The sequence below is a fragment of the Pyrus communis genome, chromosome 4 (assembly GCF_963583255.1).
Source record: "Pyrus communis chromosome 4, drPyrComm1.1, whole genome shotgun sequence".
Taxonomy (NCBI): Eukaryota; Viridiplantae; Streptophyta; class Magnoliopsida; order Rosales; family Rosaceae; genus Pyrus; species Pyrus communis.
In genome coordinates, this window is record NC_084806.1 from 1192792 (window position 1) to 1260521 (window position 67730).

At 37.4% G+C, this 67730-nt stretch overlaps 12 protein-coding genes across 14 annotated transcripts in view; 7 read left to right on the forward strand and 5 right to left on the reverse strand.

Annotated features, from left to right (window-relative positions):
• Window positions 1–421: 421 nt before the first annotated feature.
• Window positions 422–3799, forward strand: LOC137732008 (ubiquitin-conjugating enzyme E2 variant 1A-like). 2 transcript variants are annotated; one of them, XM_068471287.1, is made up of 6 exons: window positions 423–613; window positions 2365–2504; window positions 2673–2798; window positions 2872–2998; window positions 3169–3228; window positions 3611–3799. In XM_068471287.1, the coding sequence occupies exons 1-5, from the start codon at window positions 586–588 to the stop codon at window positions 3225–3227; spliced, it is 480 nt and encodes a 159-aa protein (XP_068327388.1). In that variant the 5' UTR covers window positions 423–585; the 3' UTR covers window position 3228; window positions 3611–3799. The 2 variants fall into 2 exon arrangements, with proteins under 2 accessions (XP_068327389.1, XP_068327388.1); XM_068471288.1 differs by having other exon boundaries at window positions 422–613; window positions 3169–3799.
• A 1584-nt stretch (window positions 3800–5383) lies between these two features.
• On the forward strand, window positions 5384–8773 carry LOC137732358 (probable peroxygenase 4). Its single transcript, XM_068471668.1, has 6 exons — window positions 5384–5598; window positions 5769–5879; window positions 6004–6089; window positions 7214–7308; window positions 8243–8368; window positions 8456–8773. Exons 1-6 carry the CDS (start codon window positions 5559–5561, stop codon window positions 8607–8609), a joined length of 612 nt encoding a protein of 203 aa, XP_068327769.1. The 5' UTR covers window positions 5384–5558; the 3' UTR covers window positions 8610–8773.
• A 5005-nt stretch (window positions 8774–13778) lies between these two features.
• Window positions 13779–16206, forward strand: LOC137731928 (plasmodesmata-located protein 6-like). The gene is made up of 3 exons (XM_068471190.1): window positions 13779–14629; window positions 15621–15767; window positions 16013–16206. The coding sequence occupies exons 1-3, from the start codon at window positions 13906–13908 to the stop codon at window positions 16021–16023; spliced, it is 882 nt and encodes a 293-aa protein (XP_068327291.1). The 5' UTR covers window positions 13779–13905; the 3' UTR covers window positions 16024–16206.
• A 2571-nt stretch (window positions 16207–18777) lies between these two features.
• LOC137731144 (uncharacterized) lies at window positions 18778–19538 on the forward strand. The gene has a single exon (XM_068470249.1). The coding sequence runs from the start codon at window positions 18870–18872 to the stop codon at window positions 19260–19262; it is 393 nt and encodes a 130-aa protein (XP_068326350.1). The 5' UTR covers window positions 18778–18869; the 3' UTR covers window positions 19263–19538.
• A 2446-nt stretch (window positions 19539–21984) lies between these two features.
• Window positions 21985–25379, forward strand: LOC137731679 (plant UBX domain-containing protein 2-like). The gene is made up of 3 exons (XM_068470861.1): window positions 21985–23241; window positions 24147–24425; window positions 24931–25379. Exons 1-3 carry the CDS (start codon window positions 22306–22308, stop codon window positions 25186–25188), a joined length of 1473 nt encoding a protein of 490 aa, XP_068326962.1. The 5' UTR covers window positions 21985–22305; the 3' UTR covers window positions 25189–25379.
• Window positions 25380–27524: 2145 nt separating this feature from the next.
• On the forward strand, window positions 27525–30712 carry LOC137731023 (protein TIFY 6A-like). Of its 2 annotated transcripts, none has more exons than XM_068470064.1 (7): window positions 27525–27757; window positions 28630–28814; window positions 29017–29288; window positions 29376–29466; window positions 29606–29897; window positions 30046–30103; window positions 30495–30712. In XM_068470064.1, the coding sequence occupies exons 1-7, from the start codon at window positions 27670–27672 to the stop codon at window positions 30595–30597; spliced, it is 1089 nt and encodes a 362-aa protein (XP_068326165.1). In that variant the 5' UTR covers window positions 27525–27669; the 3' UTR covers window positions 30598–30712. The 2 variants fall into 2 exon arrangements, with proteins under 2 accessions (XP_068326165.1, XP_068326166.1); XM_068470065.1 differs by having other exon boundaries at window positions 29020–29288.
• A 1724-nt stretch (window positions 30713–32436) lies between these two features.
• LOC137731294 (mediator of RNA polymerase II transcription subunit 23-like) lies at window positions 32437–41704 on the reverse strand. Its single transcript, XM_068470390.1, has 21 exons — window positions 41446–41704; window positions 41312–41355; window positions 40984–41083; window positions 39919–40881; window positions 39455–39689; window positions 38996–39213; window positions 38568–38775; window positions 38118–38398; window positions 37518–37601; window positions 36816–36910; window positions 36472–36634; window positions 36132–36377; window positions 35713–35883; window positions 35466–35579; window positions 35245–35370; window positions 34958–35106; window positions 34569–34809; window positions 33707–34469; window positions 33431–33612; window positions 33173–33276; window positions 32437–33058 (listed from the first exon to the last, which is right to left on the reverse strand). Exons 1-21 carry the CDS (start codon window positions 41551–41553, stop codon window positions 32857–32859), a joined length of 4797 nt encoding a protein of 1598 aa, XP_068326491.1. The 5' UTR covers window positions 41554–41704; the 3' UTR covers window positions 32437–32856.
• A 1591-nt stretch (window positions 41705–43295) lies between these two features.
• On the forward strand, window positions 43296–47320 carry LOC137731504 (glucan endo-1,3-beta-glucosidase 3-like). The gene is made up of 4 exons (XM_068470622.1): window positions 43296–43504; window positions 45212–46465; window positions 46695–46722; window positions 46830–47320. Exons 1-4 carry the CDS (start codon window positions 43447–43449, stop codon window positions 46984–46986), a joined length of 1497 nt encoding a protein of 498 aa, XP_068326723.1. The 5' UTR covers window positions 43296–43446; the 3' UTR covers window positions 46987–47320.
• A 302-nt stretch (window positions 47321–47622) lies between these two features.
• On the reverse strand, window positions 47623–48915 carry LOC137731505 (dynein light chain 1, cytoplasmic-like). Its single transcript, XM_068470623.1, has 2 exons — window positions 48570–48915; window positions 47623–47933 (listed from the first exon to the last, which is right to left on the reverse strand). The coding sequence occupies exons 1-2, from the start codon at window positions 48798–48800 to the stop codon at window positions 47778–47780; spliced, it is 387 nt and encodes a 128-aa protein (XP_068326724.1). The 5' UTR covers window positions 48801–48915; the 3' UTR covers window positions 47623–47777.
• Window positions 48916–61851: 12936 nt separating this feature from the next.
• On the reverse strand, window positions 61852–63784 carry LOC137731535 (protein PLANT CADMIUM RESISTANCE 2-like). The gene is made up of 4 exons (XM_068470659.1): window positions 63389–63784; window positions 63114–63185; window positions 62799–63011; window positions 61852–62174 (listed from the first exon to the last, which is right to left on the reverse strand). The coding sequence occupies exons 1-4, from the start codon at window positions 63474–63476 to the stop codon at window positions 62092–62094; spliced, it is 456 nt and encodes a 151-aa protein (XP_068326760.1). The 5' UTR covers window positions 63477–63784; the 3' UTR covers window positions 61852–62091.
• A 125-nt stretch (window positions 63785–63909) lies between these two features.
• On the reverse strand, window positions 63910–65776 carry LOC137731534 (protein PLANT CADMIUM RESISTANCE 2-like). Its single transcript, XM_068470658.1, has 4 exons — window positions 65437–65776; window positions 65205–65276; window positions 64878–65090; window positions 63910–64111 (listed from the first exon to the last, which is right to left on the reverse strand). The coding sequence occupies exons 1-4, from the start codon at window positions 65684–65686 to the stop codon at window positions 64020–64022; spliced, it is 627 nt and encodes a 208-aa protein (XP_068326759.1). The 5' UTR covers window positions 65687–65776; the 3' UTR covers window positions 63910–64019.
• A 285-nt stretch (window positions 65777–66061) lies between these two features.
• The window catches only part of LOC137731532 (endoglucanase 8-like), a 4296-nt gene continuing 2627 nt past the window's right edge, over window positions 66062–67730 (reverse strand). Inside the window, exons 5-7 of the mRNA XM_068470656.1 lie at window positions 67412–67523; window positions 66953–67116; window positions 66062–66652 (exon numbers count right to left, since the gene is read on the reverse strand). Coding sequence (XP_068326757.1) covers window positions 66329–66652; window positions 66953–67116; window positions 67412–67523 — 600 coding nt within the window. The 3' untranslated portion in view covers window positions 66062–66328. The remainder of the gene's footprint in view (window positions 66653–66952; window positions 67117–67411; window positions 67524–67730) is intronic.

Consider the following 67730-nt stretch of genomic DNA (forward strand, 5'->3'; position numbering starts at 1 on the left):
AAATGAAACAAAAGACAGAATAAAACATAGTAGTTCACTAGTTTAGCTCTATGACACCGAAAATGTATTAGCAATCAAGTGATTCACTAAAGCTACGAGAGATTAATTTTAGTGTCGGTAGCGAAATGTTCAGTGTGAAAAACAAGAAAAAAAAATGTGTGTACATTTATGTAAGAATGCTAGTGAAAAAAAAAAAAAAAAAACATTTAGAACGGTTCTCCTCCATTTTTTGGGGGACCCATCTTTTCAAATGCCACAGATCTACGGCCTTACTTCAACTGACTCGTCCAAAATGTACGGAATAATGGAAAATTCTACTGTAGTGACTGATGAACGTCTGAGATGCGCAGGTGCAGAAAAATAACGGTAGACCCTCAGCTCAAGGAATACTCGACTCGGATCCTCCTCCTCCTCCTCCTCTCTTCTGCTTCTTCCTGCTTTTTATCCTTTCTCTCCATGCGTGACTTTGCCCTCGGCGAACCGTATTGGACTTCCTACAGTCTTCAATCCATTATCGTAACCTCTCTGCTACTCTCTCTCCTCATCTCACCGTAATCCGGACTCTGCAAATTCAACGTCCAAAAAATGTGCTCCGAAGGATCAAGCGTCGTCGGTGGGCCTCGCAAAACCCTAGATTTTTCACCCTTTTAGTTAATTTTGCATTCGTCGAAGTTTGTCACAGATTAATTGTTATTATGTTGATTTTGTTCCTGAATGATCTAATTGCTTGTTTTTGTTTGAGCTAAATTGCATTTTCTTGTTTGTTTATTTGTTTGTTTGTTAACCTAGTGAAGTGGATGAATTTGATTATATTCGCTTACAAATTTGACTGCTTTGTCCTGAATGATAGGGTGTGTTGTGAGCTTGATTGGTTTTTTTGGGTTATGAACTAGTGCGAATTGATGTTTTTATGAAATCAATGTTGGGATGCCTAAAGTGTCCATCAAGGATCGAATCATTCCAATCTAATTTGACAAGGAATGATGAAGTTTGCATCGACGGTGGAAATTTAACGTTAACGTGTACAGTTGAGCCTTTGAGGTTCATCTTTAACCCCTCACTAATTACTACGGTACCCATGCTATTTTATCAGTGAAGCTAGTGCAAGTTTTTTGGGGCTGGCTAATGTGATGTTATGTGAATGGCAATGATTTTGGATTATCTTTCCTCGTGGCCGAAAATTTTGATTTGGAAACTTTGACCCTTGATGTCATGAAAAGTTCTTAAAAAGTTTCCAAATTGTTATAAGAAATAAGATATGGATTAACAGAACCCAACTATTCTTGAGGCGAATAGTAGTGTGACAAGATATAGATTCAGAAGTCATGTTGTGCCTTAGTCACCCCTTCCTTCTTCTTTTTTTCCCTGTATTTCTGTTTCTTTGAAGCGTTTTCCTCTGTGAATGGTTGCCTAAATTGTTATGCACTTCCTTGCAAAGAAAATTAAAGAAACCTCCATTCTCTCCTATAAACGCGGTTGCCCATTATTCTGCCTTCTTAATGTGTCAGTTCCTCCACAATCCTCTTGCTGAACATAACTCCATAGCTGATTGAGATTAGATTCACCAGTGCCAAAACAAATGCCTCATAAATTTTTAGCATCCTTCTCTTACACGGGAGGCAATGTAATTTCTAATATGAGACATGATTATTCGTCTTCTGTGTTAACATTATGTAAAGCACTCTAAAAATGGTATCTGATTGGGTATCCATATATTACAATTTACTTCTCAAACTTTTCAAGCTAGTATGAGTTTTTACATCTCTTCTGGAGGTAGAAAGGAGCACTCTGAGGACCAAGATCATTTTAAAAGACCATTACTTATCGTCTAGAGAAAGTGTCCATGGTCTGCTAACACAAGGGTCGTTCCACTTTTCTATAACCATTTCTCAGACGGTTTCTCCATAGAGAGTACAAGATTGTAGTGTTTTGGCATACTATTGTAAACACTTCTCATTTCTCTCAACTTGGAAATTATAACACCTACCTTTCGCTAATGTTCTATTTCCTTCTGAAATGAATTTATAGAACCTCTGCTGTTATTAAGGAAGTGAAAGCCAGTGAAAGTATTTCTGCCAGGAGTTTCATTGGTAAATTATATAAGACTAAAAAACAGAGAAAGCCTGGGGTATTCCCCTTTTTGTATTTGTTGAACTAGCTTCTATTTTTGTGATGAATTTGATGTGATTTGTGACTGAAGCTGCCTTTGGTTTTCTTTGTTACACTAAGTAGATATGTCAATCCTTTTTGTTAGACAATTGTCTTATTCCTGTTGTTCGTGATTATTTGTTACAGTATGGCATTCATTATTATCAAATCATGCAAGAGTTGTAGTTACGTGTCTTGACTCTTTTTTGTGTGTAGTTCCCAGGAATTTCAGATTACTGGAAGAGCTTGAGAGGGGTGAAAAGGGAATTGGGGATGGCACTGTTAGCTATGGTATGGATGATGCTGATGATATTTATATGCAGTCATGGACAGGGACAATTATTGGACCTCCTAATGTAGGTTCCTTATTCTTTTTAATTTTCCTTTTTTGGGTAAATTGCTGCCCACAAATGCGCTTCTAAGTTTAAAAAAAAATAAAAAATAAAAATAAATATCATGGAATGCTGCCTTGAAATAACATCATTCTTTGAATTTAATGTCTTGCTGATCTTGCTTCTTGCTAGACTGTGCACGAAGGGCGCATTTACCAGTTGAAACTGTTCTGTGGAAAGGACTATCCAGATAATCCACCAACTGTTAGGTTCCAAACACGAATAAACGTGACCTGTGTCAATCGTGATACTGGAGTGGTAGGGGATTCTTACCCGCAAATATTTTCCTTTGTTATAGTTGAAACAAGCTGATGGGTGGACAAATTACCAGGTTGAACCCAGTCTTTTCCCCATGCTTGCCAATTGGCAAAGGGAATATACGATGGAGGACATATTGACACAATTGAAGAAGGAGATGATGTCACCACAAAACCGAAAGCTAGCTCAGCCACCTGAAGGTTTGTTAATTTCTGCTGTTTCCTGCTGAACATGCTTTACCTTTTTATGTATTTTAAGTTTTATTAGCAGAACTACACTGTTGCTTTATCGAATATAGTTGCTTCTATTGTTTTCCTTCTGTTCATATCATGTCGAAATGGAGAGTCAATATTTGAATATGTATTTTCAGGCAGTGAAGAGGGAAGGGCCGATCAAAAAGGGCTTGTGGTGAAATGTTGCATCATCTAAGGTCAGACTTGAACGATACACGATACTTAATGTAGTATACACGTAGAATGATACCTGTTAAGGAGCATCTATGTGCTAATCCTGCCTAATGTAGTAAGGATCACTCCATCTGGAACGATGAGCTGTAATGTGTGTTCTACTATCACTTATGGTTTTGGCGGACAGTCTTGTGTATGTGATGTTTTCCTACAGTTATTTACACACACGTTGTTTATACTTTGGGCATGAACCGCCTTATTTTGTAGAAGCCGAGTACAGGTCCTTGATAAGGAGAGATATCACCGTGTCACGAGGACTTGTACATACGTCCACTGCATTCTTGAATGTTTACTTGTGTTTTTAGAATGTGACAGCATTGTGTTTTGTCGTTGTTGTATTTGCAGAATTGGATGAATGGGTCCGTAGGTTTATGAGGATGTTATATTTGACTGGCTGCTTCTTAGATTTTATATCGTGAAAACGTTTGAAACCGCTCCAAATACCGAGTGGGTTATGCGGGTATATGAGATGTAATTATATGAACCAATGGACTATGAAATATCGATTCTTCAATACCTTTTGTTTTCCTTTCATGACTGAAGCGGTATAGTTTGATATCAAATTCTAATCAAGACAATGATGTTTGTTATGAATGATGATTAATATTTGGTACAAACCAAATATTAGAACAACTCATGTTCAACTCCAGAGCCAAAGGGGCTATATATGTGAAACCAATTATAAATTGTGATGTTAAAATACATATTATTCAGAGTGCATAGATATGATTGTTTTTCGTCACTGCAAAAAACGTCATTTGACTGCATGAACAGTTGTTGATCATGGTAGAGTAAGTCAATTCTTCCTTTTACTCTACCATGAAAACGGATTAAAGTAAAGCATCATTTCCCAAAAGACTTAAAAGAGGGTAGAATGTCGCATCGCCGTATCACCTAAAGAGATAAGACTGAGAGATGTGGTCGATCAAAAAAACAACTAAGAGATTATAACAAGGTAGGGCTGGTGACCGGATAGAAGTTGTGACAAGGTAGCCGCACTAGAAGGGGCGGCCGGATCACCTTCGTTTCAGGGAGAGATAATACTTGTTGGGTATTTTAGTTTGACACTGTTTCACACCCAAAAAGAAACGAGCTACGTATAAATAAAACTTAGAGATGAAAATCATCTTTTATTTCTCAAGGTTGAATTAACACGTATATGGATTTAGTCGAGTTAATTAGAGCATTGTACTGCGCCTAAGTTCAAATATAGTTTAAATAAATAGTGTATACCTTATCGTTTGCTAGAAAAAAAAAAATTATTTTCTTAACTTAGCAAAAGACAGCAGTAGTAAAAAACAATACATTAGGTAATATTGATGCAGATGGCGAAGCTTCGTTCGCTTGGACACTTGTGGTTTTGAACTCGGTGGGAGGGAAAGCTTCTGATTTCTGAGAGAGCACGGGAGGAAAGAGGTCCCAGAACAAACAAAAACGCCGTGAAAGGTGATGTGTGCGTGGATAACATGGGAAGAGCGTTCACACTTGAAGAGAGCTGAGAAACTATTGGGAAGTGAAGCAACAGCTAATCTGTTACCTGTTCCTGTAAACCAAAAGCAAACGTAAAAGCTGATGTGGTATGTAACGAATTTCTGTATTCGAACTTCAAAGATTAGAAGGTTCGGGGACCGTTGAAAAGAGGGATAAATACATCCAAATTCTTTCTTGTATTTCAGGTAAGGTGAACTAATAAAATACGCTAATTCAATCGCATTGTTTAAGGTGAGTTGATCTAAATCTCCTAATCTTTGTACTCCGAGCAAAAAAATCCGGAGAGGATTTCAACTCTCTAACAACAATCCACAATAACCGCTCCAAAAGGGTTGTTGATTATGTCTTTGTTGTATGAGCTATAACAGTAATAATAAATAAATATTCGAATAAAGAAACAAAAATATGGAAAACGATAATATTGTGGGAAATTATAGTCAACGTGGGAGGGCCAGTGCGGGGACGCGTGCCATTTGGGACGTTATTCACAGCGCTAAGCTTTCACAACACAATAAATTTTAATAATTATACAGTAATATCTATCACCATGCCATTCCAGATACTTAAATTTTAAATTATTTACGTTCGCTTTTAGGCCGTTATATAAATAAATAGTTTGCGTGGTTGTGAATCGGACGTTTCAGGAAAGAGAAAAAAAAAGAACAACTCTCTAAAGTTGCTCCGCTCGGTACAAGGTTGGATTTATTGATCGGTTTCTTTCTTAATTTTCCTTCACCGCCATTGCATTTGATCAAATTTACCTTCTTCTCTCCCCTCTCGAGTTTCAATCCTTCTGAAAAATATGGGTTCCTCTTCTCTGTCAGAAAACAGTAAGCAACAAGGTATGCAGTCTCTCTCTCTCTCTCTCTCTCTCTCTCGGTTTTCTTGAACTTTTCGGCCGTTTCGCTTAGAGTTAAACAAAGGGATTATATATGTTGTAAATTTAATTATATGTTAATTAATTGGCATAAATCTCGTGATGTGTTTGTACTCAAATTGCTGATGCATGCAGATAATAATGGTGGGAAATTCGTACCCAACAAAGAGGACGTTCTGCAGAGACATGTAGCCTTCTTTGACAGGAATCACGATGGCATTGTTTATCCTTGGGAAACTTTTCAAGGTTTTTATTAATTATTTTTTGCTTTTCTTCTTTAAAACCTGTATACATGATCATTACTATTCATAATCTCTTTGTAATTAAACAAGTGATCGCGCGCGCGCGCGCGTGTGTGTTATATCAACAGGTTTTCGTGCGATCGGGTGTGGTATCATGTTGTCCACAGTCAGTGCCTTTCTCATCAACGCGGCCCTCAGTCGAAAGACTCGCCAGGTATCTCTCTCACTCTCTCACTCAGCTCGCTACGGTTATCATTCGCCTATGCATCCGAAGTTCTAGGTTCGATTCACTCTCCGTAACAAAAATTTTAATAAGAAAAAAGTTATAACTACAAAGCATTAGACTAAGTTGCCGGCGGCATAGATTAAAATATCGTTCCCAGATCAGAATATTTGTTTTCTGAGTAAAGCACATGGAGAATTACCAAATTTCCCATCATTTATTTTTTGCTCGAACACTCACATCCACATGTTTGTAGATGGAATCGAACGTGGCGAATATCTTGTAGGGTTTATAGTGCTGGTTACAAATGTTGATTTGATCAGCACTGGAACTAAAGCACCTTTGTGTTTACCTTACCAGAGAAGCCGGGATGAATTGTTTTAATTTTATTGACGTGGTTGCTTAAAACAAGATAATTTTAAGGAGACTAAATTTATTAACAAAATTTTACAAATTAAATGACATAGAAGTTGATGATTAGATTATGATTTAAACATTAAACGTGCTCATTTTTATTGATGACACATTATTTAATTTACAAATTTTTCTTTAAATTTAATTTCTCTAACATCACCCTTAAAGCAATATACTTGTAACAATTTCCAAGGTTTAATTCTCCGGTTCTATACGTTAGAATTGATCTGAACAAAAATGAATTCTTTTATTTTTACTCGTTCGTTTACAAAATTTATTACTTCTCGGAGTACTCATAAAAATAAAAAATAAAAACCTAATGAAAAGTCTAAAAAAAATTTAGTTTTAATGAAAAATGACAAATAAAGGTGTAGTGAATAGTACCAGGAAAAGGTAAAAAATGTGGTTTTTTGTTAAAAGTGAACAACACCGGGAGTATTTCGTTAAAACTCTCTAAAATTAACGTAGGTTGCAACTTTTCTAAAAATATGTTTATTTTACACTATGTTATTGAATATTTGATTGAATGTGCGTTGTTATAAGAATATTGTGACGCATTAAGCAAACAAAGAACACGTGTATTAGGGGAAGTGAATTATGTCTAATTGTCTATGTCGACACATTTGCTAGTATTACAATTTGTATACTATATATTACGTCGAGTGGAAGTGACGTGGCTTCTGTAACTGTGTTTGGTGCAGGGAAAGTTCCCTTCTCTGCTTTTCCCAGTTGAAGTTAAAAACATCCATAAAGCCAAACATGGCAGTGACTCAGGAGTCTATGATACTGAAGGAAGGTATAATTATTTATTAATTAATTGATTAATTAATCTATATTTTGTATAATATAATCTTCTTATTATATAATATAGTCTGTCGGATCTCGTATAATAAAATAGTTTTAATTGGTATAGCTTTTTGAAGAATATTTTCAGTGTGTTGAAAATACGGTCTGGTACACTCAGTGTTGAATCCAATCATTTGTATGATATCACTTAGTGTATCAGGCTCCTAACACACTGAATAATTTCTCTAGAAGAACATGAACACCTAAATTTTTCTACATTTTTCACAATCATTTATAATTTTTTAAAATTATTCTGCTTAAGTGCATATTGTATAATGAACTCCCCAACTGTTGGTCTTGGTCGTCGTCACATTTGGAATTGATAAGTAGAGGATGATGATTTGAATGGGGATTTACAGATACATTTTAAACTAATAACATGCCTGATAACAATTTCTTGCTTTTGGACTTCAAAATGAGCTGAGCTTCTTGAAAAGCTACGTTTGAGTTTTTATTAAACAAAAAATTGATTTTCACACATTCAAATTCTCATTTTACACACTTTGCTTATTTTTGTCAATTGATGTTCGTTTATCCATACATATCGATAAAAAAAGATAAATATAGGTGTATGAAAAGGAAGATGATTTTCACGCATTTTTTATAGCTTGTTACACGTCTCTCTATATTTCTAGCAATCAAATTGTATAAGTCAAACGAAATTTAACTGCCAAAATAAATTAAACAAGAACGTGTAAAAAACTAAAAATAAAATGTTTTTAACATGTTTTGTATGAAAATAACTTAACTTATCAACTACTCTAATCACCTTCTTTTTGGAATTTGGATTATGTCTTTATCTTTTTGCATTTCTTGGATTTCTTTATGGATCTTCTCATTAGTATTTTGTATTTAATTATTTTTCTCCAATTACAATTTTTCAGGTTTGTTCCGTCGAAATTTGAAGAAATCTTTGAGAAGCATGCCCATACGCATCCAAATGCGTTGACGTCAGATGAACTGATGGGCATGCTAAAGGCTAATAGGGATCCCAAGGATTATGCAGGATGGTAAGTTTCTCATATATATATTCATGTCCTGCTGAAATATAAATTAGAAAGCAGAACGAAATTAATGAGAGAATATATAAAATGCAGGTTTGCTGCCTATACAGAATGGAAGATCTTATATGTGCTTTGCAAGGACAAAAATGGTTTGTTGCACAAGGATACAGTTAGAGCTGTTTACGATGGAAGCTTGTTTGAACGCATGGAGAAGGAAAACTCCGGCGGAGACAAAAAGAAAGAATAATTCGTTATAATTATTCAACCATGCTGGATTTATTAATAAGTTCCTAAGCTTTTTAACAAGTTAATTAATAATTACTGGCTTTGTTTCAACTGTATTTCCTACATGTGGATGAACCGTGTGAAACAAGCGAGACGAGTTATATATTGGGAGTTTTTTATTTTTCATTTTTTTCTTGATGCAGTGTTGTCTGAAAAAATTTGGCAGATTGTATAGTCTGGTGTTGTCCATTTAGCCGTGCCCGGTGGGTAAGCGGAAGTATACCGGTGTTTCTATTGAGCAGTGTATGTTGATATTGTTTAGAGATTGTGGATGTTGTTTGTTAGTTCGTCTGTTCATGTGTGTAAATATATTATATGTTGATTTGTTTATCAAATTATGTGAATTGAAATAGGAATGATATTAATTTCGTACGAACTTTCTACGAATTTACTTGAACATAAACTGAACCTAGGTTGATTACTGAAATGTCAATGTTTTGTACTAAGCGAATGATCTATTTTTGAGTTGAACATGGAAATTGTAAAATAATATAATCTGCAGATATGTCCGTGTTTCAGTACATCAACGGGGTATTTATTTGCCCTCTCAATAAACTTCCTTGGATTGGACTGCTAGCCGATGTTTGATACGATTACCTTTAATGAGACTAAGTTGGACTCGCACCGACTAAGTCTTTCGCTAGGTAGTCTTAGCGATGACCCCAATAAGTATGGGATTGCTAGTCCCGTCCCCAAACTTGCTCCGTTTGCCCACTGCATCTTCTACAGGATGTGTCGTCTGCAAGCGTTCCTCTGCAACACCTTTTAATCACCGCCCATATCTAGAACAAAGCTCCACCCATTGCCCAAACCTCAAAATCCAACCACCAAAACTTTTTCAAAAAAATAACGTGAAACAATAACAACAAAATCCAACCCCAAAATTCAAAATCCACCCATTGCCAGAAAATTTTGAGATAGCTTTGCAGGCGGAGAAGCCAACACATGTATCAGAAGGAGGAGAGAGATCTGAAATTTTTTGGGAAAAAAAGGATGAGGAAGGTGGAGATGCTTAATAGCAGCAAGAGGGTGATGAGGATGAGCTTGTTTAGAAGGATTTGTGATGAGCTTTACACCTGCGTTTTGTAGGAAGAAGAGGAAGGAAAGAAGAAATGGGGCGGAGCCAAAGGGAGAAGAAAAGAAAAAATACTTCGGGAGGTGGTCTTTCAGGAATATAAGAGGTGAATAAATAATAAATATGCATTAAATAATATAAAATATTATTATGTATACATTAAATAATATAAAATATTGCTATATATGCATTAATTAATATAATATTACAGTTCGTTAATTATCCTGTTTTTTGATCCGATACTGTACCAAATGCTTTACTAAATTAGTCCAATTTAGTCTAGTCTAAACCAATACAGCTTAGTTTATGAGTTAATCCAGTCCGACATAACTTAACGCAAGAGTGATGTTTGTGTTTCAGTTCCTTAATTTACTTGAACGCACGTTGCTTAACCAAGATCCATAAGAGAACTTTCTACACTACTTACCCATATCTTAATACAGAAAGCCTGATCCATGGCAATTCTGTTCGTACAGGTTCATGGATGACAGAAAATATGGGTTGTGATACGGAGGTCAATCTGGTATTTTGGGCCTTATAATATATGGGTTGAGGCTTTTGCCTTAATATGTTGGTGCAATGCTCCAATGAATAGTGCAGTTTTATTTTGGACACTGAATAATACCATTTAAATTCTGTTTAGTGACCACACACCTTCCCGACCATCTCCCCAATAGAGAGTGACCCATACGAATAAGTTTTAGATAAGTATGTATTTATTGTATAATGAATGGTCTCTGTTTAGTGACTACACACCTTCTTGACCATCTCCCCAATAAAGAGTGACCCGAATAAGTTTTAGATAAATATGTATTTATTGTATAATGAATGGTACTAACTCACACTATCAAACTCATATATGTAAATGAGTGCTTTTCAGCGCAAATAACAAGAAATCAATCATAATTACAATAATTTAAGATTCAATTTCATTATGTGTAACAAAAACAGTCTAGCTCTTTTATCAGTTGAACGAAAATATAAGATTTGCGTTCTAAATCAAACCGGGGAACAAACATGTGCTACCTTTTCAATAATACGTTTGCACCCATAACCATTGCACATGATCAATCGGCAGGGTTGGCCGTGGCCAGCTGAACTGAGTCCGGACAGAAAGAAATTGAAGCTAACACATTGAAGCAAGCAGTGGTGCTGGGAAATCTTATCTGGAGGGGCAAAGTCACAATTAGTTGGTCGGATGGTTGAGGCAAAAAGCCTTATTATCTCATGTATTGTGTTTGTGGCCACATCAAAATTCAAAAGCGATCGATGGAAGACAAAACCCATCACTTTATTATTTTATAACCAAGAAACTTGACCATATTATTACTGTATTATTGAAGGGGACCTTCCTTTTCTTTACTCTCTCTTTCTTGCATGTTGTGTGTTGCATGTCCATCTCATCTTTTGTTCGCTTACTTTTCCCACACGCCACTTGCGAGTTTCTTTTAACAAGGACTTGGATTAGTCGGTCAATTTGCGTAACAAAAAAGGATGGAATAATAATAGTAAGGATTGTTCTTGTCCAAAACACGTACATTGAAATTAATCCATTTCATTTGTCTTTCATACTGTGCATTGCTTTCGCATGGCGTGGGGAGCATGGTCGATTTACTTTATATCTATATTTTAAAAATAAAATGGCTCCAGGACTACAAATAGCTACAGTTTATATGCACAAGAATCACCAGTATTTTGAACGTATGGTATAATTAATGTTACATAACTTTTATGTAGTTCGACTTGCCTAATTTCTTATATTCACAAACTTTTTTTTCCTTCTTCAAAAAATTTAACCAAAGAAAATATATTTATGTATAAAAATTAGTTATCATGGAATATAAAAATATTAATTGTTACTCTAATATCAAATATTTTGAAAAACGGTAAGGATGGGAATATTAATTATGATACCTCACATTCACAATAAAGAAAGGTTTTGGTTTCGTGTCGTTGAACTCAATCATTAAGTAGATAGTTGAATTTAAATTTAGAAATGTGTAGGTTTTGTGTTTGACCACTATCATTAATTTACCATCAAAATATAAAAAGATGTACGTAAATTTCATTTCTTCCTTAAAGTTTTTTTTTTTTTAAGGAGGCCAACTGATGCCTTCGACACAGAAACTCATTCTTCGAGAGTCGGAAAAACTCGTAGAGGCATTTCAATCTCATTTGATCAGTATCGTGTACTTCACCAGAAATCAAACCCAAAATATATTGTGTGAAATACAATGCGTTGAATTCGTCTCTAACCATTAGGTCACCACGCGGTCCGAATTGAAGTATCGTATTCGTTTTTGACTTGGTCAGAGAGAGACATTGATGTCTCACTACGTAGCAAACAATTTAAAATTATCAACTTAATAGGCAGAATCATGTCATTTTTTCTTTTTGGTCGAAAGAATCATCTCATTCATTATACCTTTTTGATTATATTTTTGTGTAATAGAGATGTTCAAGAGCTTGGATATTCATATGGAAAGATCCTATCGTATAAATTAATAACGTCATACGCTGGCTAGGGTTTGTTTTCTTTTTGCACCTTAGTGACTAAACAACTGGATTCGTCGATGACGATAGCTAATCTAATTCTTGTGACGGAGTTAATCACCTCTTAATTAATTATGCGATTCCTACATTTATTTTGTTTATTCATATCATCCTTTCAATCATTAATAAATTTATTACGTTAGACGTTGAACAAGGCAGAGAAAATCACCGCGCCTGATTAACTACAAATACTTTTCTTCCCCTAATAAGATTCACTTTATCATTATTAGTTTGCTGATTTTCACTTAGTTCAGTTGGACGGGGAATCGTGGCCGCCCCTTATGTATGTCTAGACGTAAATCAAAAGCCATACCTATGCTTGGAGGTCATGGAAGTCCAAATAATTAAGCCCTAGTTAGCTTACACCTAAACTTGGAGGCCATGGAAGCAGTTGAATGATTGTGGAGTATGGACCAACTTTAACTAGCTACTTTTCAAACGGCAAATTTATTAGTTACAATAGGTAAATGTTTCTAGGAGCTTCCAATTTTTTATTCAATAGACTCATAACTTAATAAAAAAATTATGTTGCCGTGGTCAACCGTAACCTCAACTATAATTGACTTTTATACTCACTAATTTCAAGCCAACTAAGCTTTAACTTTAATGGCCATAATGCAAAATTAACACCACATGCATCACAACCGTCAATTTTTTTCTTCACATGGCCATCTATATTCTAACGCATATAAATCAAAAGAAGATAAAACAATAAACAAATGGATGAGTACATAAGATCATCTTCAATCCTTGGGTTAAAATTTAAAATTTTTAACTCATAAATTTTAGGTTTTAACCCAGAAATAATTTTTTTGCTCCAACATTTTATTGGTTTTAATTACTTTAGCAATTAGATTTAAATTTGGACCGTGAGGTTTTTTTTTTACCATTGGATTTGATCATATTAGATCTTAGTTGTTGGATTTAATGAATTTATAAATATAAAACTAAAAAAAAATACACGTATATGGTAAGTCAGCCTACTAACCCTGGGAGGACATCCTGGCTTAAATTTTCCCCATAAATGAGTTTTGCGTTGCAATTCATATTTGTCCCAGGGTTGAGCAAGTTTGAGTGGATTTAAAACCTTAAATTTGAGTTTTACTCCAAGGGTTGGAGTAGGTATAAAAAGATCAAATGTACGTAATTTTTCAATTTTTTTTCATTTAGTTATTAAGGAGAGGCAGTAGAGTTCGAAATAAATATGTGTGGGAGGATATATATGAATAAACATCACCACGTAAAGTTAACGCTGGATTGTTACATGGGAAGAGATTACTCGTTAGTGAGTCATGCTCATCAAGTTTCTAAATCCCTCACGTAAATTCCCCACAAAGCAACCTGACCTACCTCCCTCCCTCTCTCTCTCCCTCTCTCTCTCTCTCTCTCTCTCTCTCCCCACCCCCACCACCCCCACCACCCCACCCCCCCCCCCCCCCCCCCCCCCCACAACACACACACTAAAAGAGTGCTGCAGTCTACATGCCTTTCCAAATATTCATATTTCATTTGTTACCTGAAAGCACTCCATTAACAACCTCTTGAATCTTCACACTTCATAATTCAAACTTCTCTCTCTCTCTCTCTCTCTCTTCTAACTTGCTACAGCCACCACCTCACAAATCAAAACATGATGTCTTCTGTATTTGTTTTCCTCCTCACTATTTCCTTCCTCGCAACCCTATCATCCTCCGCAACCACTTCCTTCGTCTTCGGTGGCTGTTCCCAGCAAAAATACCTCCCGGGTTCGCCCTACGAGTCGAAAGTCAACTCGCTCCTCACCTCCCTGGTCAACTCAGCCATGTTCTCCACCTACAATAACTTCACCTTCCCCGGCAGCAGCTCCGCCGGCTCCCAGGACACCCTATATGGCCTCTTCCAATGCCGCGGCGACCTCAGCAACATTGACTGCTCCCAGTGCGTCGCTCGCTCGGTGAGTCAACTCGGAACCCTCTGCCTCGACTCCTGCGGTGGTGCGTTGCAGCTCGAGGGCTGCTTTGTGAAGTACGACAACGCGACGTTCTTAGGGGTGGAGGACAAGACCGTGGTTGTTAAGAAATGTGGGCCGTCGACTGGGTTTGACTCGGATTCGTTGACCAAGCGGGATGCCGTGCTGGCATATCTTGGGACCAGCGATGGGACTTACAGGCCGTACAGAGTCAGCGGCTCCGGGAGTGTTCAGGGCGTGGCGCAGTGTGTCGGGGATTTGAGTACGAGCGAGTGCCAAGATTGTCTGTCGGAAGCCGTCGGACAGCTCAGGTCCGGGTGCGGGACCAGCGCGTGGGGCGACATGTTCTTGGCTAAGTGCTACGTCCGCTACTCGGACGGTGGATATCACTCGCACGGCGGTCATGGTAAGATGTTTCGCCACCCCGGATGGTGGTTTCCACTTTCTGGTTTTTGGTTATTTACCCTCTGGTTAAAATGAAGAATTTGAGTTTACCAATAACCCCATTTAATTACAGTGAAATATGCGCCCCAAATGGCTGTTTTGGTAAATTCACTTTTCTTCTGATTATTCTCTCCTTTTTCCCTTTTTGTGTATTAGTGTATTTAATTAGTGATTAGGTTTGCTTGATGTATTAATTAATTATGCTTGTGTTGTGTGTGCGTGTTACTAAGGGAGTGTTCGGTGGTGATTAGGAATATTCAAGTACTTTGTTTTTCAGAGTGGTTTTTACATTCAGTTTGATGTATGATAGATTTGCGGTTTATGAGACCAATTTTGATGAATGTTAAATTGGACTGGAAAATTGCTATTGACGTTTCAAAATAATCGTTATGCATTCTTTTTCTAACAAAGATGAGTCCATAATAATTCTTGAATGTTAATAACAGCTATCGTTAGTTCAACCTCATAAAAAAAGAAAAGAAATGCGAAGATGCCCGAAGACTGCTATATTGTAAATAATAAGACTTTCTTGTGTAACAAAAAGCTCATAGTTTCTTTTTTAATTTACATGTCAATGGGATAAATGCAACCCACTTTGAATTTCTGTCTCGCCAGAAATTTGAGATAAAAAATTCAACAGTATGGCAGTAGTGATATCCAAATTTACTCGAATTACTTCACTAATACTGCAAATTAAAGAAATATTTGCTCCTCCTGCCAGAAGTAATCAAGGCTGCCTAATCTGATTAGACTTTGGTTAATTAAAAGACAACTCAGTAATGAAATACAGCATACACACACAATCCGATCAAGCTTAATTTGATCAAATCACCGTATTAATCATCGATCGATGCATAATTATTACTTTATTCTGTTTGCTGTACGTGCATAAAGCTAAAGTGTTTAAAAAGTGTTTTATGTTCTTTTTCCTTTTTCTTTTTGTTCTGCTTTAGATGATCATGTTGACGTTGACGATGACGACGACGACAACGATGAGCTTGAGAAGACACTTGCAATACTCATCGGAATTATAGCAGCAGTTGCACTACTCGTCGTATTTCTTTACTACTTCCGAAAAAAATTGTATGGCGATGAAAAAGGTACAAACCAGATCTCTCTCTTGTTCTAATTATTTTCTCAAAGCCCGAATGCACGAGAAAGACGTATATGCACTTTAATGTTCTGAGCCAATAATATAATGTCACGTGTTTTAACTTTGCACGTGGTATCGTATACTAAGTTTGAAACATCATTATGATGTCTGGAGAAATGTATGTAAATTCTTTCCCCGAGAATACTATACAAGATCGTGATTCTTAATTAAACTCTTTTACAAACTATGCAGGTTGTAAATAAATAAAATGCAGATTGTGGACAGTTCTGGATGAAAGAGCAAGTGTTCCTAGCTAAGCCTGGTATTTATTTTGCTTTCGGTGTCTTCTTTGTATTTTATGCTTCAAAATTCTTTCTATCTCTCCCTCCATTGCTCTCTCTCTCTCTCTCTCTTTGATGTAGTAGTTTCTGGCATATTTCCTTTTGCAAAAGAAGCAGTGAGGGTAGATAGAAAGACAGATGTATAAAGGGCAACCTTAAAACAAGTGAAATGCAAACTTTGATCAATAAGATAAAAAAGAAGCACAAAGATTCCTTTACTCTTAATCCCACTTAACTACTCTTAACAATGTTAATTAGCTAGATTGTTTACTAATTACGTGTTTAACTAGCATAAACTTCTGGTAAAAGTCTTCTTTGTGATGCTTTTGCTTTTGTTGGGTGTTATGGGACTTTGGTACTTTTTAGATTTTATACAGAGGGCAACTTTTGATACTGCAACCAAAAGTTTAAAGATTTCATGCCAAGTTCAAATTTTATTTATTCTGCAATTCCAATCTTCAATCTCATATAAGCAAAGTAGCTTTCTGCAATCTACCAACTCATATTTAACTGTGCATTCTCTGCCTAACATTTAAGACCAAAGTACTCGTCAAGAAAATGACTATTTTTTTTAGTGTGACGATGAGATCGTCACCTGGTGTTATTAATCCACATATTATAGCATTAGTACAAAGCAACTTTGACCTAAGTGTGTAATATTAATAATATAGACACGTGTTATAATATGAGTGGATTGGTGGTACTGGCGAAGCGACAGTCATGCTGGAAAACTTATCTAAGAGAAGATAGTAGTGTATATAAGCATTGTTTAATGATGGCCCTAAGCAACAATGATTAAGGCAAAGTTCTCTGATATAAAATGCACCAGCTAATATTTTAAAAGGACAATAGGCGTGGATTCAATTGGCTAATAATTAAGAAATAAGAGTAGGACTAGGATGCTACTAAAGCAGAATCTTCTCCCCTCCTTTCTCTCTTGCATAATTTGCTTACTTTTGGTGTTGCATTTTAGCCCCTATAGGGTTTATGAATTTTCATTTCTGTCCTATTCTAATTGAACAGAATTTTATGAAGCTTCTGACGATACTATCTCAACAATTGCTATCGAAAAATCCAACTTCCCTCCCTAGTTAATCCATGTACATATATGCATAATATATATATATATATATATATGAATTTTGCTGAAATTTCCTCCCCCAAGTGCTTTCTCCTCACTAAGCGCTCTTCTTGTGATCTCAACTTTTCTTTCATATCGAATTTGCCTGAAGTATTTCTTTAGCTTGATCAGATAATGGTACTTATATTATATTATATTATATTATATATATATATATATATATATATGAATGTGTGTGTGTGTGTGTGTGTACAATATAATATGTGTCTGTAGGAAATCCTGAATGATGAAAGCATATTCTGCATAAAATCAGAAACTGTGTCCTCAACAAACAAAGGGGACATAGACAAAGCAGTCAACAAAGGTCGCAAGAGTTGTGATAAACTAAGGTGGCATGTTAGAATATTTTGATTGATAAGATTAAACGGCGTATTAGATTTTAATCCAAAAAAAAAAAAAAAAACCTAACAGCGAGAGCATCTATCCCATAGTTAAAATTTTCATTGTACATAGAATATGACCTAATAAGTTGTGTCCTCGACATACTGAAAAATCTCACCTATCTTATAAGAAGTTTAAAGTTAAATCACCAACTACGATTGGTAGGTTTAGACTAACATGTACAAAATTTTCTTTTTCTTTTTTGTTGTGGGGGTTTGTTCAAAGTGATGCGTCATGGACGGCACAAAAGGGTACTACACAACTGCTCATTGTGCATGTGCGTGTTCAAGATATGAAAATGACAAAGAAGCTGCCGAACACCCCCCCCCCCCCCCTTTTTTCTTTCTCTCTCAACGCACTGATGTTCAATTTAAAACTATATGCTTCGGTATATGACATGCATTGAATGAATAAAGAGTTGAATGTAGAGTTAAAGTTCAATATTAGCAATTCTCGATACATAGACTGATGCATACTAAAAAAAACACGTCATATAGAGATACTACACAATAACATGCTAGACTTTTGTCATTCGTTGTGGAAAACTCTTAACACAAGACCGTACGTGTAGGATCTTTTGTACTTAACAAGCAGAGCAGTGGACAGTTCTTATTTGGAGACACATGAGATCAAGTGAGGATTTGGATAAATAGTATGTTATGAAATACTACACAATAACATGCTAGACTTTTATCATTCGATGCGGAAAACTCTTAACATAAGACTGTAGGTGTAAGATCTTTTGTCCTCAACCAGCGGAGCAGTGGGCAGTTCTTATTCGGAGACACGTGAGATCAAGTGAGGATTTTGGACGAATAGTATGTCATGAAACGTAAGCATCCAACTCAAAACTCATTAACAGATAAAGAACCCAACTGAAAACTAATTGAAACTGACTCGTAAGTAAAAACTCAAAGCCCAAAACAATAAGTATACCAAAAATTTGGGTTGGGCCTTGCTCACCACAGAAGACATGGATTGGGGTCAAAACGACTCAAAAGTTAAAAAAACCAAAACCTTGGGGCCTAATTGCAAATCGCTTCCACCTGTATCACGATCGTCCACCAGTCCAAGCAACGAGCCGCCACGTGTCGAATTTTCGCCAGCCTTTACTAACTCACCCGGTCCTCCAACAATTTTATCGGTCCAGTTTAAGGCGCTGAGAGAAATCGAGAGACGAAGCAAAGCATATTTCTGAAATTTCCCAAAAAACCAGAACCGGAAAAGCGAGCAGCACAGAGATCTGATGGCGTTGGAGTGGGTTGTCCTCGGATACGCCGCCGCCGCGGAGGCGATCATGGTGCTCCTCCTCACGATCCCCGGCCTCGACGGCCTCCGCAAGGGCCTCGTCACGGTCACCCGCAACCTCCTCAAACCGTTTCTCTCGGTAGTGCCGTTCTGCCTTTTCTTGCTCATGGACATCTACTGGAAGTACGAGACTCGCCCGAGCTGCGAAGGCGACTCCTGCACTCCCTCGGAGCACCTCCGCCACGAGAAGTCGATCATGAAGAGCCAGCGCAACGCGCTCTTGATCGCCGCCGCCTTGATCTTCTACTGGCTCCTTTACACCGTCACCCACCTCGTTGTCCGCATCGAGCAGTTGAACCAGCGCGTCGAGCGCTTGAAGAATCGCGACTGATTCCGCTCGGTTTGCATTTCGATTTCCAAGCCTTTAGCTTTATTTTGTGTTTCGATGGAGAGATTATTGGGTTAATTGCACTTCTTTTATATCGGATTTTGGAATTTCTGTGTTATGTGATGTTATAGTTTTGTGGCATTAGCCATTAGGGTTTTGCTTTTAATCTGGCACTTGGAAATTACTAATATGTCTCTGAATTTCTGGGAATGTTGTTAGTATAATTAATACTTTCAATATTTGAGTCTTCATCTATTATATTTTATAATTTTGCTTTTTGGGGACTGAGTTTAGATTACTTGGAGATAACTTGTAATTTGTGTATTTATTAGTTTAGAGTAATACCCCATTTAGGCGTTGATCGTAACAGACTTGACTGCCATTTTCTGGTCAATTGTTGTTGTAGATGGACTAGAGATTAAGGTGCCATAGACTGACGATAAGCACGATCCGTGTGGTGGCTTATACTATGCCTTTGTATTATTGGGGGTTGGCTATGTCTCTCGAATTCTGTCTCTCTTCCTTTAGTTCTTAGCCTCAAAATTTTGTTTCCGTCCACTCGTTAAGCTTGTGCTGACGGAAGGAAGACATAGTATGTTCTTTTAGGGTTGTAGAAGGCATAGCAGTATGAATCTAGAAGGAGGCCACAAAAACCGGAACTTGGCCACCTGCTAAGCAAAGAGGCTGAGTATCTAATCTAGCTGGCCGGTTAAGGAAAATAGGGTTGTTCGCAGTCTAGGTCAGTGGTTGGTTGTGTTGATCACATATTGCCGTTGTCTGCAGTGAAGTGTTCTAGTCAACCTAGCTTAGAGTTAAGATCCCTGAGCTGGGTCATCCCGGCACTCATGATGCATCAGTTACGACCCTCTCCATTTGTAGGGAGCAGACCGCTGCTTGTTTGAAAAGTGGAAAGCCATTTTCTTTCAGAAGGACATTGGAATTAGGCTGCTTTCTTACGCTGTAGGTCTCTGGATGGAGCTTGTTGTTTGGGGGATCTGTTCTTAGAAAAACCAGGCACTGAGTTGGCCGTGGCTTCATAAGAAGTCTAGGCATGATTGTGAACTTGTAATTATAGCAAAGATGCACAATATTTCTTCCGTGTTAGCTTTGCGAATTGCCTGCTAGTCAGGGATGTGGTGGCTAAATACGAGGATTTTTCGAAGATGCTTACTGCATCTGTGCATTCCATCTTCCATATTCTTGATTCTACACCAGATTTGCTCTCATCAGATATTTCAACAGGGATGATGCGTTCGATTCAGGTATGGTTTTCTGATGTTCTTTTCAGGGCTCATTTGACAAGTATAATACTCAGGTCGATAATGTTGTGTGAATTCTTATTGAAAGCTAGAACAAGATTAATGTCTATGGTTCAACAGCGTTTTCTGTGATTCTTGTCTTGAAGCCTTTGCCCATCTCCACGACTCTGATCATCTTGACTGGTATGGCCACTCCAGTTGCTATCGCTTCCCTTCCACGCCCCCAACACTCCGAACGCCAGGCATTGTAAATTCCCTATCCAGCCAAGGAAGAATTTCCTCCTTCCAATTTACATCAGGCTTATCTGAACGATCACTCATGATAATCGGTGGGAAGATCCATGGATGATACGTTACCGAATTAGTTTGTTCCTTTGCCCTCGATAGAGTGGAGGACTTGATTGTCGGGATAGCCTGAGAACACCACCGGACGTAGACGCCACAACTCCGAGTGTTGAATGCCAGAAGAACAAACGATGCACATATGAATCGAACCGATAAGTAAGGATGTCACTTAATTCCCGTTGACGGACAAAAGTCGGTCTTTGAATTGTGCTAAACTAGGGAGAGGTGTATACGCGATGTCGAATGTCCTATGGCACCCATTCCTCTTCACGAGCGTCCAACATGCACGACTCAATTGTAACCGCAAGCTTGTGTCCGAAAGCGGAGTAGTGGTGGGCAACAGGACAGGACTAGGGGTAGATTTACCAACAGCCAAGGGGGATGCGGAACAACTCTCCACTTCCCAGATTCAGGATTAAAAACCTCGGAAAGGGCCGGCCATTTTTCAGCTAAGTAATCCTAGTACAATAATATAACGATGTTCCTCAAAAGATGAATTCAGTACAAGGTTAGAAATTACAATTGAAGTTTTAAGTTCGATTCGTCAAAAAAGAAAATGTTATAAACGAATGATATGAGTCAAGGTTGAATTTCAAATTCCTTCTACATGTTGGGACGACACGTACTGATAACATGATAAACAAACATGATCCATTTGTCAAAGTCAGAATCAATATCAATGAAAATAAAAAACTTGCACACTTTGGGCTTGGTAGCCTTTTACAAATTCAAAAACCAAAAACGGCCTTCCTATTTATAGTGTAATATCTACTTGTCCAATTTGACAAAAATATTCTTATATCGACACAATATCAATACATTCTTAAGACAATATTATTATTACACAATAATGGGGATATTCTCGTCAAAGAAGGTTAGTAAAAAAGGAAAATTAATGAAAATGGCTTGAAAACTTTGAGTTTTAACGATAAGGACAAAATAAAGGGTAAATTGAATAGTACCAGGATTAACTTTTTAGTGTAAAAATATGGTTTTTCGTTAGAATGCTAAGAGCTTTTCGTTAAAGTTACCTTGTAAAAATTGCATTTTGAGATGAAAAATTTTGGTTGATGTATTTGTAAAAGGACTAGTGAAGCCTGTTCCCAAAATAGAACAAAAGTATTAAAATATTAAATTGACAGGGCAAAAAAACCCGCCTGTGAAGCTCGCAAGGCCGTTTGGCGGGGAAAATTATCCAACGAACCCCGGCCAATGGAGCAAAAGTCAACCAGGAAGGGAGAAGCAACCACGGCACTTCCCCTCCTCTTAATCCCTCATTCTTAATCCAGTGCAGTCCAATCCAATCCAATCCGCCACGCATTTCCCGTTCCCTCCAGGATCCCCTCTCAAACACTAATTTCATCTCCCGATTCGGCTTCGTATCAATCTTTGATTGGATTCGATTCAGGTCCTCTTTTTTCTTCTTCTTTCAATACATCGATATGGGTGACATGAAAGACAAGTTCAAGGGCTTCATGAAGAATACCTTCTCGTCTTCGTCCTCCGGTAAATTCAAGGGCCAAGGCCGAGTCTTGGGATCGTCTTCTTCCTCCGGCCCCGCCGATTCGGTCCTCACTCGCCCTAAGCAGGCTCCCCAATCCCATCCCAAACCCGTTTCGAATTCGAATCCAAATTCTTCTGTCGCCTTCCCAAATCCCAAGCCTTCGCCTCAGAAAACGCAGATTATTGATCAGGAGAAAACGCAAATTCCTGATCAGAGCAAGGCGGAGCCGTCGATCGATTCGAAGCCTGATCGGAAAACGGAAACTGGGTTTGATCCGTTTGACGCTTTGACCACGCCGGGGAAGAGATCCCAGAACGGGTTTACGCTAAATGTCTTCGAATGTCCGATTTGCGGGCAATCTTTTAGGTCGGAAGACGAGGTCTCCGTACATGTAGAAAGCTGTGTTAATAATTTGGTGGAGACCAAAAGTGTAGAGGGTGTTGGCGTTTCGGGGTCGCCGGATAACGGGTCTGAGTCGTCGAGGAGCGAATTGGAAGCTCGCATTGGTACCTTTGCTTCGGGAAATCCGGCTGCCGGGTCAGTTGAGGTTGTTCTGAGGCTGTTGAGGAATATAGTTAAGGAACCGGAGAACGTTAAGTTTAGAAGGATTCGGATGAGTAATCCGAAGATAAGGGAGGCCATTGGTGAGGTTGTGGGAGGCATTGAGTTGCTGGAGTTTGTGGGGTTCGAATTGAAAGAGGAGGATGGGGAGATGTGGGCGGTCATGGAGGTTCCAAAGGAAGAACAAATTAATTTGATGAAAAGGGGAATAGCATTACTGGAACCGCCGAAGGTACAAGAAGTAGATATTTCGGCATCCATTGCTTCATTGAAGGTGGATGAACCAGTTGAACCAAAGAAGGTCGACCGGCAGGTATGTTAACTATCAGTCTATCCTTGGTTTCTTGTTCATTTTTGTTTCATCGTTTATGGCAGTGTTCGCTTGCTAATAATAGTTGATCATTTACTTTATGTCTTGGGAATATCCTTCCCAAAAGTTATAAATGTATGTTACGATAGGATTATAGAATCTCAGCGTCGATTGGATTAGGAACTTGAAAAGATTGGAAAGCAATACTTAAAATCGTAAGCGATCAAACCTATGGTGGTAAAGGATTCATCAGTCAATTGATAGTCTGGAGACTGTTGCATTGATTTTCAACAACGCTTAGCTGCGCATTCATTGGAATTGGTCAACTAGTCTGGTTTTGAAGTAGGCTGTAAGGCAGCATGTAAAGAAGTGACTTCTTATCGTAATAGCATATAGCTTGTCCAATTCCATTTAGTCAATCACCAGGTATGAAGATGGCTTTTGAAAGAAAAATCAAGGCAATTTTAAACCAAAAAATTCATCAGAAGACTCCAGTTAAATGATGATAAAAGCACTTCAGCCCAAAACAAAAGTTAAAATGATGATATTATACAGAAAATTTCCAATGTTAAGGTTCATCTTGATGTTGAAGTGGTTGGAAATCAGAAAAAAATGTTCTGGTCCAATGTCCTTGTCATTAAGTTTTCTATATTTCTGGTAATCATTGAAATGATCAAACTGGTTATAGATAAGTGCTCATATTACGTTTATTCTCTGTTTAATAACGTCAAATGATTCCGTTGTTTGGTATTGCCATTTTTTTTTACTATTAAAGTTAAATACGCCCTGCATTTGATATTGCGGGATTCCCTTCGTTTTGTGATTTGTAGTGCTTCCTGTTTCAGATTTATGTCATCCATTTCTTTCAATTAACTTTTTCTGGTTCACCGAACTTTTTTCTTGTGCAGACAAGGGTCTTCTTTTCGGTCTCTGAAAGTGTGGCAGCAAGAATTGAGGTACCAGCATCTTTCTACAACCTCTCAGCTACGGAGCTGAAAAGAGAAGCTGAAATGAGAAAGAAGAAGATTGAAGATTCACAGATGTTGATCCCAAAGTCATTCAAGGAAAAGCAGGCAAAAGCTGCTAAAAGGAGATACAGAAAAACTGTTATCCGGATCCAGTTTCCCGATGGAGTGGTGCTCCAGGGTGTTTTTTCTCCATTGGAGCCAACTAGCTCTTTGTACGAGGTTAGTCTTTTACCAACCTCCTAATCTCTTGATCAATCATCATTCTAGAGGATAGCAAGTTTTATATAGTACAACAGGGTGAAATAAATATTCTGTAGGAGTGTGCATGTGTATGTATAGATATGTTGGAACAAGTTTCTGCTTCTTTTTCAGTTCTCATACTAATTTTCCAAGCAAACTTGTCAACAACTATCGGAATCTGCATTTTCTCCCGCTTTTTGAGATTTCATGTATTGTGCTGCAGAATATGTTTAGTTTTTGATGTTCGAATACAGATGTAGTCTTCGATGCCTAGAACAAGTTTGCTTGGAAAATTATTACGTAGCCTGCCCAAATTGAGGGAAATGAAAACAAATCCAACGCATGATACATATAGACTATTCGTGTTTGAGTGTTCTGCCGGGCTGCAAATTGTTCCTTACTACTGCATTTATTTCAAGTCAATAGTTCAACAATTTTTATTTATTTTTGTTCTTTTTCTTATTGCTGGTTCTCGATGAACCAGTATGTGAGCTCGGCGCTGAAAGAGCCTAGTTTGGAATTCGAGCTGTTAAATCCTGTAGCCCTCAAACGGCGGGTGATCCCTCATTTTCCAGCAGCAGGAAAGAAAGCAGCAACACTAGCTGATGAGGATCTGATGCCCTCGGCTCTTGTCAAGTTCAAACCCATCGAAACAGATTCGGTTGTTTTCACGGGGCTGTGTAATGAACTCCTTGAGGTAAGTGAACCACTTACGAGCGGTTCAGCTGCTGCTCCTGTGTAAGGTTTGAGCCGTCAGTATCTTCGTGCATTTGCTTCTCCCGTTCACCTTGTAATTCTTCAGCCAAACTACATTTTGGATACCCATTTTTTCACCTATAGCACATAAGATGAAGCATGTATTTTTCTGTGGTTTTGATTTACCAATGCAGAAATCTCAATGAATTTTGATCTTTGTAATTTTTGATGCAGTTATTGTTTTGCTGTTAATTACTTTTTAGTCACTGTTTTAGGCCCCGCTAGCGTTAATAATTTTACTTTGTTACAGCTTTAAAATTCAACTGATAAATACTTATGGGACTTGGAATTTTAAAATATACCAAAATTTTAAAAATATACCAAAATCAAAATTTAATGATTAAAACACTCGAAATACTGAATATTATGTTTTGTGCAGTGGAGTTCTTAATTCAAATTGAAATGTACAAAATTGATTTTGTGAATGGTAAAATTCATAATAAGAAATCTTTTACTTGTGCAGTGTTGGATAATTTAGTATCTACTTCGCTATATTATATATATGTATGTGTCGTCCCTACATCGTGAGTCGAACTTGAAATTTCTTTTAACCAGGCACATACTTGAGTATTAGCATGAATTTCAACATTGGAGAAATAATAAACCGTATCGATAATTAATTTTATGATAAAATCTCAACTTTTGAATCAAGTTTTGCTAGAACAAGAGCAAAATAAATTACAACTTATATCAAGTGGTTTCACTTTTAACTGTATTGAGGCATTTTGCATAAAATACAGCACTTATTGATTGCACGGGTGTTAAGTTGAAACAATATTGATGCTATTAGTAACAAACGGCAAAAATTTTAACCTCCAATTCATGTATGAGATTATTTTCAATCCAAAGTATATGGGTTAAATAAGTTGTTTGTTGCATTAAAATATTGATTGCACTTGAAAACAAAGAATGGTTAGATATTATATGTACTCTATCACGTGCACATACGTTCAGATTACAGATCTAGAATGTAGACCTCAAAATCTTATGGGACCAAAAAGGACAATAAAAGAGCCAATGCTTTATATAAAAATACAAATAAATCAAAACAAAAAAAAAATAAAAAACGTTTTTCTTGTGCAACAGATGGCTTCTTGTGGTGCAACTCACAAATAAAACGAATGGGGGACACGTGTCACCTCACTGTCACGCTTGAGAATTGAGAGAGCCTCGAAATTTCCTAGGAGGAGAAATTGAAGGCATACTATGAATGACGTGGTCGAATATCACACATGAATTGGAGGATAGCATACTCACTACTCACAGTAGGAAATAGGAAGGTCAATTAACCTTTAATTAGTGAGTCCCGTGTTATCTTTTGAATAATACTTACGTACTCATTAGAGAGTACCATATATACTCACTTTTTAGACTTATCCCACAAATAAATCAATCCGAGAAAATGAATCGCATTCATAATTAGCTAGACTCTTATGCTTTGAGAAACTTTTTCAGTACACGGTATATCAAGTGTTGCAATTCAAATGACTGAAGTTTTATTTTTAAAATTTTAACTAATTGTATTAGAGAGCTGCTAGATTCATCCCGTTGTTTTATTTTCTCATCCACGTTATATTTACACCCACTATAAAAAGTTATAAAATTAAAATGTTATTTTCTCACCCACTATTATTCCTAAAATAACCCTTAATATATATATATATATATATATATATAAATATAATTAGAGATAAAAAGTCACATGACTATGCTTCAATTATACGATGTGGACAAATTAAAATGACCCACATAAAGTTATCTTTTACCTCTTTGATAGAAATATAATCATCTACTTCTTCCATAGAAACATCATCTTCTAAGTTCATTCATTTTGCTTTCTCTGAATGAAAGGAGATGAGAATGATGAGTTAGGATTTAAAGAAGACAAATCATCTAAACATAGCGTGAGAGTTATCAAACCCAAACTTTTCTTTTTTATTTTTTATATATAAAAAATAAAAGTAAGGCAAAAAAACGTAACTAAGGTCCTTATTAAAAATTCATAAAAAAATAGGTGAAAATATAAGACACTGAGATAAGAATAACAGTTCTCTTGTATTATTATATTCAATGTACGACATAAATGCCTATCTATTTGTTCAGGAGGTTATCCAATCAATTATCAATCTAATCACGTGGTGCAGTGTTGCGCCACCGCTTATTTATCCACTCGCAGGTGGCACTGGGAACCAATCCGTGTTGCTCGAACGTTTCCCCCACGTGTTTCCATTACTCTCAGTTCCTTGTCATAGCAAACTCCCTCTCTCTCTCTCTCTCTTTCTTCTGTCTCCAGACTCGGGACCCTGTAATCTCTTTATATTTTGTTTGCTGAAGGCGGAAGTATTTTCCTTATAACTCTCAGATAGCTCGGGATTTTGGTTGAAGGATTTATTGTGTTAGATTTTTTTTCAGGTCGACTTTTTTGTATGCTTTTATTCTTTTTGAGTGATTGTGGTGGGCCGCTGAGATGGAGAGAGATTTCTTGGGTTTGAACTCAAGGGAGCCGGTGGTTGTGGTGAAGGAGGAGACCAACAACGATGGCGGCAAAGACCCAGGTCTGTGATTTTCCCATTTGTCTTTTAGTCACAGAAAGTTTTCAGCTTTTCAAAATTTTAAATTTGGAATTTTGAGCTTTTGGTCTATTAATTATATGTTATTTTCTAGTTCAATTGGAGTTGAGCAAATTTAAATTTGCGTAGCTGGTAAGTTATTAGAAATGATTAAATGGTTTGAATTTTAGTAGAAGGTACATAATGCTCGTTTTTTTATGGTTTGTCTATATTTGAATTTGGTTTACTTAGCATGTGTGTGAAAAATCCCCGCCTAACCTGGACGTTAGGTGGCTAGCCATTGTCTTGATTAATGTCTAGGTATTTGAAAATTAAGAAAAAACCTCTAAACCTGCTGAGACGCCCGCCTAGCCCGCCTATACCCATCTAGTCATCCGCCTATGTTGCAACTTAGGCAGAAAATAGATAACTTTCATTTTGCATTTTATTTTTTTCAATAAATTGTAAGATATTTGTTGGATACTATGCTTGTTCTCTATGTTTTCATTATAGTCCAATGCTTCATAATATATGTGTCATTTTATTTTGTAATTTATGATGAAATTATATATATTTTAAGTATAAATATACACTTATTTACATGAAATATAATGAACATACACTTATTTACATGAAATATAATGAACTTAGTTAAATCTGCCTAGTCTGCCAAGGCGTTAAGCCCCAGCTCACCACCGACTAGCGCTTAGTGTTTTTTAGAACCTTATCCATCCCCGTAGTTTAGATTAGATTAATTAAAATATCGCTCGGTTAACAAACAGTGAACAATTTATCTTTAAGATGTGATTGTTTATGGTATTCATAAATTTCCCAGCTGAGGTGCACTAGTAATTTATTTATTTGTTTGTAATGTTTAGGGTATGGAAGAGGTGGAAGGGCACATTGGCCCTTTCTAAACAACGTCTCTGCAGTTCCTCAGTTTATGTCCTTCAAAGCTGCTCAAGATGATAGGACTAAAAAAATGGTACCTGATTCATTCTTGTCTTCCATCTCTGCGGATGCATTTGACCTTTGTCGAAAACAAACTACATATGAATCTCAGGTATATGTTGTCGCCGTTGTTGGTTAATTATCGTGTCATTCTCTTGTGTTTTGTATATTTGACTTGTAGATCGATTTGATTCATTATTTGGTTAATAACACCGCCGTAAATAATTGATGTGTTGGGAAGATTAGGATCAAATAGTGTCTTCTGATATTGTTGCTGCCCTTCGCCTCATTGGTTTGTGTTTTTTATTATCTAGAAGAACTTCAATCACGATAGGCAAGGTGGGATTCATTTTTCTCTGACAGCTTATCCTAGGCAACGTGATATGCATTCTGTGCACCGTCCTCATGATACGAAGATGATTTCAGTCACCAGTCAAGGGATTTCTGTTCTAATGAGCAACCCTTACTTGAAGAATCACTTTACTACTACTGGTCAGAATTTTTCCACCACTACCATGAAGCAGACGGCTCCAATTTCAGCTCTTCCCGTTACAGGTGGTTCCATTGCTGGGATCACTGAGCCGTGGTAATTTTTAATATTATGCTCGAGTCCTTGGCCGACCATTTCATAAAAACAATTGAATTCTGAGGTTTGTTAAAACATTCTTTGTAGGAACAATGTCAAGACCTCTGGGTCTCCTTCACAATTGACAATCTTTTACGCTGGTACTGTGAATGTCTATGATGATATCTCCCCTGAGAAGGTACCCTCCCTCACTCTATAGGTCAAACACACACAGACACACGTGCCCAGCGCATACATGAAAACACAGGCTTTTCTTGTTGACAACCTTCTATTGGGTCTTAAGTGAGCTCTAAAATTGTTTAGGGATGTCTTTTCAGGCTCAGGCACTGATGCTTTTGGCTAGAAACAGTTGTTCTAACTCCTCTAGTGCTGCACAGCCCAAAGCTCAAGCACCGAGTGCAAAGTTGGCGGTGGAAGACGGTGTTCCTGTGAATCAGCCTACAAATATACCCCCACCTGCTCTTTCTAGCCCCTTATCTGTTTCTTCACATACTGGTGCCCAGTCAGTAAGTGGGTCCACCAGCACTGATGAACTAATGTCAGCTAGGACGACCGGACGTCCAACCAGTCCTGTTAACAAAATGGAGGCTCCTTCTATAATTCCTTCTGGTATGATACTCTTATTGAAAGTTGGTTCTTAACTTAAGGAGTATTTTTTGTGTGCAATCTCAGATATGTGATCACAACCTTTTGCCTTTCTTTCCCGCTTGATTGGACAATGTTTGCCATCTAAACTGGCGTATGCTTTTCTGTACAGGTGTTCCACAGGCTCGCAAAGCTTCCTTGGCTCGATTTTTAGAGAAGCGCAAGGAAAGGTAATTTTCGTTCATTCCAACTATATTATTTTGGAAACTATTATGAATTGCTCACGGTCTATCAGAGTAAGAATTAGGGCCTTTTTTTTGTACATAAGAACCTATGGTCTGTAGAGTTGGCTATTTTTTCTGAGGTTATCTCGTGAATGGCGCATATGGTATGAGCACCGGAGAACCTGCTTGAGTTGAGTTGCCTTTGATTGGATTTTTTGTAAAGGTTTTCTATTAATTAGGATTTTGTACCGTATTGTGCAAACGTTACTATACTTTTCGAGGAAAATCTAAACAGCTGACCTAACTTATTACCTCAAATAGAAACGCGGGCAGATTAATAAATCTGATTGGAATTGGACAGCTAATAATATATCGACTTCTGTTTTCGTCTGTGCAGGGTGATGAGTGCAGCACCATACAATTTCGAAAAGAAATCACCGGAATATGGCACTCCGAAATCCAACGGAGTGAATTTTGGTCAACAAGGAGAACAACGATGATGTTTGATGCTTAAAGCACAAGGGATAATTATTTCAAAATTTGCGTGGTGCAAGTTAAATATGTAAATCACATTGTCATTCTTTGTGAAAAATAACAGTTATCCTTACTGTTTTTGAATTTAAGTTTAGTCCCGAAGTGTTGTTGTAGGGTTTTGGCACCCCACTTTTTTTTTTTTTTTGATGATGTTAGTCGGATCCTTTTCCTCGTATCTGACTCTGTAATGTTGAACGAACAACTTTGTGTAATATATAAATTTCTATTGTTATTATTATTATTATTGTTCAGTTGTGAAAATAACTTTGTGTAACATGTAAACATGTGTTTTAGATTAATAAAAATGTTCAACCTTTCAACTTAAGCATGAAGCTGTTATCGCGACTCGAACTCGTATTCTTTTTGTCACAAAAGAGTAACATTTTTGTTGCGTCAAGATTTATCCTTAACAAAAGAAACACGATAAAAATGACTATTAAGTTAACAAAACTTCTAGTATTTTACAACTCGAACTTATGATATTTCGACCATAGATTATTCGGCAAGACTCGCCCAAAAAAGACAGGAGTGGCAAAACATGAGGGTGTCGGATTTGGATTACGAATCACAAGGTGATATTTGACGCGATGTTACAAGGGTGGTGTAGGCGTGAGTCGTGGAAGACCGGATTGGACTGGACTGATGGTAACATATATTCACGTTTGGAACGACATTATTTTTGGTAGAGACTGAGTTTGACTGGTGGGACCATAATTGCTGGACATGAGTCAGTGGGTCCGCACAATAACGTGCAATATCGTCTAAGCATTCACATGAGAACGGATTTTCTTCGGAGTTAAGCAGCTAGAGTCTTCTCATCAAACAATCTCGATCACATAAATTTAATTCAATAGTTTTTATTAATTCATTTTTTTGGCCCATCATACACAATCGACGATCTTAATTTGATTTGCACATCAATCAACGATTCGAATTGTTTAATAAAAAGGCTCTGACTGCTTAGCTATGAAGAGGATCCGTTCTCCGCTTTTGTAGTGACGTGACGAGTAGGGTATGTCTAGTTGTCGCCACCTATGCCGCGGACCCCACCCCGTTTACTGAAGGGGCAATGCTAGAGAGCAGTCCTGCTAGGCCTGGTTTGGTACTGAGGTGATTCTGAAAAAAGCTGGTGTAAAAAAAAGCTGGGAGCTGTTTTTGTGTTTGGTAAACATTCACCTTCAGCTTTTTTTCACAGTTTTGGATGAAAAAAAGCAAAAAACAAGAAGCTGCAAAACCCAGCTTTGAAAAACTAGTTTTTTTTCACATCTGTTTTACATAAAAGTTTACCAAACACTACAATACTGCTTTTTTTCTTTCAAAAGCACTTTTACAAAAAAGTTTACCAAACACTCTGCTGCTTTATTTCACAACTGCTTATTCTCACAGCACAGCAGAAACAATTTTTTTTCAAAGCACAACAATACCAAACCAGCCCTAAGTCTGTTCTCCGAATGTGTGGGGAGCATCTTCTATCATCTTCTTTATATTTTATCTGTTTATTATAATTTGTGCGGTTAATTTTCGTTAAGTATTGTTTATGTTTAATGAAAAATTACTAGAAGCTAAACACGGGACACTGTAATTACTGGGTAATATGGAGAAATAAATAGATACAATTAAACTGTAGTATTTTTCTCCACTAATGTAAATAAAGGGTCTTAAATCAAGTTTTGTGAGTTACAAGTTTAATGTCAATGTATAGAGAATTCTTTACATTGTGACATCTCGATGTAATAATGCAATGTCATGTGAAAAATTAAAATACGTATCATCACGCTATTTAATATTTATTTCAAACACCGTGGTGTCATATCAAGGAGCACATACGAATACGATTGTAAAGGAACAGAATATTTTTGGAGGTCACAAAATTTTTCATTCTATTATATTTGACCAAATAGTATGGTCCAGTTCCTATAGAACCTATGACACAAGAAACGTTTCTGAAATGCAAACACCATCCCATACTCCCGTGTGATCGTGATACAACAATAAATTAGATTATAATATCGCTCGAATATAAAAAGAATTCTTTGGGTGAATAAACAATATTGACATTATTTCTTTATGAAAACGTACAAGAAATCCACCTAAAGCCTGCCCTTCAGTCGCTGGTTACACACACGACTTTACATACTCTAAAGAGGAACGTCCTCTCTAGTTTTCTATAATTATCTAAAAAATCGTGCTATCAGCTTATGAGAATTGCTAAAGAACCCGAAAACTTACGATGAATTCTGGTTCAACTTGGGATGCGTAGCAGCATAAATGGAAGAATTCGTGTCGGGTTTTAAGTGGGAAAGAAGGTGTTGTATGTCCGGACGCAGACTTTCCGCAGCTCTTCCACAGAGAGCTAAGACCTCTGGTCTGGGCTTGCTGTTAGCCTGCACGGGACCTCCCTGCCCTTCATAATGGACGACGTGATGGCTGAGAAACACAACGGGTTATGCGCGGTTAGCTATCGTCAGGCACTACTAAACAACAGCTATATCAAACCACAAACAGAAAATTTGTTAGTTTCAATGACAGAGAAGCACTTACAAGAAGTCAATAAGATCTGCTATTTCTAATGGCTCGACAGGAGTCGGTGGCTGTACGTTCTTCCCAAAGACATCCACCATCATACTTAAAATCAATGACAAGGTCTGAAACAGGTGATGGCAATGATTAAGCAACAAAGGATAGAAAATTTATTAATACATATCACCTTTACTTTGATGACATTCAAATACGCATTGGAAATGATTGAAAGCTTTAACGAAATTGTAATAAAAGTTCCGAATAAGTGAATTTTTGTACCTTGCTGAAGAGGGCGTGCGCATTGGCTAGTTTAGGGAGCAATGGACCCATGATCCGGAATGCTATTCTCAACATTGCAACTGAAGTCACTGGCCTGAGATGTTTGATGATAAGATGGGTCCCTTCTAGCCATTCCTGTGGGAGGTTACTGAAAAAAGAATGAAGCAGCGCGACAATATTACCTGGAATCGTGACAGAGTTAGCTATATAAACTCTCGCACAGGGAAGTTAAACAAGGTTTATCAGTAAATAACCATTGCATATATCGTAGCATACCAATGGCGGTTGAGGTATTGTCTTGAGCAGCCCATGTTGGATCCAACAAAGCATAACCGACAGCAGAGTCCAGTTCCCCCATTGACCTTTTGCCATCAGTGAGCCACCACGTTTCTTTTATTATACGTGATGCCTCCAGATAGAGTTGCACATGAAAATCAGGAGGCAGCTGAGCCAGTAGTAGACCACAGGCTTGGATCAATAAGCAAGACAATTGTTGGCATGTATAACCACTTCGAGAAACAAAGTTAGATGCATTTATTCCTGATACTGAAGCAGGTGACCTGCTCGTGCCCAAGGAATCTGTGCTTCCGCCCGAAGGGGATGTTGGTAAAATGGAGCCTTGCCCAACACCACTGGGAGCTCCGTGCAGGCCATTGCTGGATTGAATTAATGTTGGTTGTATATTGACGACAATCTGAACAAGTGATGATACAATCTGGGATGCAGATACAGGAAGAGAGAGCAATTCAATTACTGCTGTTTCAAGAACCAGCTGAGTATATGTGCCTGGATCCTGAATTTGGTAGAATGCTTTTTGGCCGTCAAAAACATTTGCTTGCCCAGACTGAGACGGTGGTGGAGTCTTGTTAGGTGGGGCACGCATTGAATTGTTTAAAGCATCACTCGTTCCAGATTTTGAGTTGTTATGCAATGGGGGAATGACATTATTCACTAGTCCCAGTAAGAGACTTGCAAAGTAATCAGCAGGTGGGCACATGGCACTATTCATATGCACCGGGAATGACTCAGAAAATGGGATCTGAAACAAACTTGGAGTTAATAAAGTAACTGGAGGAAAATAGTACTAAAAAGCCAATGCTGATTACCAAAAGAATAAAAAGGAGAGCAAAGTCTTTACCTTGTTGACTTCGAGTACATTCAATATTCGGACAATAAGCTTTCCGGGAAGATGGCCATAAAAATATGCAAGTATGTCACGAACAAAAGTAAATCTTAAAGGGTGGTATTTAAGAAATGGAGAATACATGAGCAGAATTCTATCAGCTGAATCTATGGCATCATTTTCAATTAGTCTATAAATTATCAATGGAATGACGGGGATCAAACGCCCTGCAATATCATCAAAGAAGGTGGGATACCTGCATAACATAAAAGACCATGTAAGTGAATATATGCTTTAGCAATTCGCAAAGTTTAGCTTCTATGTTATGATTCTTATCGTAGCATAAAAACCATACCAACTTCAAACCCCAAAAAGAAGAAAGAAAAATATTTAACAAATGCAACCTGTCCTTCCAACATAGATGATTCCCGAGGGCCTTTTGCAATTCAACTCGCTTAAAGGGTGCAGAGACAAGCCAGTGTTCAGGGGGACCTCGATTCGAACAATGTTGTTTCACCCTTTGTTGAAGTTCTTGCCTATCAAGTAGACTAATCTGCATCACATATTAGCACATAATTGCATCAAGAACGTATCTTGCATCGTAGTAAATTTCCAGATCAGTTTGTTTAATAAATAAAAGTGGAATTCTCACATTACCCCTTGTTCTTTTTAATAAGTTGAAAGCACGTACCACAATATGCAGAGCATGGGGGTCATCGTCACGATCAATAAGTGCCAAGAGCAAAATATCCAAAGGGAGCAACTCATGGGTCCAAATATAAAATGCTAGGTTTGCACATACTTTCAATAAAAGGTCCTGAAAAAGAAATGAATAAAATGTCAGTAAAAACAACTCCACAGGCATGCAAAACACAGGATTGTGAATGAAAAACCTAAGAACAATTGACGGACCTGCAAAGAATGGCCGTGCTGCATTTCCAACTGAATATGATGAAGCAGAACATCCACCATTGTATAAATATTAGATGATACTTCCTCAGGAGAAAACTCTCTCAAGACGCGTGCCTGAAACCGTATAAGGAAGAGACTAAGCAACAGTGTCCTAGGCAATATCAAAAGAACCCTGCCAAGACTTCGAGGTTCTGATAGCAAGTGATAAATACCAATCATGGTGTTATTCATAATACATTAAACTTACTAAGTTTAGGCTGTTGATGTTTTCTGGGTGCCCTTGCATCAGAATCCATGCACCAGCACATAGATATTGTCGGTGTTGAGGAAAACTATGACTGATATAGGTCATTACATATGAAGGATCAGCGGAAGGTGACAAAAGCTGGGTGCATTGGTTAATTACAGTGGTTTCTGCCTGCAAAAAGGATCTTTCATCATTATGTATATCTAAGAAATATTCATGATAGACAATGTAATTAAGTAGAAGTTAATAGTTTAAGTACAGAAGATTCTATTCAGTCCTGTAGGATAATAAAATCATCTTTAAGAAAGGGGGAAAAAGTCAAATGGAATCTGAAGTTTGACAGCAGGAAAAAAAAAAGATGTTACAGCTGAACAACACAAACAGTACGAAATTGAAAAACTAAGGGAGCAACTATAAACCTGCTGCCATTCTTGAATTGCCAGGCCCCTTTTATCAATCCGTTGGATCAAAAAATCACGAAGAAGAGAAGGGAAATAGCGTAGTGTTTTCTCTGACCATGTGTGATTACTAGTGGCTAATATCTGCTCTAACATGGTTTGAAGATAAAGCAGATGATCAGCATCAGCTATTCCTCGTGTCTTAATGATGATCGCAAGAGTGACAACAGTTACTCGATTCAAAGTTTCTGTGAATTCAGTTGGACCCTGCCAAAGATTAACAATGCACACAATTACATTTCAGCTCGTCTATGAAATTTAAACAAAAAAAGGGTTGTGTTTTGGAAAATGCAGTATATACCTTCCCTTCCCTTTTCACAAAGAAAAAGTCTCTCAAAGACAGAATAAGATTCATACACAAGTTCTCAGCCAACCTAAATACACGATGGTCTCCACGTTTCAATTTTAGAGCAGAAACTATTTTTGTAACATCATACATCAAGGCTTTGCTTTTTCCTTGGTACCTATATGGAAGATGTGACAACTTATAAATTTTAACTTGCAGTGGCATCATATTGCAGATGAAAGAAATATAAAGTCAACATTTACAGCATCTGAAGCCAAGAGAGTCGCACCATATCTTTGAAAATTATACTTAACTTGAAAGAGGTGTAATTTCAGCATATGGATAATACAACTAATCACCTGTAAAGTGGAAGCAAACGGTAATTCAAAATTTCAAGCACTAAAAGAGTTACGCCTGGCTTGCTCAATACCGAGGGATTCCTTTGAGCCAAATGCTGAGAAACAGAATAAATAAATATCACAATACAAGATGAAACGCAAAAGGTTACAACAGTACTGTTTCCAAAATGGACAAGGATATTAGATTTTAAACATACGACAAATGGTGCTTAAAGTGACAAGGATAATAAAAAAAGGGAGAGGGAGGGTAGGGGGTATAAACTACAAGTTAAGGCTGCAAAGACTTATCCAGAGTAACCAAATCAACAAATAGTTACACAAATGTAGGTGAAGGTGAACGTCAAAGATATATCTAGAAGACCGACCATACATACATCACCTTTACTTGCCCCCACAAGAGAAGGAAAAAAGTCAACATGGAGCTTTAATACGTTCCATTTGATTTAGCTTATTCAGTAAAGTGCTGATTTTCTAAGGTGTCAACAAAACTGACAGTAATATTTCAAGGAGTTATGCTGGAGACTTGAGGCCAAGTTTTGCCTGCTTAGGAAAAGGGCTAACCTCATAGCTTTTGATCCTTAAGAATTCAAGTTAAGTGCCCTTGTGGGGAGTCTATTATTAAAATGCATGTTCATTTGTGAAAAACACAAGAAACATTCAATCAGAGAAGCAACAAAAACCTTAGAATTAAAAGAAAATTACATTGAAATGAGAACGAAATAATGAGTGAGGTGCAATGAGTAGCAGCCTACAATATGTTTCAGCCATTGCAATACTAGGTACAACCTGCATTTAAAATATAAGAAAATAAGTCAAAAGACAATTCAAAAAGAGTAAACAATAGGTTGGTTGCTATATACAAAAAAAAAAAAAAAAAATTCCACTGATTAGCCACTCTCAGATCCATGGTAAAAAACCATAGCTTCAAATATAAATTTCTTCCGGCTATGCACAAATCTCAAATTAGAATACCGTGATTTCTATCAAGGTAAACAAATAAGATTCATGAAACACTCCATAAAGTGCAAGATGTGTGTGTGTGTGAGAGAGAAATATAGAGAGAGAAAGAGAGAGAGAGTAGAGGGGGAGGGGTCAACTCCTTTATTTTTCTTTTTCCCCTTCCCCGTCATTATGCTATGTACATGTACTCCATGTTCTTACAGCCTGCAGCCTCTGGTATCCTTTGGCAGGCATACATCAATAAATGAACAAAAGTTTCAATTACCAACAAGTATATGTAACCAATTTAGGCCTATTTCCAAGCTGAAAATGGCAAGTTAAGCAAGAAAAAAAAGAGAGTACCTGCCCAGAAAATAAAGATTCTTCCATTTGATACGCCAGCTTTAAACATAGGTTCATTGAAAAGCCAGATAACAAGGACATCGGCAGTGGAGATACTTCCTGCATAACCATTAACCTCTCATTGGACTGTAGGTTTGTTCCGGGTAATGACTCTGCAACTCCAGCAGAGGATAACCAATTGATCACAGTTTCACAAGCTGGCTGTGCCATAGTGTAAGACACAACCCAAAACATCCCAATTGACCTTTCATCCATATTCATATAATCCATTATTCGATCCCCTGAAATAGAAACCAACAGATACAAGTTCACAAGATTTCCAGGAAAATGTCCTATTATAGAATTTACTAAGTTTTATAATGTTGTCGCATACAAGCAATTTTATAACAATCATTCATGATTTCGTTGCCAGAAAATGTCAATTTGTAATACTTCTGGAGTGGAATATACCTTTGCTTGCTGTCCTCCACCATTCATCTATTTGCTTTCCTTTCTGAAGCTGCTCGTTATTCAGATATTCTCTAGTTGTTGTGTTCAACGACCAAATACGTAAATTCTGGCAACTGCTTATGAAGTCCAGCAGGATACTTTGAGGACTATTTGGATCTGAGCTCCTATCTTCTTTATGAAATGATAGGATCTTTCGTGTTGTCTCCACCTACAATCAGTAAAGCTACAGGCTATAAATATGACACGATCAAGTAGTCTCAAATTACGGAGGAAACACAAATGAAAATGACAGATGTCATTCTTCGGGGAAAAAGTGGAATAATGCCCACATTTAGTAAGTGCAGTGAAAATAGACAAAAGAAATTGCAAGTAAGACAAATTATGTGACTTCAGTAGAAAGACAATGGACTCCACTTTTCAAGGACAACCTTTCTAGCATCTTGATTTAGAGCATTCATCACAAGTTCAACCCGTATAATTTGAGCAAGAAGCCAAGTGACGTGATTTGTCCTAAGAATTTGTTGGTCACCCTCGGTAAGGCGTGAAACTAGCTTGTCCACAAAATCAACAAAATCAATACAGCCACTTTTAATAAGAAAAAAGAATATATCCGAAAAGACAAGCCACTCTTGCCAGCAATTAATATCTGCAAGGAACAAGATATAAGCATTAGCTTACTAAAAAAAAATCAATCATTACACAAGCAGGCAGAATCACAAATTTAAAAGTAGGATAAAATTAAAAAAAAAAAATTAGGATAAAATAATTTATAGAATAGTACTAAAAAGACTTGGTAAGAAGAAAAAGGAAGGTCTACAATATCTGTAAAAGAGCAATACAGATAAGAAACGGCTAATCTTATTAATTTACAATGAAGATAATATTACCTGAATTGGTCAACTTTAATAGCTCAACAATTCTATCAATTGTTGCCTCGCAAATCATTTCAGAGATGAAAACAGCACCAGGAGTAGGCGCTTGAGAAGGAGACCTGTAGCAAGGGGCAACAAGCAGCACCCGTTTCCACCAGTCAGGTGATGGAGTAGTACATAGAGCATGCCTGATGCAACGCAGAGCTCTCTCCCAATCCAAACTTCCTTTTGGAATTGAAGTTGCAAGTTCCTACACCAGCAAAAGCAAAGGAATTCCAGATTATAGCCCCAAAAATAGATCCCTAAAGAAGTAGCATAGATACAGAAATCATGCTTGGCGGAGAACATCATTTCTTTTACAAATTTCACCGTTACATATCATCTTCTTATCATCATCTAATGATACTGATTATTGCATAAACATGATATATGCTAAAACTTCCATTACCAAATAATGAATTCTTAGATAAATTCATCACCTCTCCATGCAATGGTTCTCCCAGAACACTTGGATATGTGATTGGTGAATACCGCAAGCTCGCTACTGCTTCTCCTGAAACACTAGGAGTTGTCTGCGTGAAAATCCGATGAGTCCCAAATGTAGGGCAATGTAGGTGTTGATCTAACATTTTCATGTGCATGGCCATCATATCTCGTCTCCTATGGATCTCCAAGATTAGAGTAAATAAGGCTTCATCATCAGGTATATTCTCCATAAATTGCAACCCACTCCGCAGTAATTCATAGAAGGGCACTCGGCATTTATCCTCGTCAACCAAAAGCCAAATCACATCCAAACAGCTATGTAGCCATTCAACTAGCGCCTTTCCAGGTCTCCAGGATCTTACACCATCAGGTTCATCAACCCCAAGTTGTTTTTGGTCCCAATTAACCAGCCAATTAAGCATATGGGAAAAGATGTTAGCATGAGTAACTGGTTTTAAATTAAATGCAAGTCCAGTTAAAATGATCTTGCAGCACAGCTGACGAAGACTGCTTATGGCATTATCTCTTATAGATGAATTGAACCTTGCCGTAGCCTGCTGTCCATTGGAGGCTACGTCAGATGATTTAACTGGTGACATAGATGATGGTTCAATAGCAGACTGGGTGGGGGAACCAATGCCATGCACTGAAGGTAATGGAGAGGCGGGAGTCGAAGATTGAAAATTAGAAGAATTGGGGATTGCATTCGAAGATGGAAGTATACCAGACTGCGGTGAAACAGCAGGCATTGCTTGACTCCCTTGACCAACTGACATTTCTGCGGTGGAAACCGAAGAAAGAAGGGACGGCAAAAAACTATCCCAGTTAATGTGACCTATAGTACACAAGCTCCTTAGAGCAAAGAGAAGAAACTCCGCCCGTGGCGCATGATTACTACATTGCACAACTAGAGATATAAGTACAGATTCGGTCACAATGCGCAGTTGATCTTGGTCCTGAAACACATGGAACAACAACATCAGAACTACTACCTTAAAGTAATAAACTCCCAACAACAACGATACCAAGAACTGCAAGTTTCAAATTGTGCAACTTACAGGAAACTGGCTCTGCAGTTGTTCAAAATCTAGTAGGAACTGCTCGTTTCGAGGTGGAAGCTCTCGATTAAGAGCAAGTACACGCTTCTGTGACTTGTTCCTGAAGAATCCACAACACTAACTTCTTCAAAAAATTGACTTTTCGGTTTTTTCCAACTCAAAATTTTTTCTTTTATCACTACTATCAAATCAACTGTAAAGTTTGAGAAATCGGAACCAAAAATTATAATCTCTAACCAGAAAACAACATTAACTTAAATTAAATTCATCTAATTTGAACTAATTACGCAACCAAAAAACAAATGTTTCGGTAAAATCACACACTTACGGAGGCTCCCGAACTGAATCATCAGGTTTTTGGCGGCTACTTCTCTGCGAAAAAGCATGCAAATTTCTTAATTTCAGATTAAATTGAATTACAAATTTTAACAAAAATACAGAGCGAGTGCAAATTGAACTCACTCCTAAGTAGAGGTCGAAGAGATTGACAATTGCGGCACGTGCGGGGTGGAACTGGTAAGCTCTCGAGGCAGCTGACGCCGAGGACGATGGTCGCTGGTTTTGATCCATTGTTTTCAGCTCATGCCAATCGGAGCTCCGGCGCAGAGAAGGGAGGAACTGAAGAGAGTGAGACGGTGGCGGAGGAGGTCGCAGAATTTCAGTTTTTTCAGGTAGGCGGAGGCGCTTCGGTTTTGTATTGGGCGAATACTGTACGGTTGGGCATTTGAGGGCCCCGAATGACATATACACACAGAGCTCGGTCAGCGTCACTAATGCTAATTAGTAATTCCCTCTATTTTCTGTTTTTATAAAAAGTTTAATTAATAATCTGTTGAAATTTTTATTATTATTTTTTTACTTGGACCAAAATACCAATTTGAATGCCAACAGTTACCTAACGTTAGCATGACGCTAGCTAGCAATGGTTAGCTGAGGTCATGCTGCCGTTAGGTTACCGTTAGACCATCTCCAACCTTGAAACAACTTTTCTGGTCTAACCCTTATGGTCTAAATTTTTTAGCCTGAGATTATTAAATAATAAATTTAGGCTAATGTTTTCATTTAAAGTAATTTTTTTAAGAAAATAAATTATGTACATTATCATAAATTAATTTTATGAACATTTTAACCTAAAAATATTTAGATTCCCATAAATATTGAAAAATCACTAAATCGTAAATTATTCTTGAGTTAAATATTTTAGCCGTTGCATTTAAATTTGGACCGTTACATCTTTATTTTACCGTTTGATTTGATTATATTCGATCTTAGCCGTTGGATTTAATAAATATATAAATATAAAACAAAAAAAAATTTGTTTGAATCTACGATGTTAGATTAACCAACGGCCCTTTTAATATGGCCGTTGGATCACAAATATAGCTGTTAGGCTATCCGACGCGTGGGGTACAAGCCCACGTGGGTGGGGTCCCGCTGTGATTGTCTCCGACACGTTCCGCGCGTTGGCAGGTGAGGGATCGACAAATGGGTTTCATAGCCCAATTTTCAATCACACTGGTGGGGCCCACATCGAATCCTGGGCTAATTTTTGGGGGATATTTGGCTTTTGGCTTTTAGCCTAAACATTTAAGTTGGGTTGAGTTGGGTTTGAGGAGGGAATAAAAGGGAAAAAATGGCTTTTAGCTTAGGTTGGGTTTTGTCTTAGAATTTGATTTGATTTTATCAATTAAAAAAAATTCCACACTTTGAATTCGTCTAACTCCTAAATACATTTTATATTTGACATATATCGTCTCGAGTTGACTCTTAGGACATTCAGATGTTTTGACACCTCCAAAATACGTATTATGTTTTTATGTTGCATTATATTCTATTTACTTTTAGTCGAGCGTTACATGTACCTTAATACGGATGCGATCACTTCCTCGTTGCGAAAAAGGACAATCAAATATCCGTCGTATCTCACGGGGCTGCCCATTTTCTATAAATATAAATACACACAAAAAAAAGATAAAAACATAAAATAAAAACTGGACACTGTCCGGAATATAACCGTTGAATCCAGCTGTACCAAGCCACGTCATCACAAGTGGTCTACTCGTGGACCCCGAACTCAGACCAAGCTTAACCTAAGCCCTCTGATTTGGGAGGCCCAACATCCGGTGGTAGCCTAGGCTTCTCTGCTTACTAGTTACTATGCACCTGCATGTAAATAACAGCCGTCCGATCACTGACACACCCACACACTCTGCGATCATGCGGCTTCTGCATTTACAACTTCACCCCTCGCTCTCTCTCTCTCTTTCTGTCTCATCAGCTGCTTCCACAAACCTCAAAAGCAGCTCCCTTTTCCCTTTTTTTCTCTATTCCGCTCTTTTATTCTTGCCCTTTTGGCCTTTTGGTTTTCTTGGGGTTTTATTCAAATTAAATTTTCTTTCTGGGGTTTTTTCTTCAGTGGGGGTTTCATTTGTATGGTTTTCGAGGGCAGAGAGGAAGGATTCCATGGCTGCTCTGCTATTCTTCTTCCTATTGGCGGTGTCTGCAGTTTCTGCTGAAAAAGGTAAGCTTTTATGCTTTTCTGCGCATATGTTTTAGCAGCTCTTTAAAAACTTAAGCTTTCATTTGTCAATAATCTTTATTTTTGGATGTCTGCATTGTGTTCTATGAGTTCCTATGTGCCAAAGACCCTTCCTTTCTTGTTAAAGTTCCATTTTTTTGGTGTTTTGATGCGTTTCCTATGTGGGTTTTTGCCTCCTTTTTTTCTGGGTCTTTTTTAAATTTGCTCAAATGATTAGTAGTTTTTTTGCTAATTAATCTGCAAGGTCATTGAGTTTATTGTGACTGATTTGATTTGAAGTTTCAATCTCTGCTGCACTTAAACCATGTTCTTCAAGAAAAATGCAGACCTGGAGAAAAAGGGTGTGTGAGAGAGAGAGAGGGGGAGAGTGGGAGAGTGGGTGCATTCAGCTGATTTTGGGGGGGGGGGGGTTTCTGAGAGAAAATCATTCCCTTGTTGAAAGTTTCCGATCTGTCGTCGGCTTTTCAATTTGCGTCCCACCTGGTCCAGCTCATTTGGCAGTCTTTTGAGCTCTAAAACCCCATTCTAATACAAATGTGAAATGATTCGTGGGACCAAAATAGCCTTGTTGGAGATGGAAAGGATAGTGTTAGACTTCATCAATGAACTGGGGTCCTGCAAAATCTGCTTCGGAGGGTATTGTTGTCATATTAGTTTGAGGAGGATAGCATGTGCTGTAGTTGGTCTTATATTATATGCATAAGCCCATCACTTCTCTCAGCTGCTTCACACTTAATTTATATAAGAGGCATTTTAGAATGATAAAACTAGATTAAGCAGGCAGCGTTCTATTTGCACTATTTAATTGTACGGGGTTTTCATTTGTATATGAGATTCCGATAGCATTAATTAAGATGGTTTCGTATTCCATATATTTATCGATATAAGATATATTTGTATCTGTGAATCTATAAAACAAGCTAGATTCTTGTTTTGACCACCACAAGGAATCCGTAATCGTAATAATAGGATTAGATTTGGTTATGCCCATTGTATCAATGATTACAAGCTTGTCAAGGTTGCTTATGGATACATGCTACATGTGTTTTCATTGAAAAACAATTCACGGCAAAACATTCAAGATTTTCCTTGCAAACATCTTCTGAATGATAATGGAACATATCTCAATGGTGCTATGCACTGGTTATGCGGGCCCAACGGAGTTGGAGCTACCTGTGTCATTGCTGCTTTTGATTTGGCAGAGGAGAAAGTTCTTAGAGTTGGCACCACTGGTTTCTATCACAGATTATCAGAGATTTATGACTGGCGTTTTGGGAGGGTGCATTTGTTTACTATTCTACAGCATCGGCACTCTCAAGCAATACTGGTTTTGGATTATGAAATATTATAATGTGAAGGAGTCTTGGACTAGGATTTTGATAACCCCACTTATACGTTTCTCTACAGCCATTGGGTTACTGGAAGAATGGCAAGATATTACTGGTGAGAGATAGCAGGGAATTACTTCTGTGCAACACGAAGGATGGTAATGAAGGCCTAACTAGAGTTGGTCCTAACAAAGTGACGAGGGCCAATTAAGCTAACAATCTCGAGATGATTGTACATGTCAGATTTATGAGTGATACTGTCTGTTCTATATGCATGATGAGGTTAATATGAAGATGGAAGAGATTTTAATCGCAGGCTTTTTTCTTTTCTAATCTAGCACTCGTTGTTAATGTTTTGCAGATGCTGTAATTGGTGTAAACCTCGGTACAGACGTCTCTGATATGCCTAGCCCAACTCAAGTGGCGGCACTTCTTAAAGCTCAAAATATTCGACATATCAGACTCTATGATGCAGACAGAGCCATGCTCCTCGCTCTTGCAAACACAGGCATCCAAGTGACTATTTCGGTTCCTAATGAACAGCTCCTTGGGATTGGCCAATCCAATGCCACTGCTGCCAACTGGGTTGCTCGCAATGTGATAGCCCATGTCCCTGCTACCAACATCACTGCTATAGCTGTGGGATCTGAAGTCCTTAGTGCCCTCCCAAATGCTGCTCCAGTCCTAGTTTCTGCCCTGAAATTCATTCACTCTGCACTTGTTGCATCTAACCTTGACCGCCAAATTAAAGTCTCTACTCCGCACTCTTCCTCCATTATTCTCGACTCCTTTCCACCATCCCAAGCCTTTTTCAATCGCTCATGGGATCCGGTCATGGTTCCCTTGCTCAAGTTCTTGCAGTCTACTGATTCATATCTCATGCTCAACGTCTACCCGTATTTTGATTACATGCGCTCCAACGGTGTAATCCCCTTGGACTATGCACTTTTCCGCCCTCTTCCTCCGAACAAGGAAGCTGTGGATGCTAATACACTGCTACATTATACCAATGTATTCGATGCTATTGTTGACGCAGCGTATTTTGCAATGTCCTATCTAAACATCACTAATATCCCCATTGTAGTGACCGAGTCAGGTTGGCCCTCCAAGGGTGACTCATCAGAGCCAGATGCCACACTTGACAATGCCAACACTTACAACAGTAACTTAATTAGGCATGTGCTTAACAACACGGGGACTCCTAAGCATCCTGGGATTGCTGTTAGCACTTATATTTATGAGCTCTACAATGAGGATTTGAGACCTGGGTCTGTCTCTGAAAAGAATTGGGGGCTCTTTAATGCAGATGGAGTGCCGGTTTATACCTTGCACTTAACAGGTGCTGGAACTGTGTTGGCAAATGACACAACGAACCAAACCTTTTGTGTTGCGAAGGAGGGTTCCGACAAAAAGATGCTACAGGCAGGCTTGGATTGGGCTTGTGGGCCAGGGAAAGTTGATTGCTCGCCCTTGCTGCAGGGTCAACCATGTTATGAACCGGATAATGTGCTCACACACGCAACATATGCTTTCAATGCATATTTTCAGCGGATGGCCAAGGCTCCTGGAACTTGTGATTTCAAAGGGGTGGCTACTGTTACTACCACAGACCCAAGTATGGAATCATGACATGTTTATTTGCATCATGGTTTCGTGTATTACAGACTAGCTTGTGAGGATTGATAAAACTTAAGTAGTGAAGACTGCATCAAGTAGAAAAGTAACAAGTCGCATCAAAAACGAAAAATTTTGTTTTACGGCACTACCAATATGTTATAATATGCTTTTTTGTTGGTGCAAATCTTGCTTTGTTACTGATAATATTTCATTGCCAATTCTTGCAGGTCACGGATCTTGTATATTTCCAGGAAGGTACGAGTTACGACTCTCTCATCTTATTACGATCATAATTTAACTTCCAAGAGACTGTTTGGAATAACCTAATGAACCTTTTGTTTCCTTGTTTTACTTGAATGCAGTGGCAGAAAAAATAGCACTTTCACCAACGGAACATCACTGGCACCATCTTCGAATTCCACTACTTCCGGGTGCCTTTCACTATTTTTCAACAGTGGCGGTTCCTTCACAAGCTCTGTGATCATCGGTTTCTTGGTTCTGAGTGCAGTTCTGTTGTAGAACATGATGAATTTGTATTTCCTGCGAAACTCTTTTGATGGAAAGGAAACATTTTTTAGAGACTCCGATAGGCACCTGTTGGGAAACTTGCAGCAATACCCAATTTTGTACCCTCCCAGGAGGAATTAGGGGGTGGCAAGCTTTGATTTGAACATATAGGAAGCAGCAAATAGCAGTTGAAAGGTGAGTACCTGTCCATTGGAATTTGTTGAAACAAATCGGAAGGGGGAGAGCATTTAGGATTGTTTTCTGCACCTATCTTGTTTGCGTAAATCTGGTTTTCGCTGACGGTTGTATTCTTTTAGTCTTGACTTTGATCTGTCCATTTATTCAGATGTATGATCTTCGTGTAAATCTGCCTGGTTTCTTTCAATCCGACCGACTTTTCTTTCGTAAGATTTTGCCAGTATTAATTTCAACGACTGAACAGAAAGCATCCAACGCACAATCAAATTATTCAACCACGCAGTGCAAATCTACGATGAACTTTGCATAACATACAAAACGAACCCGGTGACTCAAGAAGGACAGTTTTTGCTGCCGGTGTGTTACGAATTGGGTTTTTGAGATTACAACTGAGATGAGCAGGTTTTTGCAACACATCGATAACATGACATGAATTTACAACGTTTTCACTGCAACAGATGAAACGAATATTTCACGTGAACGGAACACAGTGTCTGCAACTCCTCATCAGAAAATGCAACTCATTCGTGCTTTTAGTATACAATGGAAAATCATAATATCGTCACACGTACGGGCAACGATAAATAAAAAATTGGCCGACATTGTCAATGGTCCAAGGGCTCGACGGCAGTTTTGAAGAGAAGAACGTAAACCTTGTCGATTGAAAAATACAAGAAGCCGCCAGTGGAATGTGTCACGTACGAACCGAAGCTAGTTCCAACAATGCAGTGCCAAGCCGGACCATACGAGGAATCGAAATCCTGTCAAGAAAAACAAAAACAACATTGTGAACTCTCTGTACAAACCAAAGCTAGTTCCCACAATTTCAATGCTGTATGTTTCACCACATCATTATAATCTCAAAGCATCAAAAGTTACACCATAAAAACAGAAAATCTTGTGATTTCTCAGTTTCCCGATCGGGTGACGAACAAGGCAGCTAAAATTGCATTCCCGTGCGACCCGCCTTTTTAAATTGACGCATAAATGCAATGGTGGTTTTTGAACAGCACATTCAAGCTGAAAAAATGATTGTGAAGTTCGAATTTATCGAGAATATAAGTTTGTCATAAATTGTGCGTCTCAGAGAATGAAAATTTTCTGGAGAAGCACTTCCGAATGGTTCTTCAGGAAGCACTTGAATAACAAAAATTTCAATGTTTATAATGGAAGCACTTGTAGTAGAAGCGCTCATGAGCAGGAGCGGTTCCCACAGAAGCATTCCCAAACGAGAAGATTTTTGGCCCCCATATGATCAATGCCCATTACTCAAAACACTTCTACAAGACAATCAGCATTACAAGCATGCCATTGCCATTTGCCACTACAAACCCACAGCATAAAAATCCCAGTTAGAAAAAAGCAAACCATAATCTGATAAGGGCAAAAGATTTGACCTTTTTAAGTGCGAGAGCGAGGCGTTTGCTGTCGAGCTTCCCGGGCATGGCGTCGAGGTGATCCCGCGCAGACCGAAAGGCGCGGTTTTGCAGAGTGATGGGCATGTCAGAGGCCCTGACTCGGACATTGAGGCTATCACGGTGATCTTGTTCCTCCACAGATTTCTTCTTCTGTATCAAACTGCTGAGGAACTTGCTCCGCCTCTCCAGCTCCAGCTCCGCTCCCTCCATTTCTCTCTTCGCCGATGATAATTTCACTCTCTCATATCAGTCAAAAAGTGCATTCCATGTGTTTGCGAGCAGTCCCCAAGAGGTCTCGATTGCAATGTAATTTGGGTTATATATTTGCTGTTGTTTGTCTTTTGATGCATTGTTTGCGTATGGGGCAGGGAGTTGGGGTAGGGGTAGGGGTAGGGGTAGTGGTGGGAGAAATTTTTAGGTGTACCCGGTACACCAAAAAAATTTCGTGTACCCTCACTCATAATGGTTTGATTTTATTTATTTATTGAGGGTACAAAAAGTGAGGGTACACCATTTATGAGTGAGGGTACACGAAATTTTTTTGGTGTACCCGGTACACCTAAAAATTTCTCTAGTGGTGGACTGAGGAGTCAGCTTTTCCATACTTCGATTAGTAGAAAGCTGCCGACCAAAACAAACGTCATTGCCTAATGACAGATGAGAAATGTTAGGTCAGGCTCTCGACATTCCTTCTGACACATCATAATTTAACGTTAATATATATGTCAATATTATAAAATATCGTGCTAAAGACATAAGGTAACAGAGAGTTCATGAATAATCCATTTTGAAAAAGTCTCATTATCATTTCTCATGCCAAATAATCGTTTTTTTGAGGTCTTTGAAGTAAAATTGTCGACAATGACATATTTTTTAGGGTGTTGTGAACACGATCCGGTCAATTGGTTGGAAACTTGACAATAAATTTTTTTTAATCAATTGTATTATTACAGTTGGTGTACCAGACTGTATTCCGGCGTACTAAAAAATTTCTCATTGGCTTATATTTCAATTAATTAAGTACGTTTACCATGTGCTTCTATTTAGTATTTACAATGTGAACGTAAATTACATTGACAAGAAGGAATGTATTCTGCATCCAAAATTGAATTTTCCAATTACAAGGCCATATGCTTCAATGATTAGAATGACCTACTATTTCTAAAGCAGAAGTAATTTTCACTCCAAACGTCCATGAAGGGCCTCAATTTTTTCAGCAAAACCACGATAATTGCGGGGAAAAGGTGAAACCACGATTGGGTAAGTCCGTGTCGGTGGGTCCTCCTCATGAATTTCTTTAGGTTTTTCTAATGTTGACGTGACTGATATTGCAAAGGATTTTTATCAGCTATGGTTCATGAGATTGACCAAACTATTCCCGCCTGTCACGCGGGTGACCCGGGTTCGATCCCCGGCAACGGCGCCAAAATTTGATGCGTGATTTATGCGCACACAAATTAAACCCTCTTTTTGACGATTTGTAGTATAAGTGCAAGTAGGGATCGTTCTAGACCGGGGATTAGGAGGGCTTGCTAAAACCTTCTAAATTGACTTAAAAACATAAAAACACAATATAAAACACTATTTAATGCTCGAAGAAAGCAAAACTAAAAATAAGAAAGATTAAGACTAAGACTTCAACGAAATAGGGGGGAATTGGATTTGGACGAATTTAAACTAAAATGGATAGATTGTAAAGAAAACAAATTGTAAATATGAAATTGACGGAAATGAATGGATGGTATGGCTAGCTAAGGGGTTCATCTCCATACATGCTACACTTGCATAATAAAATGATTTCCAATTGCATTTCAACAAACCATGAATTCTCAACACCCCGGGTTAATTAGGTCCGCTTAAATTAACCGTCAAGTTTTCCTTAAGTTAATGAATTGGATGATTGCATACGACAACCCAAAGCATTCCTCACAAGTTCCCTACATGAATTGCATAATAGAGAAACAAGCAAGAATCATTAAGCATCATGAAAACTATAAGTGTTGACGAGGCATTTGTTACTATGATTGCATGAAACTTATGCCAAGAATTTGTTTAACGCGATTGTTTATAAGCAACCTCCACTACTTGTGAATATAAGTTCATAACTATTATGTGAAACTCACTTATATTCTAGCGTCAAATTCATGCATGAAAATTAAGCGTTCATTCTTAATAAACATACATAAATAGGTTATCAATCAAACAGTTAAACAAATTGAATTCACAATTTATGAAACGTAATTAAAAGTAATCAAATCATATTACAAACATAAACATAATTTCGAATCACCCCCTAGCTAAAGGGGGGTTTAGTTCCTCATACAAAACAAAGAGAATTGAAATTAAACATTGAAATCAAAGAAACGCCTAAACATTCCAACAACTCAAATTTGAATTGTATGAACGTTTAGGCCCTCTTCTCTTCCTCTTTATTGTAGCATAAGGTCTAGGGATAATTGGTTTGGGGGATGGAAGTGTGGAATGGAAAAGATGGTTTTGGATTCTAAGGGGACTCACGGCAAAGAGAAGGAATGGAAGTGTTTGTGGTGTGTTGTGTATGAAAATGAGATGTCTTTGAATGAATGAATGCAAGGGTATTTATAGGAGTAGTGGAGGGAACATATGGCTATGTCATTTGTAGGTGAAGTAGGTGGATGTTGTAGGTGAAGTAGGTGGATGTTGTAGGTGAAGTAGGTGGATGTTGTAGGTGAAGTGGGTGGATGTTATGTTAAGTGATAAGTGATAAGTGATATGATATGTGGTTATGATATGATAAGTGGTTAAGTGGTGATGATAAGTGATAAGTGATTAAGTGATATGATATGTGGTGATGATAAGTGATAAGTGCATGTGGGTTAACTAATGAAGGAAATGCATGTGCAATGACAATGTGTTAGAATGGATGTGTGTTATGCATGGCATGATTGGGATTAGGAAAGGTTTAAATGTCCTAAAACTAAAGAGAACAAGGTTCCAACACTTTGGCTCCAATTAGGTCTTCAATTTCGTCCAACACTTTGGCTTCAAGCATAAGCTATCCGTCCTTAGCCCAAAAGTGCTCCAAAAGTCTCCAAAATGCATCTTTTTGCTCCTTTAGCCCTTTGGACCTACAAACACACGAAAATAGCTTAAAGTACTAAAATAACTAAAGAAACATAACGTAAATGTACGAGAACAAGCCATTTAAGTCGCATAAATATGCTCCTATCAAAAGGACATTTTGGAGACGTTTCGGAAAGTTCAAGTCAATATCCCCCTTTTGGATGCAATAAAGCAAGTGCCCAAATACGCTAAGTTCTTGAAGGAATTGTGCACTACAAGGAAGAGGGCGTCACATAAAGAGGTAGTACGGGTAAGTGAAAACGTTTCCGCTGTTTTACAAAGGAAGTTACCACCAAAATGCAAAGATCCAGGTAGCTTTACAATTCCTTGTATTATTGGTCAAACTAAGTTTGAAAATGCTATGTTAGACTTAGGGGCTTCAATTAACGTCATGCCCTACTCTATTTATGCTTCAATGAACCTTGGTGAATTGAAAAATGATGGTGTGATTATTCAATTGGCCGATAGATCTAATGCCTATCCAAAGGGAGTTTTGGAAGATGTTTTAGTGCAGGTGAATAACTTGATATTCTCGGCGGATTTTTATGTGCTTGAAATGGACGATTCGGTTCATTCTCCACCCTTGCCACTCCTACTTGGAAGACCGTTCATGAAAACAGCCCAAACAAAGATTGATGTGGCCAAAGGAGCACTAACAATGGAGTTTGGTGGTGATATAATTAAATTCAATGTTTATGACTCTATTAAGAATCCTAATGATAGTCATTTTTGTTTTGTCATACATGTGCATAAGGATATAGGGCCGAAAGGATCCACACTTATAAAGAAGGATGTATCAAGAACCACCATTGGAGAAGAACTTGGAGTGATTGCCCTACAACCACCCAACATGGCCGAAAGTAGCCATGGTGACATTGTTGATAGGGCTGCCGATTTTGAGCCTTTGCCACAACATCCTAGTAAGTCTCCAATCCCAATTCCAATTCCCATTTCAACTAATAGGTTGTTACCTTCTTTGGTGCAGGTTCCAAATCGATTTCAAGGTGGTGGGAGCGTCTACATGGACTATAGGAACCAAAACACCACCATCAGGGAGGATCACTATCCCCTCCCATTCATTGAGCCATATTATGAAAGTGTTGCAGGGCAGGTTGTGGAGGACCATACACTCCATGCCGTGGGCTCTAAGTGAGGCTAAGAAGCATGTTCGTCCGGCTATACGACGTTAAAGCAAGCGCTACTTGGGAGGCAACCCATGCATTCAACAAAGAAAGACTGAGAAAGCACTCCAATTCCAGATTTGCGTTCCTAAACTCTTCTCTTTGTTGTTGATTTTGTTTCTGCCATGTTAGGTTGTTAGATGTTGTTTTGTTTGTTGTTTGTTATTTGTGTGAGTCTATGCTTGAAACATTGAGGACAATGTTTGATTTAAGTGTGGGGGGGTAACCAAAGTGTTTTGATGCAAATTCGTAGGGTTTTGTCACCCATAATTTCAAATGTTGTTTCTTGCTGTTTTTAGGTGTTTTTAGGCTGTTTTGGTGTGTTTTAGTATTTGTTGTTCTAAAAATCCGAAAATCCCAGAAAAAATTGAAAAAAAAAATTGTTTTGAAAACCCAAAAAGAGTTGTTTTTAAGTTGTTTTTGTGTGTTTGTTTGTGTCTTAGGGTACCTTCCAACACAATGATGAGGATTCGGTTTGTAATTGCATGACTGTTAAAGAGAATGATTAACATGGATGAAAGTTTGATTTACTCTTTGTTTATGCTTGGTTGTGGTTATAACTTATGACTTCACATGTAATCAAAAAGAAAAAAAAAATTAGTTTTTGTAACATGCTTGAAGGAAGGAACTCAAACTAATGCTACAACCTTGTGAGACTTGAGCCTAAACGTTTATTTGGAGAGTTTAAATCTGTGCATTGTTGTTTTCTAAAAGTCGTTGCATGATCTCATTTTTTCTTTGCTTGGTTACTACTTAGAAGGCGTTTCATTATTTAGTTCCAAATACTAGAACTCATGCCAATTTCATTCAAAACATGTTATTGAATTACATAACACATATTCAAGATGAAGTTAGTAGTGACCACCATAGCCAAATTGCCATATTTCCCTAGTTCATTTGTTTGTAGGATTTAACCCCGTTGAGCCTTGTGTAGCCTACTTTCTTTGTTAACCCACAATTATCCTCACCTAGCCTAGAGTAGGACCACCCATACCTTTGTTCTTGAAGCATAGTAAAAGCATAACTCAAAGATGAATTCCTTTTGATCATTGCATTGCAGAAAACAAGTGTGGGGGAAAGATTCTTGATATATGGGTGTGCCAAAGTCTTGAATGAGGCACGGCAAAGAAAAGAAAAAAAAAAGAGAGAGAGAGAGAAAAAAAAATTCGTGGAAAATAAGAAGAAAAAAAGAAAAGTTGTGAAAAGAATGAAAAAGGAGTTGAAAGAGCATAAAATGAGCTCTAAGTTGTTGGTTATTGAAAGAAGGGTCCAAAACGTTGCATTTGACCCTAAGTATGCACGTGTATTCCCCTTTGTGTTTAAAGTTATTTTCTGCACTCTAAAGTGAATTCTAAGTATCAAGTTCATTGCTTTGCTTACTATTGTTTTAAGAACGTTTGTTTTATCCTTTACCTTTCTTTGTTAGCCAATACCCCTAGCCCCGTTACAACCCTTGACTTTAATCTTGAGTGTTATGTGTCTCAATTTGTGGAGTCTAAAATTGGTACGAGAATATGGTGTCACTGGTTCTCGCATCTAAGTAGTAACGTTCCATTCATGAGATCATATCTAAACATGTTATTAACTCCGAAAAGTGCTTTCTTTGTCATACATATATGTGAGCATTCGTTTTCATATTTACATCTATCTTCTCACATATAACTAGTATATGGTGTGTAGTCAGAAAATCTGTGTGAAAATTGAGTGCATATCTAGTAAGGAATTGAGGAAATTCTCTAAGGCATGTTACTACATTCAAAATCATGTTTTAATTGGTCATTTGTGAACTAATGAGTAGTGACCATGATTAAGTAAATGCTTAAGCGTAAAGATGGCTAAAATCTATGGGAATGATGATTTTTAACATGTCATGTGCATTGGAAATCCCTGAGGCGATTGTTGGAAGGTGTAGGTTGTGTTTTACTCGTTTTACTTCGTTATTTACTTTGTTTCATTTTGTTTTGCTCGAGGACTAGCAAAAGCTAAGTGTGGGGGAATTTGATAGGAGCATATTTACGCACCTTAGTTTAGCTTGTTTTTGTGCATTTATAGTGTTTTTCCTTAGTAAAGTAGTCTTTTAAGCTAGTTCTATGTGTTTTCAGGTTTTAAGGGCAAAGTATGCAAAAGGATGCATTTTGGAGCCTTTTGGAGCAAATTAGAGCTTGGAATGGACATCATATGCTTGGAGCCAAGAGGATGGACGAAATTGAAGACTTGAAGATGATGATTCCTACTTGAGCAAGGTTTCCTAGTTGAATTAGGATTCCTAGTTAAAATGGGTTTCCTAGTTGAATTAGGATTCCTAGAAGAACAAAGTTTCCTACTCAAATAAGGTTTCCTACTTGATAAAGGAAAGTCAAAGTCCAAATGGTCTCAAGTGAAGCAACAAAGAAGTTTTCCAAGTCCAAGAAGGAAAAGGAGTCCAAGATGAAGAAGGAATGATGAAGACAAGGTTTCCTAATCCTAATAGGCAAAGTTTCCAAGTGCAATGAGGAGTCCTTATCCATTTAGGGCACCTTATCCATTTAGAACACCTTATCCTAATCCTATAGGGATGTCATGCACTTTACCTTATCTTGGAGGGTTTCTAGAAGCCTTAGATGCCCTATCCTATCTTTGCCGTGGGTTTTATCCAAATCCCCTTAGTTTTTAGGCTTTCTAGAAGCCCTAACATTATCCCTACAAAGGTGCCGCACCCTTATATCTTTTTCCCTACAAATTTGGCCTTTAAAACATGATTCTGGGAACCTTATCTTATCTCCTACAAAAGTGGCGCCCCAAATCCTTCTAGAAAGCTGATTTCCCTTGCCTTGCAAGGCATTCTAGAAGCCTTATCACCTTATCTCCTTACCTGCCGCACCTAGGAAGCATTATCCCTTTCTATTTCTGATTTCTAAGCCTATTTCCTTGTGGATTTGGGTTATTCAAGTCCATATCTGATTACCCTAGGGTTTTAAGTGCCTATATATACTCATATTAACCCCTAGATCAGATCACCACCTCTCATACACATTCATTAATTCCAGAAATTCGTCTAACCCTCTCCACACCCTTGCCGCAGCCACCAAACACCTTTCTCCTTAGTTTTAAGCTTTGCCGCACCATCCCCTTCCCCTAAACACTACTACATCCCTCCATAACCATGCATCCATACACCTAAGGCCCTAAACCTGTCCCTAGACCCTTGCCGCACCAAGGAGGAGGAGAAGGAAGCTCGGGAGTTCATGCAATTCGAGTTCGCGTCGCTGGAATTTCTAGGTGTTTCTTTTCCTTTGAATTCAATGTTTAATTTCAATTCTCTTTATTTTGTGCGTATGAGGAACTAAACCCCCCCTTGGCTAGGGGGGGATTCGGAATACATGTTTATACTTGCTATATGATTTGATTACTTCTAATTGCGTTTCATAAGTTGTGAATTCAATTTACTTATCTATGTGAATTACATTGATTTGTGTGTGTTGGTTGAGAGTGCACGCTTAATTATCATGCATAAATTGGATGCTAGGATATAAGGAAATTTCACCTAATCGTTATGGAATTATATTCACAAGTAGTAAAGGTTGATGATCTCAATCGTGTTAAGTAAATTCTTGGCATAAGTTTCATGCAATCATAGTAACAAGTGCTTCGTCAATGCTTATGGTTTTCATAGAACTTAATGATTCTTGGTTGTATCTCTATTATGCAATCATGTAGGGGACTTGTGGGGAATGTTTTGGGTTGTCGTATGCAATCATCCAATTCAATAACGTTAGGAAAATCTGAAGGTTAATTTAAGCGAACCTAATTAACTTGGGGCGTTGAGAATTCATGGGTTATTGAAAAGCAATTGGAAATCGTTTTATATGCAAGTATAACATGTGTGGAGATGAACCCCTTAGCTAGCTTCCCATCCATTCAATTCCATCAAATTCGTTTTTACAATCTGTTCTAATTTAAAAAGTTTGTTTTGTTTTTAAATTCGTCCAAAACCAATCCCCCTTTACTTTGTTGAGTCATAGTAGTTAGAAATCACTTTAGTTTGTGTTTTTAAGTGTCTTAGGTCAAAGTAAAACCAATTTTCGTCCAAAGTTGTGTCTAGTGTTCAAAACTGCCCAGATTGTGTTTTTAAGGCAGTTTTGAGTGTTTTGGTGCTGTTTTGAGTCTTTTGGTTTGTTTTGGTGTTTTAAAGTTTAGTTTTGCATTCTTTGAGTCTAGTATAGTGTTTTAAACTTGTTTTTACGTATTTGAGTCAGTTTCCAAGTGATGCGAGTTTTATACGCGCACAAACTAAACCCTCTTTTTGTCAAATTGTAGTATAGGTGCAAGTAGGGATCGTTCTGGACCGGGGATTAGGAGGGATTGCAAATCACTTGGAAACTGACTCAAAAACGTAAAAACACAAAATAAATGTATTTCTAACTAATCTAACACTTTAAAATAAATGGGGGATTGGTTTTGGATGAATTTAAACTAAAACAGAAACTTGGAAACAGATTATAAAAACGAAATTGATAAAATAGAATGATGAAAAACTAGTTAGAGGGTTCCTTATCCACACATGAACATAAGCATATAATTTGACTCCCAGTTATGACTTCAACAAACGATGAATGACAATGCTCCAAGTTAATTAGGTCCGCTTAAATTAACCTTCAGATTTCCCTAGATTCATTGGATTGAATGGGATACGCATTACAACCAAATTATTCCTAATCAAAGTCTCTCACATGGAATACGCATGATAGAGACATTCAACAAAGATCATTAAGTTCAACGGAAATCATAAACATCGACTAGGCATTCATAACTATGGGATACGCATGTTAATCCAGCCTAGGGTTTACTAAACACAATCGTGACTAGCGATTTTTACTACTCATGAATATAAGTTCATAACAAGGTGAAATTCTCTTATATCCTAGCATCAAGTTTTAGGCATGCAAATTAAGTGTCGACCCTCAACCCACATACATAAACAAGTTCTTAATCAAAACAGGAAAGTAACCCACATCTAAAGTTCATGAATTCATAACTGGAGTAAATCAAATCATAACCAACATATGTCCATGGCTTCAAATTCGCTTCTAACTAAAAAGAAATTAGTTTCACATGTTTAACATAATTGAATAACAAGTTAAATTAAACATGAAAACAGAAACAAGAAAAGAAAGAACAAATGGATGGAATTGGATGGAAAGTTAGCTACGGGGTTCATCTCCACATATGTTATGCTTGCATAATAAAACGATTTCCAATTGCATTTCAACAAATCATTAATTCTCAACGCCCCGGGTTAATTAGGTCCGCTTAAATTAACCGTCAAGTTTTCCTTAAGTTAATGAATTGGATGATTGCATACGACAACCCAAAGCATTCCTCACAAGTTCCCTACATGAATTGCATAATAGAGAAACAAGCAAGAATCATTAAGCATCATGAAAACTATAAGTGTTGACGAGGCATTTGTTACTATGATTGCATGAAACTTATGCCAAGAATTTGTTTAACGCGATTGTTTATAAGCAACCTCCACTACTTGTGAATATAAGTTCATAACTATTATGTGAAACTCACTTATATTCTAGCGTCAAATTCATGCATGAAAATTAAGCGTTCATTCTTAATAAACATACATAAATAGGTTATCAATCAAACAGTTAAACAAATTGAATTCACAATTTATGAAACGTAATTAAAAGTAATCAAATCATATTACAAACATAAACATAATTTCGAATCACCCCCTAGCTAAAGGGGGGTTTAGTTCCTCATACAAAACAAAGAGAATTGAAATTAAACATTGAAATCAAAGAAACGCCTAAACATTCCAACAACTCAAATTTGAATTGTATGAACGTTTAGGCCCTCTTCTCTTCCTCTTTATTGTAGCATAAGGTCTAGGGATAATTGGTTTGGGGGATGGAAGTGTGGAATGGAAAAGATGGTTTTGGATTCTAAGGGGACTCACGGCAAAGAGAAGGAATGGAAGTGTTTGTGGTGTGTTGTGTATGAAAATGAGATGTCTTTGAATGAATGAATGCAAGGGTATTTATAGGAGTAGTGGAGGGAACATATGGCTATGTCATTTGTAGGTGAAGTAGGTGGATGTTGTAGGTGAAGTAGGTGGATGTTGTAGGTGAAGTGGGTGGATGTTATGTTAAGTGATAAGTGATAAGTGATATGATATGTGGTTATGATATGATAAGTGGTTAAGTGGTGATGATAAGTGATAAGTGATTAAGTGATATGATATGTGGTGATGATAAGTGATAAGTGCATGTGGGTTAACTAATGAAGGAAATGCATGTGCAATGACAATGTGTTAGAATGGATGTGTGTTATGCATGGCATGATTGGGATTAGGAAAGGTTTAAATGTCCTAAAACTAAAGAGAACAAGGTTCCAACACTTTGGCTCCAATTAGGTCTTCAATTTCGTCCAACACTTTGGCTTCAAGCATAAGTTATCCGTCCTTAGCCCAAAAGTGCTCCAAAAGTCTCCAAAATGCATCTTTTTGCTCCTTTAGCCCTTTGGACCTACAAACACACGAAAATAGCTTAAAGTACTAAAATAACTAAAGAAACATAACGTAAATGTACGAGAACAAGCCATTTAAGTCGCCAAACTCATCATTTTAGTCTCTCACTTCCAAAATCAATCAATATCATCCTTAACATTCAATACCGCACATCAATTTGGTTCTTCCGTTTAGATTCCGCCAACTATTTCTATTAGTTTGCATGTGAGACCCACAAATCTAATAGAATGATGACACGTGGATTGCACAAAATAAGGATTTTTATCACAAATGGTCTCTGACATTGATCAAATTCCTCATTTTGGTCCCTGTTTCAAAAATCAATAAATTTAGTCCATGACTTTCACTACTACACATCAATTTAATCATTCCATTAAAATTTCGTCAATATTTTTTGTTAGTGTGATAATATGGTCCTACTCGTCCAATCATATGGCGCCACATGAATTAATTATTAAAAAAAAATTAAGATTTAAAACTAAAAGTACTATGAGAAATTAAAAACAAAAACTAAAAGAAAAAAAAAAGACATCATCATCTTCATCTAGGTATGCTCAAAAAGAAAAAGAACTCTCCATGACAACACTAAAGCTTTTGTCCTCCGTAAACTCACTTATCATTCTCTTTAATTGATTATAATCCTATCAAATTTGAATTGAATTTAGATTCGACTTTATCGAATTTAGATTGAATCTTATTTTCCAATCGGGATTGTGGGATGCGAGAGAAATGTCAGCGCGTAATACTCGCCAATTGGTTCATTCTAAAAAAAAAATATTAGTTTCTTATAGTTAATCCACTTAGTGCTGTATGATTGGACTAGTGGGACCACATCAGCACACTAACAAAAAATATTGACGAAATTTTAATTGAATGACTCTATTGATATGAGATAGTGAAAATCAGGGACCAAATTTATTGATTTTTGAAACTCAATGACCAAAATAAGGAGTTTGATCAATATCAGAGACCATTTGTGAAACCCTTCTTTTGTATAATTCACGTGTCACAAATTTATTGGATTTGTGGATACCACATACAAACTAACAGAATAATTGATGGAATCTAAACGGAATGACCAAATTGATGTGTGGTAGTGAATGTCAGGGGTGACATTGATTGATTTTGAAAGTGAGGGACCAAAATGATGAGTTTGGTTAATCTCAGGGACCATTTATGATAAAAACTCTATTGCAAAACATAAGAATGTATTTCTATTCTTTTGTTGGTCACACAACACCTGGAGTTTGAACTGGAAAAAAAAATAATAATAATGAAAATGACTTGAAAATTTTGAGTTTTAATCAAAAAGACAAAAAAGTGTTGTAAGTGAATAGTGCAAGGAGTGACTTTTTAGAATAAAATTTTCATTTTTCGTTAAAGTGAACAATACGAGAGTGTTTCGTTAAAACTCTAAAAAAAATTGCAATCCCCCGTCCTATAACTTGGCCATGCCACCAAAATCGAACATATTCCTTTATTTTCAGCAAATCAAACATATTCCTTTATTTTCAGCAACTCGAACATATTCTTTTATTTTCAACAAATCAAACACATTCCTTCTTTATTTTCTGTTTTTTTTTTGTCTTCAATTTTGAATGTATTATTATCTAGGGTTTTTGTCATAAATGATCTCTGAAATTGAATCACCGCATCAGGATAGTCCTTGAAATTGAAAATCAATCAATGTAGTCCCTGGAAATGAATGTTGCAATGTGGTCATTTCGTTACAATTCCGTTAAAATTTTTGTTATGTGCTTATGTGTCACATAAATGGGTCCCACAAATCTAATTAAATATTAACATTTATATTAAAATATTAAAATAATAATAAATAATATTTTTTTATGTCAAAATAAAAAATACATCTTTTTTTTTCTTTCGTTGTCTTTCTCGCGCAGGCTTGGCTACCATGGCAGCCCTACCCACTACCAGCCGAAGCAAAAAATCTCATGGGTGTGGAGGGTTTTTGCCCAAATCTTCTGCTACTTGTCAAAAAGATTGGTGTGGGGCCGTCAACTTAGTCCTAGGGTGTGGCGGTAGATCGGAGGATATGGTTGGGAGAAGGTGGGTGTCAGCGATGCTGGAATCAGAAACGAAGAAGATAGTTTGGTTTGACTGGGTTTCTATTGTAGTATATTATGTTTAAACGGATCAAGTGCCAAAAATGGAGCGATGGCAGCCAAGGCTGCTCAACGAAGATGATGAGAGAAATTTTTTTTTTAATTTTTTTTAATTTTGACATAAAAATTTATTTATTTATTATTTAAATTTTTTTAATTTCATGGTAATATTTAATTAGACTTATGGAACCTACTTATATAAAGCATAAGCACATAGTAGAAATTTTAACGGAATTTTAAAGGAATTGTAATGGAATGACTACATTGATTTGTGTCATCAATTTTTAGGGACAACATTGATTGATTTTCAATTTTAAGGACCAGCTTGATGGGGTTGGTCAATTTCAAGGACCATTTGTGATAAAACCATATTATTTATTTGTATCATTATACATAATGCTCATATTACAACAGTTATTCAATATTTCATACATTGTACATACCCATGTATAAAATCATGACAACAAACTTAGAGTAAACATTAAATACAGTATATGAGTTATAGTGTCGAAAACTCTACTATGTTCCAAAAATATACTGCGATCCTCGTAGTGAACGATAGTCTACGTGGTGTTTCATTTATCTCGACTCATGCCTTCCTCCACCACCGGACTCATTCCAACTTCACGGTTCCTTTCCTTGATGTTTCCATGCCATCCTAATTGTTTTATTATTCAACATTAATCCAACCAAGTCAATGCAAAGAGAACAAAAAAAAAAAAAAAAAAAAAAATCTAAATTATAGAACTCTCAACTCCATCTAACCTTTATTTAATTAGGAAGGTCAGTCAGTTTGTGGCCAACACAAAATATTATCAAATTTGCTTCTAGAGGGTCTAAAGCCACCGGGTTTGAAAAGACCTTTCTTCTTTGTAATATCGTTTCCTTTAAAATATATATATAAATCTTAAACAAACATGAACAGATGTACTAATTAATTATGATTAGTAAAACTTAACCTAACTCAGGAAGTAAGGAAGACATAGGTACTAATTTCTGATTAAGGAGATCCAGTTTTATATATTAATGCGGGGAGTTTATTGAAACTATTGAATTCATAATATGATAAAGTAGCTCATGGGTGGGGAACTACTCTTTTGATGTGTCTCGCAATGGCTCTATTCGCAATATTCCTATCTATTATTTTAGAGATTTATAATTCTTTCATTTTACTGGTGTAACTGGTTGTATATCCTCATATTAATTAATATTAATCATGTCACGCAACACCGGTTGATTGCATCTTTGAATTTAAAAGAACTAAAAATAGAGAAGTAATTACCAAGTTTCATGTTGAAACCGCGAAACTTGAGCTCGCGGTACTCTTGGCACAAGGCGCAGCCCTCACAGAAGCAATGAACCAAGCAGTCACCACAAGGGCTCCCTTCCAGGGTGTATTGCTGTCTCATTTTGGAGCGGTAGAAGCATGAATAGATACACGGAAAAGCCGTCACACAAGCAATCAGTATGTACAGCGCTCCACTTGCGCAACAAGCTGCATATAATTTAGTTAATTAATTAGTTAACCCTCATAATACACCCTAATCCCATTTAGAAAGAAGGAAAAGGAAAGGAAGGAGCTTAATTAGTTAATTACATATAGAACCCTTATCGACGGTCTCTGCAATTTGGCCAAAAGTGATGCATGGACACCAAAGTGTTACGCAACCTGCATGTAGACATACACAATAACATGAATCATTAATTCACGAGTAAATGATCAATACATGATCCAAACTAATCCCCACTATTAACAACTTTATCAAAATAATTGCAAATCATTTACGCTATAAGAAAATCTGACAATAGTGAGAATAATATGTGTATATATATATATATATATATATATATCCCATTTTTATATATACGTACAGTTTTTTGGATCGGAGAAGCAATCGAAGAGCCCGGTGGACCAAGGAACGAGGTCGCGATGGCGACTGTGACCACTGTGGGAGCTCATGTCTTCGTGAGAAGTAGTAAAATAAGGTTCAGTCAGTATCAGTGGATCCACCTGAATTTCTTCAGGTTTTTCTAATGTTGACTTGATTGATATTGCAAAACTGAAGAACGTATTTCTATTTTTTATTGGTTACGCGGCACCCGGAGCTGAACTGGGAAAAAAAAAATTGCAATCCCCCGTCTTATAACTTGGCCATGCCGCCAAAATCGAACATATTCCTTTATTTTCAGCAAATCGAACATATTCCTTTGTTTTTAGCAAATCGAACGTATTCCTTTCTTTTCAACAAATTGAACATATTCCTTCTTTATTTTCTGTTTTTTTTTTTTTTTTTTTTTTGTCTTCAAATTTAAATGTATTATTATTTATTTGCATCATTATTACAACAATTATTCAATATTTCATACATTGTACATACCCGCGTATAAAATCATGACAACAAACTTAGAGTAAACATTAAATACAATTTATTGTGTCGAAAACTCTACTATGTTCAAAAAATGCACCGAGATCTTGGTAACAAACGATAGTCTACATGATGTTTCATTTATCTCGACTCATGCCTTCCTCCACCACCGGAGCCACCGGAGTCATTCCAACTTCATGGTTCCTTTCCTCGATGTTTCCATGCCATCCTAATTGTTTTATTATTCAATATTAATCCAACCAAGTCAATGCAAAGAGAACAAAAAAAAATTAACCTAAAATATAGAACTCCATCTAACATTTATTTAATTAGGAAGGTCAGTCAGTTTGCGGCCAATAGAAAATATTATCAAATTTGCTTCTAGAGGGTCTAAGCCACCCGATTTGAAAAGACCTTTCTTCTTTGTAATATCGTTTCCTTTAAAATATATATAAATCTTAAACAAACATGAACAGATGTACTAATTAATTATGATTAGTAAAACTTAACTTAACTCAGGAAGAAAGGAAGACATAGGTACTAATTTATGATTAAAAGAAATAAGGAGATCCAGTTTTATATATTAGTATTAATCATATCCAGACAGTAAGACCTATATTAGTGTCAAAAATTCTTGGGCATACAAGGTCAACAGATCTTGTTGAATATAAAATATATTATGGCTACACAAACCGTTGAAGGGAGTTCTAGATCTGGCCGTCCAAGACGAATTAATGCGGGGAGTTTATTAAAACCATTGAATTCATAATATGATAAAGTAGCTCCTGGGTGGGGAACTAATCTTTTGATGGGTCTCGCAGTGACTCTATTTGCGATATTCATATCTATTATTTTAGAGACTTATAATTCTTTCATTTTATTGGTGTAGCTGATTATATATCCACATATTAATTAGTATTAATCTTGTCATGCAGCACACCGCTTAATTGAATCTTTGAATTTAAAAGAAGAACTAGAAATGGAGAAGTAATTACCAAGTTTCATGTCGAAGCCGCGAAACTTGAGCTCTCGGTACTCTTGGCACAAGGCGCAGCCTTCACAGAAGCAATGAACCAAGCAGTCACCGCAAGGGCTCTCTTCCAGGCTGTATTGCTGTCTCATTTTGGAGCGGTAGAAGCATGAATAGATACATGGAAAAGCCGTCACACAAGCAATCAGTGTGTAAAGCGCTCCACTAGCACCACAAGCTGCAAATAATTTAGTTAATTAATTACTTAACCCTCATTAATCGGTTACTAATACACCCTAATCCCATTTATAAAGAAGGAAAAGGAAAGGAAGCAGCTTAATTAGTTAATTACATGTAGAACCCTTATCGACAATCTCTGCAATTTGGCCAAAAGTGATGCATGGACACCAAAATGTTATGCAACCTGCATGTAGACATACACAATAACATGAAACATTAATTCAAATGTAGAGTAAATGATCAACACATGATCCAAATTAATCCCCAATATAAACAACTTTAACAAATTAATTACAAATCATTTATATATAATATATTTATGCCATATTTTTATATATACGTACAGTTTTTTGGATCGGAGAAGCAGTCGAAGAGGCCGGTGGACCAAGGAACGAGGGCGCGAGGGCGGAGATGGGTAGGTGGGTGGGTCATGTGGCTGTAGCCACTTTGGGAGCTCATGTCTTCGTGAGAAGTAGTAAAATAAGGTTCACTACCGGAGCTGACTGGGATGCCCGTGGCCGGTGCATCGACATGTTGGTGGAGGTGGTCGGAGGAGGAGTACTTCTCGTATACGTTTGCTTTTGACGAGTACATGATGGTTGAAGATTGGTGGGGAACGATCAGCGATGAGGAGGTTGAGAGAATATGATCTCAGACAGAGAGAGAGGGGAACTTCGGTTTATTGACTTCCTAGTCTCCTTTGTCTGCGGCTACGTCATGCGTGTCTTTCTGGGTGCTTCCTTGCTTACAAAGCTGGGCCGGAGTTTTTGAAGGCCCGGGGAAAAGCCTGTGAAAAATGGCCCTTTTATACAGAACAATTTTTTTTTTTTTTTAAATTCCGAATAAAAATCGCGGAGTGATTTTTGAACATCTATTTCACGTTTTACACTTTATTTATTTATTTTTTATTTATTCAATCGAATGACTATAAAAGATAGGTATACAAGTATCACGATATACGGAGTAACCACGAGTAAGAAACGATTCGTGTAAAGCAAGACTCTAAAAGATTCGGATACATGAGTTAGAGAAGTCGTTGTTGTTACATTGCAACTTCATATCACATTCAAAAGTAATCAAAAGACCATTTGCTTGCGTTACCAGTGGTTTCTTCATCAATTTGGGATTTGGGTACAATTGGAATATTTTAGAATAATTGGGGGTAGGGTACGTGCGTGGGTGACCTTAGCTTAGCGCACCACTACACTTCTCTCAATTTACATTTGGGTACTGAAATCAATAGTGGGCTGAAAAATACGAAAGTAGGCCCACCAACGGTGCATTGATGTAAGTGGTGGGCTCGGATTCTTGGAAGAAAGACCTCGAGTCAGGGAATGCGTCTGAGCTGTTGGGCCCACCAACAACGGCTCCCACCAGCAAATTTGGGTTGGGATTTGGACTCAAGAAGTATCTAGACCCGGCTTTGCACCCGATACGGGCCGGATGGGCCTGCACCGATGGTAGCGAGCTGCCCCGGTGGTGTATCCTCTGTGGGTAGCGTGCACCGTATCCGACCATGTACGACATCCTTAATGGATTATCACCTAGAATGTAGTCCACCTGAAGAAAAATCAATTCCAAAATTACAATGTTGTCCTCACATATTCTAATTATTCTAGAAGCACCCTTGTTCACGTGGGTGCCCTCCTAACGAAGGTCAGAAAAATAAGGTTAAAGTCAAATAGGACAAGATCAAAATCTAGCCGTTAATTTGTCTTTGTTATCTAAAGATGGTCCATGACTGAATGTATGGTCATAAACTCGTAAGACCGTAAGAACTGGCAGAACTTTCGCGGAATTAAAATACCATCGCAATAACATTTCATGTCGGAGAGAGACACATTAGTTTTCATGAATTACCTGGCGTTTGGCCAATTGTTTGAGGAAAGCAGGGGAGGCAGAGGTCTCGCCACATGGCACGTTCTTATTGGCATGGCTTAGATAGTTGGAGTAGGACAGAAGTAGGAATGAAAGTGAGGTTACATGCTGCATGTTACTACCTCCTGGCTTGAATATCAAGCCACCTTCAAAAGAGAAAAACTTAATCAATTTACTAAACTTAATTAGTGAGTTCCACAAAACAAAACAAAAAAAATTAATTAGTAAGTAATTAAAGAAAAACAGAACTGGCTTGAATATCAAGCCACCTTCAAAAGAGAAAAACTTAATCAATTTACTAAACTTAATTAGTGAGTTCCACAAAACAAAACAAAAAAATTAATTAGCAAGTAATTAAAGAAAAACAGAGATTTGCGCATAGTCCTGGAAAGTTTATGATCTTATTATTTTATTCTTTGTGATCATAAAAATATTATATACCAGGAGAATATTGGACTTGAGGATGAGAAAGTCCAGGCAGTATGGAACATATAAACCCATCAGCATTCTGTGTGAAAGATTCGAAATAATCTGCTTTTCCCATAAGCACTTCCTGCAGCCAAATCCAAAAGCACATTTAATTTTTTTTTCTCCTGTAGATGATGAGAAACACTGAGACTGACACATGCATTGTGTATAATAGCTAGGTTTCAATTGCAAAACCAATGAATCGAAATCCGCCATTCATGAATCAAGATAATCCTATTTTATTTTCCAATATTCTTGTACTTATTATTATCTATATGCACTGCACATAAGA

Bases quoted from the DNA above. Each gene is read 5' to 3' on its own strand.
- LOC137732008 (XM_068471288.1), top strand. From the start codon at position 586: ATGTGCTCCGAAGGATCAAGCGTCGTCG. The intron at 2,505-2,672 runs GTAGGTTCCTTA...GCTTCTTGCTAG, and splicing joins CAATTATTGGACCTCCTAAT to ACTGTGCACGAAGGGCGCAT. The intron at 2,999-3,168 runs GTTTGTTAATTT...ATGTATTTTCAG, and splicing joins GCTAGCTCAGCCACCTGAAG to GCAGTGAAGAGGGAAGGGCC.
- LOC137732358 (XM_068471668.1), top strand. From the start codon at position 5,559: ATGGGTTCCTCTTCTCTGTCAGAAAACAGTAAGCAACAAG. The intron at 6,090-7,213 runs GTATCTCTCTCA...TGTTTGGTGCAG, and splicing joins TCAGTCGAAAGACTCGCCAG to GGAAAGTTCCCTTCTCTGCT. The intron at 8,369-8,455 runs GTAAGTTTCTCA...TATAAAATGCAG, and splicing joins CCCAAGGATTATGCAGGATG to GTTTGCTGCCTATACAGAAT.
- LOC137731928 (XM_068471190.1), top strand. From the start codon at position 13,906: ATGATGTCTTCTGTATTTGTTTTCCTCCTCACTATTTCCTTCCTCGCA. The intron at 14,630-15,620 runs GTAAGATGTTTC...GTTCTGCTTTAG, and splicing joins TCACTCGCACGGCGGTCATG to ATGATCATGTTGACGTTGAC.
- LOC137731144 (XM_068470249.1), top strand. From the start codon at position 18,870: ATGGCGTTGGAGTGGGTTGTCCTCGGATACGCCGCCGCCGCGGAGGCG.
- LOC137731679 (XM_068470861.1), top strand. From the start codon at position 22,306: ATGGGTGACATGAAAGACAAGTTCAAGGGCTTCATGAAGAATACCTTC. The intron at 23,242-24,146 runs GTATGTTAACTA...TTTCTTGTGCAG, and splicing joins CAAAGAAGGTCGACCGGCAG to ACAAGGGTCTTCTTTTCGGT. The intron at 24,426-24,930 runs GTTAGTCTTTTA...TCGATGAACCAG, and splicing joins CAACTAGCTCTTTGTACGAG to TATGTGAGCTCGGCGCTGAA.
- LOC137731023 (XM_068470064.1), top strand. From the start codon at position 27,670: ATGGAGAGAGATTTCTTGGGTTTGAACTCAAGGGAGCCGGTGGTTGTG. The intron at 29,898-30,045 runs GTATGATACTCT...TTTTCTGTACAG, and splicing joins TCCTTCTATAATTCCTTCTG to GTGTTCCACAGGCTCGCAAA. The intron at 30,104-30,494 runs GTAATTTTCGTT...TCGTCTGTGCAG, and splicing joins TTAGAGAAGCGCAAGGAAAG to GGTGATGAGTGCAGCACCAT.
- LOC137731294 (XM_068470390.1), bottom strand. From the start codon at position 41,553: ATGGATCAAAACCAGCGACCATCGTCCTCGGCGTCAGCTGCCTCGAGA. The intron at 41,084-41,311 runs GTAAGTGTGTGA...TGGATTCTTCAG, and splicing joins GATTCAGTTCGGGAGCCTCC to GAACAAGTCACAGAAGCGTG. The intron at 35,371-35,465 runs GTCCGTCAATTG...TTTCTTTTTCAG, and splicing joins AGCACGGCCATTCTTTGCAG to GACCTTTTATTGAAAGTATG.
- LOC137731504 (XM_068470622.1), top strand. From the start codon at position 43,447: ATGGCTGCTCTGCTATTCTTCTTCCTATTGGCGGTGTCTGCAGTTTCT. The intron at 46,466-46,694 runs GTATGGAATCAT...CAATTCTTGCAG, and splicing joins TGTTACTACCACAGACCCAA to GTCACGGATCTTGTATATTT. The intron at 46,723-46,829 runs GTACGAGTTACG...ACTTGAATGCAG, and splicing joins TCTTGTATATTTCCAGGAAG to TGGCAGAAAAAATAGCACTT.
- LOC137731505 (XM_068470623.1), bottom strand. From the start codon at position 48,800: ATGGAGGGAGCGGAGCTGGAGCTGGAGAGGCGGAGCAAGTTCCTCAGC. The intron at 47,934-48,569 runs GTCAAATCTTTT...TTTTCTTGACAG, and splicing joins TCGCTCTCGCACTTAAAAAG to GATTTCGATTCCTCGTATGG.
- LOC137731535 (XM_068470659.1), bottom strand. From the start codon at position 63,476: ATGAGCTCCCACAGTGGTCACAGTCGCCATCGCGACCTCGTTCCTTGG. The intron at 63,186-63,388 runs GTACGTATATAT...GTCTACATGCAG, and splicing joins CTTCTCCGATCCAAAAAACT to GTTGCGTAACACTTTGGTGT. The intron at 62,175-62,798 runs GTAATTACTTCT...TAAAACAATTAG, and splicing joins CGGTTTCAACATGAAACTTG to GATGGCATGGAAACATCAAG.
- LOC137731534 (XM_068470658.1), bottom strand. From the start codon at position 65,686: ATGTACTCGTCAAAAGCAAACGTATACGAGAAGTACTCCTCCTCCGAC. The intron at 65,277-65,436 runs GTACGTATATAT...GTCTACATGCAG, and splicing joins CTTCTCCGATCCAAAAAACT to GTTGCATAACATTTTGGTGT. The intron at 64,112-64,877 runs GTAATTACTTCT...TAAAACAATTAG, and splicing joins CGGCTTCGACATGAAACTTG to GATGGCATGGAAACATCGAG.